The sequence below is a fragment of the Hyperolius riggenbachi genome, chromosome 2, assembly GCF_040937935.1.
Source record: "Hyperolius riggenbachi isolate aHypRig1 chromosome 2, aHypRig1.pri, whole genome shotgun sequence".
Lineage (NCBI taxonomy): Eukaryota > Metazoa > Chordata > Amphibia > Anura > Hyperoliidae > Hyperolius > Hyperolius riggenbachi.
The window spans coordinates 569,847,113-569,911,302 of NC_090647.1; the positions used below are offsets into that span (position 1 = coordinate 569,847,113).

General features: G+C 48.0%; 2 protein-coding genes across 2 annotated transcripts in view; both read left to right on the top strand.

The window, feature by feature from the left end:
• The window catches only part of LOC137545195 (T-cell surface antigen CD2-like), a 75,811-nt gene extending 59,438 nt beyond the window's left edge, over nt 1-16,373 (top strand). The window contains exons 4-6 of the mRNA XM_068266318.1: nt 1,791-1,895; nt 7,263-7,610; nt 12,479-16,373. Coding sequence (XP_068122419.1) covers nt 1,791-1,895; nt 7,263-7,597 — 440 coding nt within the window. The 3' untranslated portion in view covers nt 7,598-7,610; nt 12,479-16,373. The remainder of the gene's footprint in view (nt 1-1,790; nt 1,896-7,262; nt 7,611-12,478) is intronic.
• A 16,826-nt stretch (nt 16,374-33,199) lies between these two features.
• LOC137545313 (immunoglobulin superfamily member 3-like) lies at nt 33,200-48,042 on the top strand. Its single transcript, XM_068266426.1, has 5 exons — nt 33,200-33,260; nt 36,652-37,017; nt 45,432-45,863; nt 47,131-47,287; nt 47,919-48,042. The coding sequence occupies exons 1-5, from the start codon at nt 33,200-33,202 to the stop codon at nt 48,040-48,042; spliced, it is 1,140 nt and encodes a 379-aa protein (XP_068122527.1).
• Nucleotides 48,043-64,190: the final 16,148 nt, after the last annotated feature.

Consider the following 64,190-nt stretch of genomic DNA (forward strand, 5'->3'; position numbering starts at 1 on the left):
TGTGGAGCGCCTCTATCCATATTTACTTTTGAAGGTCCTTTATTGTCAGAAATACTCTGGTAAGAATTCCTCAATGGGATACAGCAGTGGTCAATGCTCTGATGGTATGGCCCATGATGGAATACACCAGTGGTTAGTGCTCGCCTCTGATGGTATGGCCCATGATGGAATACACCAGTGGTTAGTGCTCTGATGGTCTGGCCCATGATGGTATACACCAGTAGGCAATGCTCTGATGGTCTGGCCCATGATGGAATACACCAGTGGTTAGTGCTCTGATGGATGTTTCCTTTTAGGGTCTGTTTCCACTAGTGCGGCACGATTTCGACAGGAAAATCGCGGCAATGAATCCGCATGCTGTTGTGATTTCGTTGCCGTTTCTATGCAGATTTTCACGCAGAATCGCTCGCGGTTTTCATGACACGATTTTAACCATGTCAATGCCGGACAGCATTGACGTGGGTTTTTAAGCGGAAACGCCGGGAAAACCGCAAGACTAAAATGCTTGCAGTTTTCCTATTTAGTTACATTACCGAGGAATCTCGTGCGGGTGTGCAGCGTGCAAATTCTGATGGATCTGCCGTGCAGATTTTTTCTGCACAACAAACCGCACAGAATCCCGCACAAGAGGAAACAGGCCCATCTACGTGTGTTGTCTATGCGAATCTGCAGGCAGGAAACACATGCAGATTCACTCTAGTGGAAACCGGCCCTTAAACAATACCAGTTGCTTGGCAGTCCTGATGATCTCTTTGGCTGCAGTAGTGGCTGAATCACACACCTGAAACAAGCATGCTGCTAATCCAGTTTGACTTTAGTCAGAGCACCTGATCTGCATGCTTGTTCAGGGGCTGTGACTAAAAGTATTAGAGACACAGGATCAGCAGGCGATTATCCATATCCTTCTCAGTTTAGGTTCCCTTTAAAGTCCTGGGTGCCAGTAGCAATGAATGCCTATTCAGCATGCTATTGGGGAGGGGGGAGTAAATTGTAAATAGTTCAGTAGTGGGATGGTCCAGAGATATCCTGGGTCTTTGTAGTGCTTGCCGTTACAGAGCTGGGCCCCTCCTCTTCTCCTGGCTGTGGAGAAGCCAATTGGGACTGAACGAAACCGGTCGTGCACAGATTTTTTCCTCCATGCATGAGGGCTTTGTTTTCCTGGGCATGCATGGACCTTGTACGCACATGATGAGTCTGGAAGCCGGACCTCTTTCCTAAATCATCATTTCCTTATCCTGATTTCAGCATCAGAAAAACTTCCAATTTCTGTATGTTGCTTTATATTGGTATGTAGTCCCGCCCTTCCAGTGATGTCACAGCCTAGGCTGTTTAGCTATGCGGAACTCTCCAACCAGAGCATTCTCTGAGACCAGGTATTATGTCTACTGACTTCAGAACACAGAGTAAATGAACGTTCCGCAGTGATGCACCTGCCAGCAGTAAAGATGTCGCCACCTGTGTTACACTTCAGAAAGTAAACCAGAGTGAGGAAAGATTTTGCAATGGGTAAATACTGACTTAATAATTCATATTTGAATATTAGACAAAAATAAGCAATTTTATTCATGATTTTATTTTCAGTCTTAAAGCAATCATCATTGTAGATCTGGTCTGTATTGTTATAACTTCTCTGGATTTAGACCTGTAAAGACCCAGGCTGTACATAAACAGTGTAATGTTATTGACTATGCTCCCTTTATAATGAGTACCTGTCCCTGCCTGATCTGATGGCTGCCACCTTGCATGGATATACACAGTGCAGAACTCTGATAGAAGTCTTCTTCTTCCAGATCAGTGGAACTGGTACCTTTACCTGGCCGCTGCCGCAGGGGGCGTCGCCTTCATCATCTTCATTATCCTCATTGTCTACAGCATCAGATCCTGCAAAAGACCAGGTAAGTGCACAACTGCCCCGCAGGCACTAGTCAGCTCTGAGTCCTGGTGATAAGTGCAAAGCTCCCCCACAGGCATTAGTCAGCTCAGAGTCCTGGTGACAAGTGCAGAGCTCACCCGCTGGCACTAGTCAGCTCCGAGTCCTGGTGACAAGTGCAGCGCTCCCCCGCAGGCATTAGTCTGCTCTGAGTCCTGGTGAAAAGAGCAGAGCTCCCCCGCAGGCATTAGTCAGCTCTGAGTCCTGGTGATAAGTGCAGAGCTCCCCCGCTAGCACTAGTCAGCTCTGAGTCCTGGTGACAAGTGCAGAGCTCCCCCACAGGCATTAGTAGGCTCAGAGTCCTGGTGATAAGTGCAGGGCTCCCCGCAGGCATTAGTCAGCTCAGAGTCCTGGTGATAAGTGCAGCGCTCCCCCGCAGGCATTAGTCAGCTCAGAGTCCTGGTGACAAGTGCAGAGCTCCACCGCTGGCACTAGTCAGCTCAGAGTCCTGGTGATAAGTGCAGAGCTCCCCCGCAGGCACTAGTCAGCTCAGAGTCCTGGTGATAAGTGCAGAGCTCCCCCGCAGGCACTAGTCAGCTCTGAGTCCTGGTGATAAGTGCAGCACTCCCCCGCAGGCATTAGTCAGCTAAGAGTCCTGGTGACAAGTGCAGAGCTCCCCCGCTGGCACTATTCAGCTCCAAGTCCTGGTGATAAGTGCAGCGCTCCCCCGCAGGCATTAGTCAGCTCAGAGTCCGGGTGACAAGTGCAGAGCTCCCCCGCTGGCACTAGTCAGCTCTGAGTCCTGGTGATAAGTGCAGCGCTCCCCCGCAGGCATTAGTCAGCTCAGAGTCCGGGTGACAAGTGCAGCGCTCCCCCGCTGGCACTAGTCAGCTCTGAGTCCTGGTGATAAGTGCAGAGCTCCCCCGCAGGCATTAGTCAGCTCTGAGTCCTGGTGATAAGTGCAGCGCTCCCCCGCAGGCATTAGTCATCTAAGAGTCCTGGTGATAAGTGCAGAGCTCCCCCGCTGGCACTAGTCAGCTCCAAGTCCTGGTGATAAGTGCAGAGCTCCCCCACAGGCATTAGTCAGCTAAAGCCCTTTAGGACGCGCAAAGATTTGCACACTAAGTTAGCGTGCAAAGTTTAGCGCTACACGGTGCGCGTGAAACGTCGCACTGGGTGCGCCCAAAACGTTGCACGGTGTGCCGTTTTGCGCGCCTTGCTAAACTTTGCACGCGATCAATAAAAGCTTTGGGTGTGCTGACTGAGATAGCACCCTTTTGTGAATCTAGCCCAATGGGTGTCAGGTCTGAGCATTCCTAGATGAACAGTTTCCTGGAAAGTGGATTGGTCGTTGTGGGCCGGTTGAATGGCCCCCAAAGTCTCCCGATCTGACCCCCTTAGACTTTTATCTTTGGGGTCATCTGAAGGCAATTGTCTATGCTGTGCAGATACGAGATGTGCAGCACCTGAAACTACGGATACTGGAAGCCTGTGCTGGCATTTCTTCTGCGGTGTTATTATTATTATTATTTACTTATTTATATAGCGCCAACATATTCCGCAGCGCTTTACAAAGCACAATAAGACGACAAGGGGAACATAGATACACTAACAAAATGTACAGCAGAGTTCCAAGCAGCACAAATATTGTTACAAAACCAGTAAACATTAGGAGGAGGACCCTGCCCTTGTGAGATTACAATCTAATGGGTAGTGGGGGACACACTAGGTAAGGGGGTGGAGGATGGATGAGGCAGTGACCCTTTGCCTCTGATAGAATGTTATAAGCTATAGAATGTTATAAGCTTGTCTGAAAAGGTGTGTTTTAAGAGTGCGTTTGAAGATGTCCAGGTTTGGAGCATGACATACAGGCTGTGGAAGAGAGTTCCAGATAAGAGATGATGCTCGTGTAAAGTCTTGGATGCGAGCATGAGAGGAGGTGATCAGCTTAGAGGCCAGGAGAATTTCTTGGGAGGAGCGGAGGTTGCAGGAGGGACAATATCTTGAGATTAGTGAGGAGATGTATGGAGGGCACAACTCATGGAGGGCTTTGTATGTTAGAGTCAGGAGTTTGAACTGGATCCTCTGGGTAATGGGTAACCAGTGGAGAGAACGGCACAGTGGGGCTGCATCGGAAGAGCGTGTGGAGAGGTGAATGAGGCGGGCCGCTGAATTTAGAAGGGATTGGAGAGTGCTAGCCTGTTTTTTGGTAGACCACAGAGCAGGGTGTTGCAGTAGTCTAAGCAGGAGATGATTAAGGCATGTACAAGCATTTTGGTGGCCTCTTGTGTGAGGAAGGGACGGATACAGAATATATTTTTGAGCTGGAAATAGCAGGTGGTGGTTAATGAGGCAATGTGAGGTTTAAAGGAGAGTCAAGTATAACCCCCAAGCAGCAGGCCTTAGTGGTTGAGGATATTGGGGTGTTGTCTACCGTTATGGTTGCAATTGGTGGGGGTGTAGATAGCGACGGTGGAAAAAAATCACAATTTCCGTTTTAGTCATGTTGAGTTTGAGGAAGCGGGAGGACATGAATGCAGAAGCGGCACGTAGACAGTCGGGGACTCTGGATAGTAGTGATGACAGATCAGGAGCTGAGAGATAGATTTGGGTGTCATCCGCATAGAGGTGATACTGGAAGTCAAAAGAGTTAATTAGTTGTCCCAGGCCACAAGCGTAGATTGAGAAAAGTGGCCCAAGAACAGAGCCTTGAGGTACACCAACAGACAGTGGGTGTGGAGAGGAATTGGTGTTAGAGAAGGACACAGTGTAAGAGCGACCAGAGAGATAAGAGGAGATCCAGGAATGTGCTTGTCCCTTGATTCCTAAAGATGACAGTGTCTGCAGAAGCAGAGCATGATCAACCGTGTCAAAGGCAGAGGAAAGGTCAAGGAGTATTAGAATGGAGATTGGAGAACTGGCCTTTGGATCTAGCTACCAGTAGGTCATTAGCAACTTTCACAAGGACAGTTTCGGTGGAATGGTGTGTGCGGAATCCAGATTGAAAGGGGTCGAGTAAGGAGTTGGTAGAGAGAAAGGCAGACAATTCTGAATGGATGTGACGTTCCAGCAGTTTAGAAGCAAAGGGGAGGAGAGAGACAGGACGGTAATTGGATAGAGAAGTTGGATCTAGAGTGGGTTTTTTGATAAGTGGTGTGATGATAGCTTGTTTGAATAAGGAAGGAAAAGTGCCAGTGGAGATAGAAAGATTGAATAGAATTGTTAGAGCGGGATTAAGGGAGGAGGAAAGCTGGGGGATTAGATGAGAGGGAATGGGGTCCAGGGCACAGGTAGTGAGATGAGCTTTGGAGAGTAGTGAGGAAAGACACTGTTCAGTTAGTGTGGTGAAAGATGTTAGAGTGGGAGACTGGTCTTGTGGAGCGGGGGGAAGGCAGTTAGTAGTGGGCGAGGATGCAGGCAGAAAGAAAGAATTTATAGGTGAAGGTTGAGCTGGTAAAAGTGGTTGCGTGTTGAAGCTATTACGTATTGCATCAATCTTGCTTGTGAAGTATGATGCAAAGTTGTCGGCTGACAGACATGTGGTAGGGGGAGGATGTGGGGGACGAAGTAGGGAGTTAAAGGTGTTGAACAATTGTTTTGGGTTGTGGGACTGTGAGGAAATGAGCGAAGAGAAATAAGACTGCTTAGCAGAGGTGAGGGCATCCCTGAGCTCCTGCATAGTTTGTTTGTAGAGGTGGAAGTCCTCTACAGCAGTGCTTTTTCTCCAGCACCTTTCTGCCACCCTGGAGCGCCTTTTCAGCTGTTTGATTTGTTCAGTGAGCCAGGGCTGCCTGTTAGTTTGGCGGGGGCAGGTGGTGGTGAGTGGGGCAGCTGAATTCATGGCAGAGGAGACTACACTAAATAAGTAACTGGATGCTGCCTCTGGGTCAGTGTAGGATGACAGAGTAATTCGAGGTTGCAAGGCTTCAGTCAGGGTATTCAGATCCAGGTTGCGGTAGTTCCTGCGCATGACCGGATGGTGTAGTGTTGGAGGAGTTGATGGTTGAGAAGAATTGATTGAGAATGTAAGAAGGTTGTGGTCTGAGAGGGGAAGTGGAGTGTTATGGAAGCTTGAAATAGAACAGAGGCGGGTAAAGACAAGGTCGAGAGTGTGGCCGTCTTTGTAGGTAGAAGTGGAGGACCATTGGGCGAGGTCAAACGAGGAGATGAGAGAGAGCAGTTTGGTGGCAGTAGGGCAGTTAGTGTCGATGGGTATATAAAAATCTCCAATGATGATAGAGGGTATATCAGTGGAGAGGAACTGGAGAAGCCATGCTGAAAAGTGATCAATGAAAGTAGAGGCTGGACCAGGCAGGCGGTAGATAACAGCAATCTGGATGTGGTATGGAGAGTAGAGACCAACAGCATGAACTTCAAAGGATGAGAGTGAGAGTGCGGGCAGTGGTGCGAGTGGCTTAAAGGAGCAGTGTTCAGAGAGGAGGATCCCCACCCCGCCTCCCTGTTTGTGGCCAGGTCTAGGGGCATGACTAAATTTTAGACCACCATATGATAGAGCAGCTGGAGACACCGTGTCTGATGGAGTTAGCCATGTCTCAGTGAGCCCCAGAAAGGTGAAAGTGTTGGAGATAAACATGTCATGAATGAAGGCCAGTTTATTACAAACGGAGCGGGAGTTCCATAGAGCCCCAGATATGGGGAGGGGAGAGCTGGGAAGAAGGGGGATGTCGATAAGGTTGTAGGTGTTCTGGGAGGGGATGCGGTGAGGTTTGTTATTGGTGGAATGAGTTGTAGTCTGAGCAGTGTGAGGTCTAGGAGTGGGCCCTGGGTTCGGTGATATGTCCCCAGAAGCCAGGAGGAGTAGTAGTGTTACTATCAGTGTGTGAGGAGTGGGAAAAGAGGGTTGCATTGACAATCCAACACAATGGGCATTGAACACATTTTATAAGTGGTCAGAAACTTGTTAATAACTCATGAAAGAATAAAGTTACGTTAAAACCAAGCACACCATTGTTTTTCTTGTGAAATTCCCAATAGGTTTGATGTGTCACATGACCCTCTTCCTATTGAAAAAACAAAAGTTGGATTCAAAATGGCCGACTTCAAAATGGCTTCCATGGTCACCACCCATCTTGAAAAGTTTTCCCCCTCACATATACTAATGTGCCACAAACAGGAAGTTAATATCACCAACCATTCCATTTTATTAAGGTGTATCCATATGAATGGCCCACCCTGTAGATTTATTTTTGTAGATGCCACAGTTTGTGTTGTCGGTTTATTGTCACTTCAGGTGCACATTTATCCCTGTGATTGTGGTGAGTGTGCTGTGTGCTGAGCTGCTGTCAATATTTGGCTGTATTTCTGTAATCAGGTCGGTGTTTCGGCTGTACAGTCTCTAATGCCGTCCCCATTGTGTGTTGTGTCCTTACAGTGAGACTCCCCACGGATGAAGATGGCGCGTATAACAACCAGCAGATGAGGCCACACCCACAGCAGCGCACCCTACCACAACCCCCCATCCAGGCTGCTGCTGTAGAGCAACAGTACAGACAGGTGGCACCACAACCGGAGGGCAGGAAAACCCGACGCTCCAAGCAAAGACAAGCTCCACCCCCACAGGAGTCGCAGAATTCTGATCTGCAACCCAACCAATCTGCAGCCCAGACAAGGCCTGCCCTTCCAGGAAACCACCCCAGCAATCAGCCACCCAGACCTCAGCCCCGCACCAAGTCCAAAGCCCCCCGGCAACACCGCAAGAGCCGCTAGACCGCTGCACCGGGTAAGCAGCCTGCTGCATGTAAACAATGGGAGGTGCTGCAGTGTCACATCCAGCTTCAGGAGGACAAATGTCTTTTATAGCTGCAGTTACGCAGACAGATGCGCATATCGTCTGAAAAAAATCGCATATGGAAAAACCTGTGTTTCCCAAAATGACCTCTTCCTTACTGCCACATCCAGGACCCTGATTGCACTAGGGCCCAAAGCTTTGGGCCCCTTAAGCATTTGAAGCATAATAATTCATATGGCACCACAAAAACTGCCAAGGACACCCACAGTATGAGAGGTGTAAGCAGGGGAGGGGACATCCACAGTATGACAGGTGTAAGCATGGGAGGGGACAGCCACAGTATGAGAGGTGTAAGCAGGGGCGGGGACATGCACAGTATGAGAGGTGTAAGCAGGGGAGGGGACATGCACAGTATGAGAGGTGTAAGCAGGGGAGGTGACATGCACAGTATGAGAGGGGAAAGCAGGGAAGGGGACATCACAGTATGAGAGGTGTAAGTAGGGGAGGGGACATCCACAGTATGACAGGTGTAAGCATGGGAGGGGACAGCCACAGTATGAGAGGTGTAAGCAGGGGAGGGGACATCCACAGTATGAGAGGTGTAAGCAGGGGAGGGGACATGCACAGTATGAGAGGTGTAAGCAGTGGAGGGGACATGTACAATATGAGAGGAGTAAGCAGGGTGGGGGACATGCACAGTATGAGAGGTGTAAGCAGAGGAGGGGACATGCACAGTATGAGATATGTAAGCAGGGGAGGAGACATGCACAGTATGAGAGGTGTAAGCAGGGGAGGGGACATGCACAGTATGAGAGGTGTAAGCAGGGGAGGGGACATGCACAGTATGAGAGGTGTAAGCAGGGGAGGGGACATGCACAGTATGAGAGGTGTATGCAGGGAAGGAGACATGCACAGTATGAGAGGTGTAAGCAGGGGAGGGGACATGTACAATATGAGAGGAGTAAGCAGGGTGGGGGACATGCACAGTATGAGAGGTGTAAGCAGGGGAGGAGACATGCACAGTATGAGAGGCGTAAGCAGGGGAGGGGACATGCACAGTATGAGAGGTGTAACCTGGGGAAGGGACATGCACAGTATGAGAGGTGTAAGCAGGGGAGGGACATGCACAGTATGAGAGGTATAAGCAGGGGAGGAGACATGCACAGTATGAGAGGCATAAGCAGGGGAGGGGACATGCACAGTATGAGAGGTGTAACCTGGGGAAGGGACATGCACAGTATGAGAGGTGTAAGCAGGGGAGGGACATGCACAGTATGAGAGGTGTAAGCAGGGGAGGAAACATGCACAGTATGAGAGGTGTAAGCAGGGGAGGGGACATGCACAGTATGAGAGGTGTAAGCAGGGGAGGGGACATGCACAGTATGAGAGGTGTAAGCAGCGGAGGAGACATGCAAAGTATGAGAGGCGTAAGCAGGGGAGGGGACATGTACAGTATGAGAGGTGTAACCTGGGGAAGGGACATGCACAGTATGAGAGGTGTAAGCAGGGGAGGGACATGCACAGTATGAGAGGTGTAAGCAGGGGAGGAAACATGCACAGTATGAGAGGTGTAAGCAGGGGAGGGGACATGCACAGTATGAGAGGTGTAAGCATGGGAGGGAACATGCACAGTAGGAGAGATGTAAGCAGGGGAGGTGACATGCACAGTATGAGAGGTGTAAGCAGGGGAGGAGACATGCACAGTATGAGAGGTGTAAGCAGGGGAGGGGACATGCACAGTATGAGAGGTGTAAGCCGGGGAGGGGACATGCACAGTATGAGAGGAGTAAGCAGGGTGGGGGACATGCACAGTATGAGAGGTGTAAGCAGAGGAGGGGACATGCACAGTATGAGAGGTGTAAGCTGGGAAGGAGACATGCACAGTATGAGAGGTGTAAGCAGGGGAGGGGACATGCACAGTATGAGAGGTGTAAGCTGGGGAGGAGACATGCAGAGTAGGAGAGGCGTAAGCTGGGGAGGAGACATGCTCAGTATGAGAGGTGTAAGCAGGGGAGGGGACATGCACAGTATGAGAGGTGTAAGCAGGGGAGGGGACATCCACAGTATGAGAGGTGTATGCAGGGAAGGAGACATGCACAGTATGAGAGGTGTAAGCAGGGGAGGGGACATGCACAGTATGAGAGGTGTAAGCAGGGGAGGGGACATGTACAATATGAGAGGAGTAAGCAGGGTGGGGGACATGCACAGTATGAGAGGTGTAAGCAGAGGAGGGGACATGCACAGTATGAGAGATGTAAGCTGGGGAGGAGACATGCACAGTATGAGAGGTGTAAGCAGGGTAGGGGACATGCACAGTATGAGAGGTGTAAGCAGGGGAGGGGACATCCGCAGTATGAGAGGTGTAAGAATGGGAGGGGACATGCACAGTATGAGGTGTAAGCAGGGGAGGGGACATGTACAGTAGGAGAGGTGTAAGCAGGGGAGGGGACATGCACAGTATGAGAGGTGTAAGCAGGGGAGGGGACATGCACAGTATGAGAGGTGTAAGCAGGGAGGGGACATGCATAGTATGAGAGGTGTAAGCTGGGGAGGAGACATGCACAGTATGAGAGGTGTAAGCAGGGGAGGAGACATGCACAGTATGAGAGGTGTAAGCAGGGGAGGGACATGCACAGTATGAGAGGTGTAGGCAGGGGAGGGAACATGCACAGTATGAGAGGTGTAAGCAGGGGAGGAGACATGCACAGTAGGAGAGGTGTAAGCAGAGGAGGGGACATGCACAGTATGAGAGGTGTAAGCAGGGGAGGGGGCATCCACAGTATGAGAGGTGTAAGCAGGGGAGGGGACATGCACAGTAGGAGAGGTGTAAGCAGGGGAGGAGACATGCACAGTATGAGAGGTGTAAGCAGGGGAGGAAACATGCACAGTATGAGAGCTGTAAGCAGGGGAGGGGACATGCACAGTATGAGAGGTGTAAGCATGGGAGGGAACATGCACAGTAGGAGAGATGTAAGCAGGGGAGGGGACATGCACAGTAGGAGAGGTGTAAGCAGGGGAGGGGACATGCACAGTAGGAGAGGTGTGAGCAGGGAATGGGACATGCACAGTATGAGAGGTGTATGCAGGGGAGGAGACATGCACAGTATGAGAGGTGTATGCAGGGAAGGAGACATGCACAGTATGAGAGGTCTATGCAGGGAAGGAGACATGCTCAGTATGAGAGGTGTAAGCCGGGGAGGGGACATGCACAGTATGAGAGGTGTAAGCAGGGGAGGGGACATGTACAATGTGAGAGGAGTAAGCAGGGTGGGGGACATGCATAGTATGAGAGGTGTAAGCAGGGGAGGAGACATGCACAGTATGAGAGGTGTAAGCTGGGGAGGGACATGCACAGTATGAGAGGTGTAAGCTGGGGAGGGACATGCACAGTATGAGAGGTGTAAGCAGGGGAGGGACATGCACAGTATGAGAGGTGTAAGCAGGGGAGGGAACATGCACAGTATGAGAGGTGTAAGCAGGGGAGGGGACATGCACAGTATGAGAGGTGTAAGCTGGGGAGGGACATGCACAGTATGAGAGGTGTAAGCTGGGGAGGAGACATGCACAGTATGAGAGGTGTAAGTTGGGGAGGAGACATGCACAGTATGAGAGGTGTAAGCAGGGGAGGGACATGCACAGTATGAGAGGTGTAAGCAGGGGAGGGGACATGCACAGTATGAGAGGTGTAAGCAGAGGAGGGGACATGCACAGTATGAGAGGTGTAAGCTGGGGAGGGACATGCACAGTATGAGAGGTGTAAGCAGGGGAGGGGTCATGCACAGTATGAGAGGTGTAAGCAGGGGAGGGACATGCACAGTATAGGAGGTGTAAGCAGGGGAGGGGACATGCACAGTATGAGAGGTGTAAGCAGGGGAGGGACATGCACAGTATGAGAGGTGTAAGCAGAGGAGGGGACATGCACAGTATGAGAGGTGTAAGCAGGGGAGGGGACATGCACAGTATGAGAGGTGTAAGCAGGGGAGGGGACATGCACAGTATGAGAGGTGTAAGCAGGGGAGGGACATGCACAGTATGAGAGGTGTAAGCTGGGGAGAAGACATGCACAGTATGAGAGGTGTAAGCTGGGGAGGAGACATGCACAGTATGAGAGGTGTAAGCAGGGGAGGAGAAATGCACAGTATGAGAGGTGTAAGCAGGGGAGGGACATGCACAGTATGAAAGGTGTAAGCAGGGGAGGGGACATGCACAGTAGGAGAGGTGTAAGCAGGGGAGGAGACATGCACAGTATTAGAGGTGTAAGCAGGGGAGGGGAAGAGTTTGTTAAAGATTACCATTATTCAAAGCATGTATAGAACTGATTATTACTAGCATAACACTATTGCAGAGCTAATACTGTAGTTGAGGGAGGGCCCTTAGTGGGTCCCTCTGGTCCAAGGGCCACGGTGCAGTCGCAAGCTCTGCATCCCCTATTGCTACATCACTAACAACATACCATCCAACTTTTTGAGATAAGAAAGCTGGACACTTAAGCCACGCCCCTGCCACACCCCTAATTACACCCCCAGCACACCACTAGTCACACATACCATAAAGATTCCAAGACTAGCAAGCTGTCCTATTCATTGTAATCCTCTGTGGTCCCAACCCCCATCCAGGTGCTGCCTGGCAACACAATACTGAAATCTACCGCCAGCCCTCCATTGGTTGATTGATCTGGGGGAGAATCCCGATTGGATAGATCAGTAGACCAATGAAAATGCCTGGCAGAGAATTCATAGATACTTTATGCCTGGCTGGGCTCCCATCTCTGAATAATATGCAGTGGCAACAGGAGGAAGTATTGCCATGTGCTCTCTGCCTACATCCCAATGTGTGTTAATCACCTCTTTGCCTTGCAGGACACCTTGTGGCTGTTGGAGGAATTACACCAGTGTAAAGACTAAACTTGGAAGAATCGCAAACTATCTCTCTGTGAATCCGACATTGTGAGAAGCAGCACCCAGTCCTCAGCTCCGCCCTCTGAGACAAGAAGCAGCACCCAGTCCTCAGCTCCGCCCTCTGAGACAAGAAGCAACACCCAGTCCTCAGCTCCGCCCGCCGGGACAAGAAACAGCACGCAGTCCTCAGCTCCGCCCTCCGAGACAAAAAGCAGCACCCAGTCCTCAGCTCCACCCTGCGAGACAATCTCCTCCCATTTATCTGCATCTAATGGGTTAACGATAAGAGGGAGGGGCAGAAAATGCAAAACGCAGATGATAAATCCCAATCAAATAGAAGAATACACGGCAATGTGACTCATGAATAGATGAAAGGATTATTTCACCCAACTAGGCTGTGACCTCTCACCTGCTTCTGTTCTGGAGATACTGAGGGAGCAGCCTGGAAGCCAATTATAAGAGCAGGTGGGTGGGTGGACATTTGATTGTTTGGAGGAGTTATAAAAAATAGGGGCTGACTGCAGTATGAGGTCACTTTAAATGTGTTAATAAATTGATTGTCAGCGATTATAGTCCGAACAGCCAAGACACGCCACCGCTAGTGGTGACTGCAATGTACTAACCTCGCTCACACAAAATTCTGCACAATTATTTCCAATTACATGTATCAGTGAGTATGACTTCCAAATTGAATTGATTTTGCGTAATCCTTTTGTAAATTTCTCATGTTATACCAGCTTATGACTGGTAGTGTAATATATGTATTATAGATATATAGCCAGATACCACAGGACACCTTCACAGGTCTTGTGGAGTCCAGGCCTGACCACCAGGGGGAGCTGCACTATATTATAGGCTGATAATCCTACTAATATAATAAATGGGAAAGTTCGGATGTTTAGATGTTTGGATGTTTGTTACTCGATCACGCAAAACTGGCTGAACGGATTTGAATGAAATTTGGCACACACATAGTACATTACCTGGAATAAAGTATAGGATACTTTTTATTCTCATAACCAAAAAGGGGGTGGAGACAAATACAAATTTCACTGGAAAATGTAAACTGCAGCCATTCTTACACTGTTAATGGCAGGGTTCTCAAACTTTGCACAGTTGGTTACTGAGTGACTGGGATTAATATTCAGAAAGTGGGAGGAGCCTACAAAAGCCAATCAAAATTCACCTATTGATTTTCAAGGGGAATATTTACATTGCTGCCATTCCTGCACTGTTAATGGCACAAGCCTCAAACCTGGTACAGTTGATCATTGGGTGACTAGAGTTAAATTTCAGAAAGGGGGTGGAGCCACAAACAGCCAATTAGATCTGTTTCATTCCAATACAAAATATTGATGCCAAACACCGCAAAGATCACAAACTTGGTAATTGAGTAATTGATTCATTGTGTGTGAGGGTTAGAAAAGTGGGCACAGCCAACACCAGCCAAATACATAAGCGGGCAATGCCGGGTCATAAGTGGGCGGAGACAAATACAAATTTTACTGGGAAAATGTAAACAGCAGCCATTCTTACACTGTTAATGCTAGGGTTCTCAAACTTTGCAGTTGGTTACTAGGTGACTGGGGTTAATATTCAGAAAAGTGGGTGGAGCCTACAAAAGGCAATAAAAAATTGCCTATTTATTTTTCAAGGGAATATTTCATTGCTGCCATTCTTGCACTGTTAATGGCACAAGCCTCAAACCTGGTACAGTTGATCATTGGGTGACTGGGGTTTAAATTTATAAAAGGGGGTGGAGCCACAAACAGCCAATATGATTTGTTTCATTTTAATGCAGGTTATTGATTCCAAAGACCGCAAAGCTCACAAACTTGTTCATTGAGTAATTGATTAATTGTGTGTTAGGTTTAGGAAAAGTGGGCGCAGCCAGCACCTGCAAAATACATAATTGGGCAATGCCGGGTCATCAGTAGGTGGAGACAAATGCAAATTTCACTGAGAAAATGTAAACTGCAGCAATTCTTACACTTTTAATGGTAGGGTTCTCAAGCTTTGCACAATTAGTCACTGGGTGACTGGGATTAATATTCAGAGAAGTGGGTGGAGCCTACAAAAGCCAATCAAAATTCACGTATTGATTTTCAAGGGGAATATGTAATTGCTACCATTCTTGCGCTGTTAATGGCACAAGCCTTAAACCTGGTACAGTTGGTCATTGGGTGATTGGGGTTCAAATTCAGACAAAGGGGTGGAGCCACAAATAGCCAATCAGATTTGTTTAATCTCAATGCAAATTATTGATGCCGAAGACCGCAAAGCTCACAAACTTGGTTATTGAGTAATTGTGTGTTAGGGTTAGAAATAGTAGGCGGAGCCAACACCAGCCAAATACATACCTGAACAATGTTAGGAAATAAGTGGGTGGAGAAAAATACAAATTTCATTGCGCAAATGTAAACTGCAGCCATTCTTACACTGTTAATGGCAGGGTTCTCAGACTTTGCACAGTTGGTCACTGGGTGAGTGGGATTAATATTCAGAAAAGTGGGTGGAGCCTATAAAAGCCAATCAAAATCCACCTATTGATTTTTAAGGGGAATATTTAATTGCTGCCATTCTTGCACTGTTAATCACCTGTACCTGGTACAGTTGGCCATTGGGTGATTGGGGTTCAAATTCAGAAAAGGGGTGGAGCCACATCCAATCAGATTAATTTTATTTCATTGCAAATTATTGATACCAAAGACCGCAAAGCTCACATACTTGGTCATTAAGTAATTGTGTGTTAGGGTTAGGAAAAGTGGGCAGAGCCAACACTAGCCAAATACATACCCGGGCAACGCCGGGCGTCCAGCTAGTGTATTATATGTATTATAGATATATAGCCAGAAACCACAGGACACCTTCACAGGTCTTGTGGAGTCCAGGCCTGACCACCAGGGGGAGCTGCACTATATTATAGGCTGATAGTGTATTATATGTATTATAGATATATAGCCAGATACCACAGGACACCTTCACAGGTCTTGTGGAGTCCAGGCCTGACCACCAGGGGGAGCTGCACTATATTATAGGCTGATAGTGTATTATATGTATTATAGATATGTAGTCAGATACCACAGGACACAGTCACAGATCTAGTGGAGTCCAGGCCTGACCACCAGGGGGAGCTGTACTATATTATAGGCTGATAGTGTATTATATGTATTATAGATATATAGTCAGATACCACAGGACACCTTCACAGATCTAGTGGAGTCCAGGCCTGACCACCAGGGGGACCTGTACTATATTATAGGCTGATAGTGTATTATATGTATTACAGATATATAGTCAGATACCACAGGACACAGTCACAGATCTAGTGGAGTCCAGGCCTGACCACCAGGGGGAGCGGCACTGTATTATAGGCCGACAGTGTATTATAGATATATAGTCAGATACCACAGGACACCTTCACAGGTGGAGTCCAGGCCTGACCACCAGGGGGAGCTGCACTATATTATATTATATGGGTTCAATGTGTTGGCTGATGGGTTTATATAACCAGACATTATAAACCACATAGAGTTGATTGAAGCAAGCCCCAGGTGTGGTGAAGTGAGGTGGGGGAAGGAGAGCAGGAGGATGCAATATACAGACAGAAAGTCTTATGCCAAGAAAGATCCCCTCTGAAAAACACTTTCCCTGGGGCCCCGTAATAAGGAAGTATGCGATCTGGTGAGGCGTATCCAAGAATCAAGCATTTATGAGATGAGCGCTGGGGACTCCGCCACAAACCAACATGTTCCCAGAAGCACAGAGTATGGACAATATACACGGGTGTTTTATGTTCTGGATCTGTCTCTTTTACCAAAATAAGGAAAGAGGCACCATGATGCTATAAAGGAGAAGCAATGAATGTATGGGGGGAGGGCATGGGGGGTGGGGGATACAAGGGGGGTGGGGGATCAGGGAGAGGAGGGGTGTGTGTGTATGGGGGGTGGGGGATACAAGGGGGGTGGGGGATCAGGGAGAGGAGGGGTGTGTGTGTGTGTGTATGGGGGGTGGGGGATACAAGGTGTGCGGGGGATCAGGGAGAGGAGGGGTGTGTGTGTGTATGGGGGGTGGGGGATACAAGGGGGGTGGGGGATCAGGGAGAGGAGGGGTGTGTGTGCGTTATGGGGGGGTGGGGGATACAAGGGGGGCGGGGATCAGGGAGAGGAGGGGTGTGTGTGTGTATATGGGGGGTGGGGGATACAAGGGGGGCGGGGGATCAGCGAGAGGAGGGGTGTGTGTGTGTGTTATGGGGGGGAGGGGGAGGGCATGGGGGGGTGGGGGATACAAGGGGGCGGGGGATAAAGGAGAGGAGGGGTGTGAGGGGGGGATCTAATATGGACAATTAGATGCTGATAATTACAGCTTGTGTACATAATTCATGCAATCTGTGTAAAGGCTATTCTAGGATTTATATTTATTGTTATGCATAGATTAGTAGGACCACCCACTTCAAGGTAGAGGCGGAGTTATGTTTCTTACTGCTGGTCAAACTGAGGCCCCTCCCCCTGGTACCTCCCCCAGGGATCCACAGAGATGATTGGTGAAGTGGGTGGTCTGTGGGTGGAGCATCACTGTGGGCGGAGCATCAGCAGGATATGGGGGTGGGGACACACTGAAGCTCATTTTTACTCTGCTGTATTCTATACTGTACATGGTAGTGCTACACGCTACATGTATGATGCATGTTCCGGTTGTGCTGCAGTAGTAGTAGCTGTAGTCAGGCTCCGCTAATACCTCCCATTTCTCTCTGTTACCCCGGCCGGCATAACACAGGGGGCAGATTTTCTTTGCCCCACTTCCAAGCAGCATATGATTCGCATTACATTTTCATGCAATGCGCAATTATCAGCATCTGATGGATCATCTGTAGCAGATGAGCTTGTCGCTGACATGTCACTGATGTCCAGTATCTGCTTACTGCCCACAGAGTTAGGCCCAGTGCACACCGAGCGGTTTTAGCAGCGATCTGCCGACCGCTTCCGCCTGTGAAAACGCTTGGCTAATGTATTTCAATGGGATGGAGCACACCAGCGGTTTGAGGATTTCAGCAAACTGCAAACGTGCCTCCTGCTGCACGCTTGCGGTTTGCAGAAGCGTTTCTGCCTCAATGTAAAGAATAGGAAAAGCTCAAACCGCTCAAAAATGCTAGATCAGAGCGGTTTTCCAGGCGGTTTTTGTTACAGAAGCTGTTCAGTAACAGCTTTTACTGTAACAATATATGTAATCTGCTGCACAAAAACGCTCCAAAAAACGCTAGGCATGTTTAGAAAACGTTTCTACACATGCCTAGAATTGCTCTGAAATCCGCTCCGAAAACCGCTAGCGTTTTGAGCATCTGCTAGCGGTTTTGTTGTGCCCTGGGCCTTGCCCAGCACACAGCAGATCACCTGACCCACCCCAGCTCCTCCCACTGCAGCAGTACAGCTCAGCAGAGTCCCTCCTCCTCAGTGTGTATTCCAGCATTTAACCCTCCCCAGTGTGTTTATAAAAGTCACCCTGCCTGCCATAAGAAACTTTTTATCACTGCTTTGTTATATAATTTATTTACATAAATATATTGGGGAAGTTGGGGGGAGGATAAATGTTTTATTTTGTACTGAGCAGGGAGGAGCTAGGCATAAAATTCTAATAACACAGCAGAGCTGGCCACAAAGAGTTAATCTCCCAGCAGCAGAGGGAGGAGGTGGGTGGAGTCAGCTGTATCCACCATGAAAGACTAATTGGTCTCCCCTCTCATATTACTTCCCGTGGGGCCTGATTGGATAAGGGGAGGAGTTTGCTGAGTTTACTGACTGCTGCTATTCAGTCTAACCAAACTGCACACAATGCTTTAATCACAATTAGGTAAAAAAAAGGGACTAAGGCAGAAATGTTTAATGTGCAATGGAGAAAATTAAATCATGATTTGTACCGGAGACTATTGTTCCTACTGATACCCATTGATATATACCATGTATACCTGCTATGCTCAGCTCTTCCTAATAAAGATTTTATACAGAATTTATCCCATGCTATGCGTGACATGTAATAGATCTTTCAATTACATCCGAGAGAGATTGATCTGTCTGCCACATTGGATGGACATCTCTGCGTGTATGGTTAGCTTCACTTCATTTTACCAATCCCCTCCAGTGCTGATGTAGTCTGCTGATCGGCTAGATATCTGCCAGACACCCATGTAGACTGACCCCTCCTGGCGGATTGGTTCAGACGATAATTGCTGTTAATCGTTTTTACCGCACAACAGCAAATGATCGCTACATTCAAAATACTCACATGTTAATTTCACACTTCCAGAAATGATACGATTGGGAGATTGTTGTCGTGCTGTTACTGAATTCAAATGAGTGCCAATGTCGTTCGCTCGTTACTAACTGTGTGGGATTATTATTGATTTATTGGATTTATATAGCGCCAACATATTACGCAGCGCTGTACAATACATAGGATTACAGACAATGATAACAGGGGTGACAGCACAATACAGATAATACACAATCGATACAATAATAGATGTAACAAGCAATAAGATACACAACACAGGCAGTAATATAATGCCAGATCATACACTGGAGTAGTAGTGCTAATAATACAGGTTTACATATTCTGGGTAAAGTGCACACAGTCATGTATGATACACAAGGGGAGAGGGCCCTGCCAAAGGCTTACAGTCTAGAGCAGTGGTTCCCAACCTTTTTGGAGTCGTGACACATCAAACCAAACGTTCAGATCTCCGTGACACGTAGACTAAATGCATGTAATGAGAGACAGCGTTTCCCCACTAAATGCACATAAGAGACAGCGTTTCACCAGTAAATGCACGTAATGAGAGACAGCGTTTCCCCAGTAAATGCACATAATGAGAGACAGTGTTTCACCAGTAAATGCACATAATAAGAGACAGCTTTTCACCAGTAAATGCACATAATAAGAGACAGCTTTTCACCAGTAAATTCACATAATAAGAGACAGCTTTCCACCAGTAAATACACATAATAAGAGACAGCTTTTCACCAGTAAATGCACATAATAAGAGACAGCTTTTCACCAGTAAATGCACATAATGACAAACAGCCAGTTGTCCCCAGTATATGTAGCCAGGGATATATGTGCCCAGTATATGTAGCCAGGGATATATGTGCCCAGTATATGTAGCCAGGGATATATGTGCCCAGTATATGTAGCCAGGGATATATGTGCCCAGTATATGTAGCCAGGGGTATGTGCCCAGTATATGTAGTCAGGGTTATATGTGCCCAGGATATGTAGGCAGGGGTATATGTGCCCAGGATATGTAGGCAGGGGTATATGTGCCCAGGATATATAGCCAGGGGTATATGTGCCCAGGATATGTAGCCCGGGGTATATGTGCCCAGGATATGTAGGCAGAGGTATATGTGCCCAGTATATGTAGGCAGGGGTATATGTCCCCAGTATATGTAGGCAGGGGTATATGTCCCCAGTATATGTAGGCAGGGGTATATGTCCCCAGTATATGTAGGCAGGGGTATATGTCCCCAGTATATGTAGGCAGGGGTATATGTCCCCAGTATATGTAGGCAGGTGTATATGTCCCCAGTATATGTAGGCAGGTGTATATGTCCCCAGTATATGTAGCCAGAGGTATATGTCCCCAGTATATGTAGCCAGGGGTATATGTCCCCAGTATATGTAGGCAGGTGTATATGTCCCCAGTATATGTAGGCAGGGGTATATGTCCCCAGTATATGTAGGCAGGTGTATATGTCCCCAGTATATGTAGGCAGGTGTATATATCCCCAGTATATGTAGGCAGGGGTATATGTCCCCAGTATATGTAGGCAGGGGTATATGTCCCCGGTATATGTAGGCAGGGGTATATGTCCCCAGTATATGTAGCCAGGGGTATATGTCCTCAGTATATGTAGGCAGGGGTATATGTCCCCAGTATATGTAGGCAGGGGTATATGTCCCCGGTATATGTAGCCAGGGGTATATGTCCCCAGTATATGTAGCCAGGGGTATATGTCCCCAGTATATGTAGGCAGGCGTATATGTCCCCAGTATATGTAGGCAGGGGTATATGTCCCCAGTATATGTAGGCAGGGGTATATGTCCCCAGTATATGTAGGCAGGTGTATATGTCCCCAGTATATGCAGGCAGGTGTATATGTCCCCGGTATATGTCCCCAGTATATGTAGCCAGAGGTATATGTCCCCAGTATATGTAGCCAGGGGTATATGTCCACAGTATATGTAGGCAGGTGTATATGTCCCCGGTATATGTAGTCAGGGGTATATGTCCCCAGTATATGTAGTCAGGGGTATATGTAGCCAGGGATATGTGCCCAGTATATGTAGCCAGGTGCCCTCCCAGGAGGAGAGAGCGAGGGAAGGAGAGCGGCACCTCAGGGTGCTCTCGCTCTCTCCTCCGGAACAAAGTGCGGTGGCTGGCAGAGGGGCGGAACTTACCTTCCGTGTCTCTGTCCCGTCTGGTCTCGTCGCTGGCGCGGGATGATTTGCCACTACTCTGGCCTGATCCAGACCAGAGCAACGATTGCAGAGCCAGAACTTCCGGCCGGCGCATGGAGCGACAAGGAAGGTAAGTCCCGCCCACTGCCAAGTGCCGCCAGCCCGCCACAGTTAGTATCGGAGGGGAGAGTGAGGGAGACAGAGCACCCTAAGGTGAGAGAAGGGGGGGAGATGGCCCCCTTCTCCGCCGCTGCCCACAGCTCTCCCTCCACTGCGCTGCTCCCCTCCGAGAGCCGCGACACATACCCAAAGCTGCCGCGACACATGGGTTGGGAACCACTGGTCTAGAGGGAGGGGTTGGTGACACAAAAGGAGGAGGTGCAGCAAGAAGTTATTGGCAGAAAGGATTAGGGTAGTGTTGAGTTGATGTAGGCCTCCTTGAAGAAGTGAGTTTTGAGTGCTTTTTTGAAGGTGTTGAAGGTGGGAGCGAGCCTGATGGGCAGTGGGAGAGAGTTCCACAGGATGGGGGCAACTCTAGTGAAGTCCTGCAGTCGTGCATGGGATTGCGAGATGCGTGAGGTTGTAGGAGGAGCGAAGTGGGCGGCCAGGTGTGTATCTGCTGACCACCAGGTCAGAGAGATGTAGGTTGGCCAGAACTTGTATATAGATTTGTATGCCAACATGGGATCACTCATTGTCTGACGCCCATGGTCGTTCCTGTGTATGGAGCGTTAAGGTGCCCATATCTCAGACAATGTATGGGCAGATCGACCAAGAGACAGGTCTCTCTCTAACCGAATCCGATTACCGAGAGATCTGTCTGCTGCCCATACACCACAGACCGATTCCTGATCAATTTCAGCATGAAATCTCCCCCGCCTTGCTGTTGCCCCCTAGAGTATACGTGTGCCCCCCCCCCCCATGTGTGTATTTATACATCACTTGTCCTGTGTCGCCCACCGCAGAGTGTCCATCTGTCTTCAGAATCCCCCGCTCTTCTATTAGCGCTATAGACGCCGCCGGCATATACACAAGCCGCGTGTGTGATGTCACCGCGTGGTGGATGACATTGGACAGGTATTATATAAATGCACACAGGGGGTACACTGATACACGAGGGAAAACAGCGCCGGGGGTTTTCTCACGTTCATCGCTCGTCTCGACAATGATCGCCGTTACCACTAGGGACAGACATGATGAGGTTATGATGAAACTATGGACAGACATGATGAGGCCAGGGACAGACATGATGAGGTTATAATGAAGCTGTGGACAGACATGATGAGGTTATGGTGAAACTAGGGACAGACATGATGAGGTTATGGTGAAATTAAGGACATACATGATGAGGTTATGATGGAGCTGGGGACAGACATGGTGAGGTTATGATGGAGCTATGGACAGACATGATGAGGCAATAATGAAGCTAGGGACATACATGATGAGGTTATGATGAAGCTAGCGACATACATGATGAGGTTATGATGAAGCTATGGACAGACATGATAAGGTTATAAGGAAGCTGGGGACAGAAATGATGAGGTTATGATGAAACTAGGGACAGACATGATGAGGTTATGATGAAACTAGGGACAGACATGATGAGGTTATGATGAAACTAGGGACAGGCATGATGAGGTTATGATGAAACTAGAGGCAGACATGATCAGATTATGATGAAACTAGGGACAGACATGATAAGGTTATAAGGAAGCTGGGGACAGACATGATGAGGTTATGATGAAACTAGGGACAGACATGATGAGGTTATGATGAAACTAGGGACAGACATGATGAGGTTATGATGAAACTAGGGACAGACATGATGAGGTTATGATGAAACTAGGGACAGGCATGATGAGGTTATGATGAAACTAGAGGCAGACATGATCAGATTATGATGAAACTAGGGACAGACATGATGAGGTTATGATGAAGCTAGGGACAGACATGATGAGGTTATGATGAAACTATGGACAGACATTATGAGGCCAGGGACAGACATGATGAGGTTATAATGAAGCTGGGGACAGACATGATGAGGTTATGGTGAAACTAGGGACAGACATGATGAGATTATGATGAAACTAGGGAAAGACATGATGAGGTTATGATGAAACTAGGGGCAGACATGATGAGGTTATGATGGAGCTATGGACAGACATGATGAGGCCAGGGACAGACATGATAAGGTTATAATGAAGCTGGCGACAGACATGATGAGGTTGTGGTGAAACTAGGGACATACATGATGAGGTTATGATGGAGCTGGGGACAGACATGATGAGGTTATGATGGAGCTATGGACAGACATGATGAGGCTATGATGAAGCTAGGGACATACATGATGAGGTTATGATGAAGCTAGGTACATACATGATGAGGTTATGATGAAGCTATGGACAGACATGATGAGGTTATAATGAAGCTGGGGACAGACATGATGAGGTTATGATGAAACTAGGGGCAGACATGATGAGGTTATGATGAAACTAGGGACAGACATGATGAGGTTATGATGAAGCTAGGGACATACATGATGAGGTTATGATGAAGCTAGGGACAGACATGATGAGGCAATAATGAAGCTAGGGACATACATGATGAGGTTATGATGAAGCCAGCGACATACATGATGAGGTTATGATGAAGCTATGGACAGACATGATGAGGTTATAATGAAGCTGGGGAAATACATGATGAGGTTATGATGAAACTAGAGACAGACATGATGAGGTTATAATGAAACTAGGGGCAGACATGATGAGGTTATGATGAAACTAGGGACAGACATGATGAGGTTATGATGAAGCTAGGGACAGACATGATGAGGCTATGATGAAGCTAGGGACATACATGATGAGGTCATGAGGAAGCTATGGACATACATGATGATGTTATGATAAAGCTATGGACAAACATGATGAGGTTATGATGAGGCTAGGGACAGACATGATGAGGTTATGATGAAACTGGGGACAGACATGATGAGGTTATGATGAAGCTAGGGACAGACATGATGAGGTTATGATGAGGCTAGGGACAGACATAATGAGGTTATGATGAAACTAGGGACAGACATGATGAGGTTATGATGAAACTAGGGACAGACATGATGAGGTTATGATGAAGTCGGGAACAGACATGATGAGGTTATGATGAGGCTGGGGACAGACATGATGAGGTTATGATGAAGCTAGGGACAGACATGATGAGGTTATGATGGAGCTATGGATAGACATGATGAGGCTATGATGAAGCTAGGGACATACATGATGAGGTTATGATGAAGCTATGGACATACATGATGATGTTATGATGAAACTATGGACAGACATGATGAGGTTATGATGAAACTATGGACAGACATGATGAGGCCAGGGACAGGCATGCTGAGGTTATAATGAAGCTGTGGACAGACATGATGAGGTTATGGTGAAACTAGGGACAGACATGATGAGGTTATGGTGAAATTAAGGACATACATGATGAGGTTATGATGGAGCTGGGGACAGACATGGTGAGGTTATGATGGAGCTATGGACAGACATGATGAGGCAATAATGAAGCTAGGGACATACATGATGAGGTTATGATGAAGCTAGCGACATACATGATGAGGTTATGGTGAAGCTATGGACAGACATGATGAGGTTATAATGAAGCTGGGGACAGAAATGATGAGGTTATGATGAAACTAGGGACAGACATGATGAGGTTATGATGAAACTAGGGACAGTCATGATGAGGTTATGATGAAACTAGAGGCAGACATGATCAGATTATGATGAAACTAGGGACAGACATGATGAGGTTATGATGAAGCTAGGGACAGACATTATGAGGTTATGGTGAAACTAGGGACAGACATGATGAGGCCAGGGACAGACATGATGAGGTTATAATGAAGCTGGGGACAGACATGATGAGGTTATGGTGAAACTAGGGACAGACATGATGAGGTTATGATGAAACTAGGGTCATACATGATGAGGTTATGATGAAACTAGGGGCAGACATGATGAGGTTATGATGAAGCTAGGGACAGACATGATGATGTTATGATGGAGCTATGGACAGACATGATGAGGCCAGGGACAGACATGATAAGGTTATAATGAAGCTGGGGACAGACATGATGAGGTTGTGGTGAAACTAGGGACATACATGATGAGGTTATGATGGAGCTTGGGACAGACATGATGAGGTTATGATGGAGCTATGGACAGACATGATGAGGCTATGATGAAGCTAGGGACATACATGATGAGGTTATGATGAAGCTAGGTACATACATGATGAGGTTATGATGAAGCTATGGACAGACATGATGAGGTTATAATGAAGCTGGGGACAGACATGATGAGGTTATGATGAAACTAGGGGCAGACATGATGAGGTTATGATGAAACTAGGGACAGACATGATGAGGTTATGATGAAACTAGAGGCAGACATGATGAGGTTATGATGAAGCTAGGGACATACATGATGAGGTTATGATGAAGCCAGCGACATACATGATGAGGTTATGATGAAGCTATGAACAGACATGATGAGGTTATAATGAAGCTGGGGACAGACATGATGAGGTTATGATGAAACTAGGGACAGACATGATGAGGTTATAATCACACTAGGGGCAGACATGATGAGGTTATGATGAAACTAGGGACATACATGATGAGGTTATGATGAAACTAGGGACAGACATGATGAGGCTATGATGAAGCTAGGGACATACATGATGAGGTCATGAGGAAGCTATGGACATGCATGATGATGTTATGATGAAGCTATGGACAAACATGATGAGTTTATGATGAGGCTAGGGACAGACATGACGAGGTTATGATGAAACTGGGGACAGACATGATGAGGTTATGATGAAGCTAGGGACTGACATGATGAGGTTATGATGGAGCTATGGACAGACATGATGAGGTTATGATGAGGCTAGGGACAGACATAATGAGGTTATGATGAAACTGGGGACAGACATGATGAGGTTATGATGAAGACGGGAACAGACATGATGAGGTTATGATGAGGCTGGGGACAGACATGATGAGGTTATGATGAAGCTATGGACATACATGATGATGTTATGATGAAGCTATGGACAGACATGATGAGGTTATGATGAAACTATGGACAGACATGATGAGGCCAGGGACAGACATGATGAGGTTATAATGAAGCTGTGGACAGACATGATGAGGTTATGGTGAAACTAGGGACAGACATGATGAGGTTATGGTGAAATTAGGGACATACATGATGAGGTTATGATGGAGCTGGGGACAGACATGGTGAGGTTATGATGGAGCTATGGACATACATGAGGCAATAATGAAGCTAGGGACATACATGATGAGGTTATGATGAAGCTGGAAACAGACATGATGAGGTTATGATGAAACTAGGGGCAGACATGATGAGGTTATGATGAAACTAGGGACAGACATGATGAGGTTATGATGAAACTAGGGACAGACATGATGAGGTTATGATGAAACTAGGGACAGACATGATGAGGTTATGATGAAACTAGGGACAGGCATGATGAGGTTATGATGAAACTAGAGGCAGACATGATCAGATTATGATGAAACTAGGGACAGACATGATGAGGTTATGATGAGGCTGGGGACAGACATGATGAAGCTATGATGAAGCTAGGGACAGACATGATGAAGCTAGGGACAGACATGATGAAGTTATGATGAAGCTAGGGACAGACATGATGAGGTTATGATGAAGCTAGTGACAGACATGATGAGGTTATGATGAAGCTAGGGACAGACATGATGAGGTTATGATGAGGCCGGGGACAGACATGATGAGGTTATGATGAAGCTGGGGACAGACAAGATGAGGTTATGATGAAGTTAGGGACAGACATGATGAGGTTATGATGAGGCCGGGGACAGACATGATGAGGTTATGATGAAGCCTGGGACAGACATATTGAGGTTATGATGAGGCCGGGGACAGACATGATGAGGTTATGATGAGGCTGGGGACGGACATGATGAGGCTATGGTGAAGCTAGGGACAGACATTATGAGATTATGATGAGACATGATGAGGCCGGGGACAGACATGATGAGATCATGATGATGCTAGGGACAGACATGATGAGGTTATGGTGATGCTGGGGACAGACATGATGAGGATATGATGAAGCTGGGGACACATGATGATGTTATAATGAAGCTAGGAACAGACATGATGAGGTTATGATGAAGCTAGGGACAGACATGATGAGGTTATGGTGAAGCTAGGGACAGACATGATGAGGTCATGATGATACTAGGGACAGACATGATGAGGTTATGGTGAAGCTAGGGACAGACATGATGAGGTCATGATTATACTAGGGACAGACATGATGAGGTCATGATGATACTAGGGACAGACATGATGAGGTTATGATGGAGCTAGGGACAGACATGATGAGGCTATGATGAAGCTAGGGACAGACAGAATGAGGTTATGATGAAGCTAGGGACAGACATGATGAGGCTATGATGAAGCTAGGGACAGACATGATGAGGTTATGGTGAAGCTAGGGACAGACATGATGAGGTCATGATGATACTAGGGACAGACATGATGAGGTTATGGTGAAGCTAGGGACAGACATGATGAGGTCATGATGATACTAGGGACAGACATGATGAGGTCATGATGATACTAGGGACAGACATGATGAGGTTATGATGAAGCTAGGGACAGACATGATGAGGCTATGAGGGACAGAAAGAATGAGGTTATGATGAAGCTAGGGACAGACATGATGAGGCTATGATGAAGCTAGGGACATACATGATGAGGTTATGATGAAGCTAGGGACAGACAGAATGAGGTTATGATGATGCTAGGGACAGACATGATGAGGTTATGGCGATGCTGGGGACAGACATGATGAGGTCATGATGATACTAGGGACAGACATGATGAGGTTATGATGAAGCTAGGGACAGACATGATGAGGTTATGATGAAGCTAGGAACAGACATGATGAGGTTATGATGAGGCCAAGGACAGACATAATGAGGTTATGATGAAGCTGGGGACACATGATGAGGTTATGATGATACTAGGGACAGACATGATGAGGCTATGATGAGGCTGGGGACAAACATGATAAGGGTATGATGGAGATGTGATTGCTCTCATTGTCCTCATCACAATGCTGGCCTCTGTAGCCCCAGGAGCTGACAATCTTCATCCTGGGAGATAGCTGTCTAATGGCCCATTCATTGTCCAATCACTGCAGCTATTGTCTCATATCAGGTGTCATATAGCGGAGTGATAACCCCGGACCATGTACTGATTATATCATTAGCTGATCTAATCACCATGTCACACCTCCCTCTGTCATCCCATCAGTGGGCGGATCTGTCCGAGTGTGCCGTGTGCCTGTGGGGGACATAATGCCATATGCACACGTATAATAAGAAAGGTCCATACACTTTAGATATACGCCTGCCAGATAATCGATAGTGATCGGGGATCTGTTACCTGTCACACACTGTACACAGATCTCCAATAGATCTCTACCCCCTTCTGTCTGCAACCCCCGGGCTGTGCTGCAGAGCTTACACTCACCATCATTATTATTTAATTTATATAGCTCCAGCGTATTCCGTGGTGCTGTACACAAATAGTGGTGAGCAGAGATAGGTGAGCTGTTCACCTGTGCAGAGTGTTGCAGCAGAGCTCACACTCACCTCTCTTGTCCTTCGCTCCATCACCTCCGGGGACTGTACCCCATGATGTGATGTCACATACATGACCACATACACGCCGCCGGCTCACGAGAGAAGACACAGGAAATAGGAAGCGTGCACCGCAGACAGGTGAGGGTGGGGCGTATATCGGGAAAAGGCGCATGGATATCTAATAATCCCAATAGTAACATATCCATATTTAATAATACTTTACTATAAAAGTGTAAGATATCAGTATTAAATGCCGATATTTGACAACGGCTAAGCCTAACCCTAGTCTCATGCAGAATCCTCCCCCCTGATGCCTAACTCTACCAGCCCCCCTCCCCCCTCCCCCCCCCCGCCCTGCACACACTACCTACCTGACACCTAACCCTACCCCCCGCCCACACACACACACACACTGCCTGCCTAATGTATCATACAAGCTGCCTACCTGATTCCTAAACTCACTTCCCTGACCACCCCCGGGACAAACTACCTGCGTGATGCCTAACCCTAACCCCCTCCCCCCCTCAGACACACACACACACAAACTCCATATCTGGTGCCTAACCTTAAAGGATACCCGAGGTGACATGTGACATGATGAGATAGACATGTGTATTTACAGTGCCTAGCACACAAATAACTATGCTGTGTCCATTTTTTTCTTTCTCTGCCTGAAAGAGTTAAATATCAGGTATGTAAGTGGCTGACTCAGTCCTGATTCAGACAGGAAGTGACTACAGTGTGACCCTAACTGATAAGAAATTCCAACTATAAAACACTTTCCTAGCAGAAAATGGCTTCTGAAAGCAGGAAAGAGATAAAAAGGGTCAATAGTTCATAGATTTTAGCTCTGGCATTCTTCAATGAAAGTGTCATTGAGCTAAAACAATAAAACAGTTAAAACTTGAAAAGTAGATTTAAACATAAAATAAAACGGTGGAATATGGTAAAAAGTCATTTTTAGGAGAAGGAAGATACAATCGTTTATTTAATTTGATTATTTTCGCTTCGGGTGTCCTTTAACCCGCTTCTCCCTCCGTACAAACTATCTACCTGATGCCTAACCGTAAACTCTCCCTCCCCCCGCACAAAGTACCTGCTTTACGCCCTAATCCCCTCCCCCTCGCCTAGGCATAATTTGGTCGCCCACAGCATCAGATAAAGTAGTGGGCGTCCAACCCCTACGGCAGCACCCAGACTTCCGGAGCTAGCGGGCGCCCAAATTGCCAGTGCAAGCTCTTCTGCAACACTCAGCACAGCCCGGGGAGCAGACTGTATATGGGGGGAGACCGGCTGGGGGTTTTCATTCTGAAATCGGACATCGTTATTGCCGCCACCCCTTCCAAACGACTTCTTTCCAGCATGCATTATTAGGAATCGATCAGGGACGATATGCTGGGCACGGCGGAGGTAGGGGGGTGGAACAGGGGCATAACTAGACATCACTGGGCCTCCCTGTGAAACTTTGGATGGGGCCCCCCACCCCCCTCGCTTTCTGTACAGGAAAACTGAGGACCAATGTGTGTTCTCCATGCAGATAAAAACACTTAGACTTAAAGGAAACGTCAGGCAATCTATGCTACCCCCAGATCTACTTACCCGGGGCTTCCTCCAGCCCCTTGCAGCTGACAAGTCCCTAGTTGCAGCTCTGTTCCCAGTACATACATACACACACAGCTGTATTATGTTACTACATGAGAGCACATGCTATATGGAGGAACAACAATGACATGCTGAACGTAACATATAGTATTCATTCACTGTAACTTTGGCAAAACATTCAGAATGTCACTGATTTATACTGTTATTACGGGATCTTGGACTCAGTATGAGACAACAAGCTCGCAATGAAGCAGCAACAGTCAGACATCAATCTCCACTCCATTGTGTTGTAAAAGTAATCAGAGGCCGTAAAGTCATTAGCCCGTGTGTGATAAGAATCTAGGAATCCTTTTGCTGAAAAGGGAAAGTCTACAACTTTTTTTCAAAATGTGAGTCCTTTGTTTGTAGGTTAAACATCTAGTTAAACAGCAGTGAGAGTCTGAGACAGATGTTTTTTCCGAACCATAGGGAGCAGGGACAGTGTACAAATTCCAATGTGTGTATGATTCCTTATCTGTGTGCTGGACACATGCAATCAATATAACAATGGTGCGAGAGAAGAATACATTTTTTCTTTCTCCATGCCCTTAGCTGTCAGTCTCTCAAACTTTTTCCCCCCACGGGCCCCCTGTGGCTTCTGGCCCCCCCCGCGGAGGCATCCCTTGCAGGGTCTATTGTTACGTCCCTGTGGTGGAAGCTGCCAGGACTGGAATGAGATGGTCTGGCGCCAGATGTCTTGTCGATAAATGCGGGGAGGGGGTAACTGGTTACTTCTCCAACTCATGGCAATCTTACCGATGTAGTTAATTTATTAATTTATGGCATGCTTGACTTTGCACATGCTCAGTAGCATTTTTATGCTATTTTGATGGGAATGCTGAAATGTTGGTACACCGTCGCTCTCACCATATCATGTATGGCTCAAATAGCAGTACTTGCGTTACCTCGGAAACTTGCATTTCTCGTATACCGCGCATGTCTGCAGTATCCAGGCAACATAAGTAACACTATTTGTACCACTCCGCCACAATGCTGCCATAGCCTGGAGTTTATCAGCTATAATGACTCCTTATTTCGGCAGTGATGTCATCAAGATGGCTTCTGGAATACCGCTGGATAAGGCGTGGCCAGGGCCTGCAGAAACAGGGGCACCCCCAGACCAGGGAAGGAGCTGTGAAGCTGAGACATATATTGGGGGCACTGAAAAACTGGGGTACCCTATGAGGAGTCTGTAGAATCATGTACTATGTGTTACACAGGGGTGCTTCCACTAAACAGCGCACACGTTTAGCTAAGGGTAACGCAAAGTACGTAATGCATGTTACACAGTTTATATTATGGCCTGTAAAATATAGATGCGCTATGTGCGTACTTGGCGTTTACCATTCAGAACAGGCCCCTGTTACTGTGAAGGATTCTTTACTAAATAGGTGGTAAAATCTCCTTTGCTCCATACGCAGTTCATGGCCTTTTGTGTGTGTAGATTTATTTATGTCATGTACAGTATGTGTATACCAGTCATGGCGAACCTATGGCACGCATGCCAGATGGGGCACTCTGGGATCTCTCTGTGGACATGGGTGCCATCGAACGTTTAAAGGCACGGGTCCGGGGCAAGGTAGCGATGGTCGAGGAACGGGAGCATGCAGAGAGCGCTGCGGAGGGGGGAAGTCCATCACTCATCTAGCCAAGGCGCACAAGGAGGCACATGACTCATCTTTCTCCTCCCAGGCGTTCCTCAGAGGCTAGTCTATCCGACATGTGTGCAGCGCAGCCTCCTCTGTGAAAGAGAAATCAAATCGCAGTAATGGCAGTTTGCAATAAATGAGCGGGTTTTGGGGTGGAGTTTGGGCACTCGCTCTCTAAAAGGTCCGCCATGACTGATATCCTATATATTAACCGAAGGGTGTAAATATGGACCCAGAAGCACCTGGGGTGGCGGCTTAGTGTGGACCGCATGGTTGTGGGTGGCGGCTAAGTGTGGGCAGGGGTATAGTGTGACAGTTATGGAGTGAGTGCAGCGCGTGCAATTCTTTTGGGTTGGGGTTTCCTGATATACTATGATCCAGGATATTGCAGGATTAACGTCACCAATCACATCTCCTGTATCCCCCGGGGTCAGGACATACATCTTGGCAGAGTGAGTGGCAGCTCTGTACGCGGGGACAACGTGTGATAGGCTGGGACAATGTGTCATGTGATGTGCAGCACAATCAGGGCTGGGATTTGAGAAGACAGTATGTTTATTAATGACCCCCCTTACCTGCCCCCTCCTGCCTCAGATGACACCTGGCCCTCCCTAATCCCATCACCTGGGTTATCTGCACACAGTATAAATGCTGGATACTGGTGGGGACCGCTCAGTCACCATGTCACCACCGCACAGGGACCGCTCAGTCACCATGTCACCTCCGCACAGGGACCGCTCAGTCACCATGTCACCTCCGCACAGGGACCGCTCAGTCACCATGTCACCTCCGCACAGGGACCACTCAGTCACCATGTCACCTCCGCACAGGGACCGCTCAGTCACCATGTCACCTCCGCACAGGGACCACTCAGTCACCATGTCACCTCCGCACAGGGACCGCTCAGTCACCATGTCTCCTCCGCACAGGGACCGCTCAGTCACCATGTCACCTCCGCACAGGGACCGCTCAGTCACCATGTCACCTCCGCACAGGGACCGCTCAGTCACCATGTCACCTCCGCACAGGGACCGCTCAGTCACCATGTCACCTCCGCACAGGGACCGCTCAGTCACCATGTCACCTCCGCACAGGGACCGCTCAGTCACCATGTCTCCTCCGCACAGGGACCGCTCAGTCACCATGTCACCTCCGCACAGGGACCGCTCAGTCACCATGTCACCTCCGCACAGGGACCGCTCAGTCACCATGTCACCTCCGCACAGGGACCGCGTCTGGCTGCTGGCCGCCGTGCTGCTCCTATACTCAGGTAATGATTATTATTATTATTATATCCACTGTGATATGTCATTCCTTACCCATTAGAGGGATATGGAGGCTGCCATATTTATGTCCTTGTAAACAATGCCAGTTGCCTGGCAGCCCTGCTGATTTTCTGGCATACGTAGTGTTGGAATCAAAACCCTGGAACGAGCATATGGCTAATCCAGTAAAACCTGAGTCAGCTGAGTCACCTGATCTGCTGCATGCTTGTTCAGGGTCTGTGGCTAAAAGTATTAGAGGCAGAGGATCAGCAGGGCTGTCAGGCAACTGGTATTGTTTAAAAGGTAATAAATATGGCAGCCTCCATATACCTCTTACCTGAGGTTCACTTTAACTTCTTCCACTTAAGGTTCCCATTCATGGTACCCCTTACCATTAACGGGCACCGATCGACCATTGAATTCAATAATTATTACATAGCTCCCAACTGTCCCTCTTTGGGAGCCCTGTCCCTCTGTCCCTCTTTCCTCCTCATTTGTCCCTCTTTCAGGACTTTGTCCCTCTTTCTATGTAAATATATATATTTCTATACTAAAAATGTGTTTGATTGACTCTAAACGTTATTCTCATCCTTTAAATGGATATATTACTAATTGTAAAATGTTACTATGAAGGAAAATGAACCAGGATAGAAAGGACCAGTGTGGTTTGAATTATAAAAAAACTTATTTTTTATGAAATCTTTATGGTATGCGTGACTAGGGGTGTGTCAGGGGCGTGATCAGGGATGTGGCAGGGGCGTGGCTTAAGTGTCCCTCTTTCTCATCTCAAAAAGTTGGGAGATATGTTATCAAATCGGATAAAAATCGGTGCCGCCAACAGCATGCCTGATCGGCGATGCAACCATACTGAATCATCCTGTGGTGTGTGGGCAGCCAGCAGATCTCTCTCTAATCAGATTCAATCAGAGAGAGATCTGTCTCTTGGTCAAATCTGCCCATCATCTCTAGATGTATGGCTACCTTTACCTCCTCAGCATGCTATGCCTGGTACACACCATGCAATTTCCCATCAGATAGGTGGGTCGATAAATCATTTCCGACAGATCTGATCATTTTCCTGATCACTTCTATGCAAATCGATCAGAAAAACGATTGGAAATCAGATCGGACCTGTGGGAAATTATCTACTCGACCCATCTATCTGACAGGAAATTGTATGGTGTGTATTAGGGTTTACTCCTCTATCACATAAGTGCCCCGCCATGTTAATCCTTTTTCTAAAGTCTAGGTACACACCATGCAATTTCCAATCGAGATGATTTCTTCAGGCAAAAAATACGCAGCCTATCGATTGCCAGCAATCGATCCTAAGCTTGAAATCGGTCTCTTTCTCAATCAGACATGCTAGAAAATATCAATCAAAATACTGGCTATTGTTCCGTGTGTATCTCCTTTCCATGCATTTTCCATCAATATCCAATTGGACAAATTGTAGATAATATGATCAGAATTTAAAAAATCTCATCCATGTATATGTTGCTGTATTTGATCAATGTCGGATGTGAATGTCGATCTGATCTCTCGATCAGAGAGCATCTGAAGTGAAAATTGCATTGTGTGTAGCAGGTGCCCAGCGATGATACAATCTTGGTTGTACAATCTTAGATCCCTGCAGTAGGCAAGAAAACGGAGTGAATAAACTTTGGTATTTCCTCATATTACACAGAAGTGGCAAGATTGTACAATCAGGATTGTATCATCAATGGGCAGCTTTGCTCCAACCTTCTAACCCATGCTGATAAAAGGGCAGATCTCCCCCTCCCAGCCTCTCCCCTTCCTAACCCTGCTATCCCTGCTATCCCTAGGGCGTACCCACCTAGGGCGTTTTCCTAATTTTTTAAGCATGGGTGGTTTTAAAAAAATCGCCCTAAAATCGCTAGTGCAATGAATCCTTATGGGATAGTTCATATCTGAGCGTTTTGTCTGCTTTCGTTCAGCAAAGTGCTGCCGGTACCATTTTTAGAGCGATTTTGCTACAATGGAAGGTATGGGAAAAGTGCAAAACATTCACAAAATCGATTTGTGTGACGATTGCATTTCATGAATAAATACATTGCCCATTTGCAGGTGAAATCGTTTATTTCCTGACTGACATCAGGAAGTGAAAAAACATAATCGCTCTGCAAAAGCGCTTACAAAAGTGCTTTATACAAAATCACAGCGCACAGGTGAGCGCCGCGAGGGCAAAAAACCCCCCGTTGGCGTCAGCGATTGCGATTTTAGATAACTGCTAACCCTAGAGCAGGGGTCTCAAACTCGCGGGCCATTTGCGGCCCTCGATACAATATTTTGTGGCCCTCGACGGCAAAAGCTTCCTTATAGTTCGCTTCAGTGCTCCCCCAAGTAATCCGCCGCATCCCTGCCGCTAAACGAGGGCTTCAGAGCCCCCAAATCGCCCGGGGGGCAATCCGCCGGCATTTCCAGGAAGGGGCAGAGTTTTCAGCTTCAGCTCTGCCCCGCCCCCTCCTGACGTCAATCACTGCCTCTCCCCGCCCCTCTCTGTGAAGGAAGAGTGAGAGGGGCGGGCAGAGGCGGCGATGCGCCGCGATTGTGAAATCCCTTATGCGGCCCAGCCTCATCCTGACTTTGCCTCCTGCAGCCCCCCAGGTAAATTGAGTTTGAGACCCCTGCCCTAGAGACACTGACAGCATCCCCAGCACTGACTACCGGCACCACAATCCTATCATCCCATCTTCTTTACTATACGGCGGTGCTACTGCTGTTTATTTTGAATATATTCCATTGACTACAATTTAGGTGACTTACCTGGGTCATATCAGATGCTTGCGAGGCCTGCTGAAAGATCAGGGATGCAACAGCTGATCGTCTGCAGAATGTGCAGCATTCATTACAAAAAGGTCTGAAGGAGACCACACACTGGTCGATTTCAGCCATTGATCGATCAATCGATTCTATGGAATCGATTGATCAGAAATTGATTCTATTAAATCTATCGATCAATTTGTGGCCGATTTCGATCAATTTGATCTATCTGACAGGATGTGTCCCACACACTAGGAACAGATTTCCAATAGATTTCAGAATGAAATCTATTGGAAATCGATCTGAATGCATTATTGGACCATCAGATCCAATGCAAGTCTATGGGCCATCCATCTGCTGCCAGCAGCCGATCGACCTAGATCTTCCATCCTGTCAGATAGATCAAATCGATAAAAAACGGCCGCAAATCGATCCATCGGCCATTCGATCGTGCGTCGATTTGCGATCGATCGAATCGATTGATTGAACACTGAAATGGACTAGTGTATGGGCCCCTTTTGCTTATGTCTGTCAGTGTTCTCATCACCACTGTGTAGAATTTTCTGCATCAGCACTTTTGTAACTGATTGCTCCTCTCTGCCTCTCCTCTAGGGGGCGCTCTGTCTCACCACGTCTCTGTGCCCCCTGGGCCCCTATACCGCACTGAGGGCTCCACCCTCTCCCTCTGGTGTAACACCAGCTCACCCTCAGTGGCAGCTTATGAGTGGTCCATGTTCCCGGCCCATTCTCCAGGGCGAAAGCTGCAGATTGTCAGCTCTGCGGATCCAGGATTCTCCTACGCCGTCTTCCGAGATAGAGTGCTGGACAGGAGGATCTACCTAGAGAGGGCAACAGAGGCCAGCACCCGCCTTCACATGCTCCGCCTACAGAAAGAGGATGCGGGCGAGTATGAATGCTACGCCCCAAGCCCAACACTGCGCTACTACAGGAGCTACTGCGCCAGTGTGACCCTAACAGGTGAGCTGTGATCATTACACCCCTCCCACCACTCACTACATGCACCCCCACAGCACCCCAAACCCCCCACTACCTGTACCTTCCCCCCCCACACACACACACATTGCTTATATCCCCACAGCACCCCAAATTCTGCTACATCCATCCCCTGCACCCCAAACCCCCCACTACCTGTACCCCCACTTCCTGTACCCCCCATGCCCAACACTGCGCTACTACAGGAGCTACTGCGCCAGTGTGACCCTGACAGGTGAGCTGTGCCCATTACACCTACCAACCTCTCACTGCATGCACCCCCACAGCACCACAATCCCCCCACTACCTGTACCCCCACTTCCTGTACCCCCCATGCCCAACACTGCGCTACTACAGGAGCTACTGCACCAGTGTGACCCTGACAAGTGAGCTGTGATCATTACACTCCTCCCACCCTCCACTACATGCAACCCCACAGCACCCCAAACCCGCCACTACCTGTACCCCCACTTCCTGTACCCCCCATGCCCAACACTGCGCTACTACAGGAGCTACTGCGCCAGTGTTACCCTGACAGGTGAGCTGTGCCCATTACACCTACCAACCCCCCACTACATGCACCCCCATAGCACCCCAAACCCCCCACTATCTGTACCCCAACTTCCTGTGCCCCCATGCCCAACACTCCACTACTACAGGAGCTACTGCGCCAGTGTGACCCTAACAGGTGAGCTGTGATCATTACACTCCTCCCACCCCCACTACATGCACCCCCACAGCACCCCAAACCCCTCACTACCTGTACCCCCACTTCCTGCACCCCCCATGCCCAACACTGCGCTACTACAGGAGCTACTGCGCCAGTGTGACCCTGACAGGTGAGCTATTCAAAACACAGCAAATAGGCATCACTTCCTCAAACTAACCTAAAGGAACCTGGGAACTGTAGTTTAAAAAACGAGTTGGAACAGCCAGATATTAAAAGAAATCATACTTAAACGAATATAGCAATTGTGCAAAATACTATACAACATCTATTCAAAAGCTTACAATAGCATAATCATAAATAATGCATACAATATGCAAAATAATCGTAATACAGCCATATAATAGCACATAGTCACGCATGTTGCCATCTTGTGGCCAGAAAACCTGACAGGTGAGCTGTGATCACCCTCCAACCCCCACTACCTGTACCCCCACAGCACCCCACACCCCCCACTACCTGTACCCCCACTTCCTGTATCCCTACGCCCAACACTGTGCTACTACAGGAGCTACTGTGCCAGTGTGACCCTAACAGGTGAGCTGTGATCATCCTTCCAACCCCCCACTTCCTGTACCCCCACAGCACCCCAAACCCCTCATTTATTTTCCCCACTGCAGTAATCCTGGCTCAGCTACCCCCCATATCCCAAATCCTGTCCACATCACTCCTGTACCCAATGTCTAACTACATCTTCCCAATGTACCCCAAACCCTGAGTACAGCCCCAACTCTACACCTAATAATGATTACACCCCCCAAATCCTGACTATATATCATTACTGTTCACCACATATCCCCAATCTATCATTTGCATTGTTTGTAATCCTCAATCCTGGTTCTCCTTTCATTGATTATAACCCTTCCCCCAGAGTACCCTAATTCTAGTATCTCTTCCATTTCAAGTACCCCTCAGTGTACCCCAATCCTAGTGTCTCTTTCATTGCTATAACCCTCCCCACAGTGTACCCCAATCCTAGTGTCTCTTTCATTGCTATAACCCTCCCCACAGTGTACCCCAATCCTAGTGTCTCTTTCATTGCTATAACCCTCCCTACAGTGTACCCCAATCCTAGTGTCTCTTCCATTGCCTATAACCCTCCCCACGGTGCACCCACATTTTGATATCTCTACAATTGTCTATAACCCTCCCAGTGTCTCTTTCATTATCCCTTCTCCCAGTGTACCCTACTTTTTTGTGTTGCCTGTAAAAGCTCTGCCAACCTGCCTGTCACAGGAGCCCTAGTGGCTGACCGCACTTAGCCTTCTAAACGGTGCCAGCGCACAGATCGTGCGAACTCTGGTCGCAGTCAATGCGCAGGAACCGTTAAGAATTAGCCGCAGACAACTCAGAAGGGAGCCTGTGAGACACGGGTGATTACAACTTCACCCACTTGTTCAGGGTACTGCCACCACCGCGGTTACCATGGGACCGTGGAGCCCATTAACTGACTAATCCTGCGAATAAAACGGTTAAACACACGATATTCTGTCTAGCCAACAACAAACAAACAGTAGCGTATCTTCAGAGACCCGGGATCAGTTCTGTGTGTGCTGATAGGCAGGGTAGCAGACAGTGAATGACTTGGAGAAAGTCGTTTATTCACGCAATATAAATAATTAATATATACAGACAATTATTAAAATCAACAATTATTAAAACAGTAATAGCCAGTATAAAAAATAAAAGAAGGGAGAAAAATACTTAGTTCCTGGAAAGATGTCCTTTTTGTGGGAAAACAGAGTTCTGGGTTTCAATTTGAGTTCAGAGTTCAGACCAGGTGGATGCCAGCATATCCTCAAGCTGGCATCTGATGAGTGCAAGATGTTTCAGTCTGGAGGACCCTGAGTTTGGGTCCTCAGCCATTCTTATGCCCCTGCTTCAGTAGGAGGGAGTGAGGGCGGGGAGCCATACACCCCCTTAGAAGATGAGATGAGCCCTCCCCTTATCCTGGGGGCTAGAAATCATATCTACCCATATATGGGCTCTATCTCACAGAACCGTACAGGTCAGGGCAGATTTATTAACATTTTCAGGTCTGTCTCGATTTACCCAGCGCCCTGATACCAGACATGAGGGGTGGGACCCCTGTGGTATCATCAGGGCATTTTCAAACTGCCTAACTGGCAGTCCTTACCTCAGAATGTTCTGAAACTTCCTCAGAACCAGCACCGGGGCTCATGCTACACTTCCCCCACGTTTGGCGAAGCTGCCATCTCAGGAACCCCAGAAATATGACAGATCTGGGAAGTTATGGATTATGCTATGAGACTCAGCAGCTAGAACACATCCTGAATAAACCTAACAGCTGGCTTCCCTTTGATCTTTACCAGTGAGCAAGGTGTCAAGACCTCCCGTGGATTCGTAGCCTGCCTGGCTGTACCTAGGCATCCTTTGGTTAATTAACATCTCCATGAGATCAGCTAAGTGTCACCTGGTTCCCAGAACCAAAAGGGGAATTGTGCCTTCCACAGGGAATATGTCCAAGCTAATTAACACCTTCCCCCCAGGCTGTCACTTCAGCTAAGACAGATCCCCCAGCTGCTCCTAGGCATAGGGATACTACACGTCAAATCTTGGTTCTATTGATCTGAGGCGCAATCGATGCAGGAATCGAGTGCGATCGTTCTTTTCTTCACGGGCGGTTCCAGGACGCGCCTGCGTCCCCGCAACCGTCCGTGACAGCCCTCCCCCTTGTCCGCGGCTTAGCCACTCATCCGCACGATGTGTGGCGGCGCCGCTAACCTGGCTGACGGGCCTCGAGTTGCCGGTACGGCGGGAAAACCTATTGGAGCCTGTGGCTCGGTTCCCCTGGACCGGTCGCGGTCTGCTACCCTCAGGGTTGACCCAACATGGACCGTTCTGGACAGGGCGTTTGCGCCACTGCAGTCGGACGTGGTGTCTGCCGGGACTGCTGACAACGGGCAGTGGGTTGGTTAGGTCAACAGCCAGCCCATGCAGGGTTCCCCTGCTGAGTGGCTGTGGACCTAAGGGAACCCCGCGGGAATCCCTGGACCTTCCCAGCTCCTGACAGACGGCACATGCCCTGCAGTAGTTTGCTACATCCCTGTTCATCCGGGGCCAATAAAACTGGTTCCGAATACCGGCGAGTGTCTTGCGGACACCCGAGTGCCCTGTCAGAGGATTACCATGTGCGGATTTCAGCACATGTCCCCTGAACGCACTCGGGACCACAAGCCACTTGGTATTCGCGTGGGATCTACCTGTAGGGGGCTGTACAGACTCACTGTACAGTCTCCCACCTTCCCAGTACACCTTGAAAGCGGCCCCGTCTGCGAGGGGCTCAGCGGCTTGCTGCCTGAGCACCTCCAGGCTTGGGTCACTTTGTAGTGCGGCTGAGAATATGGCGCTGTCAGTTTCAGCCAACTGGCTCATGTCACACGAGGCCAGCGGCTGAAAGGTCTCATCCCTGCGGTCAGAGGAGGGGGAGGAGGCCGGAACCCCCTCCACCTGTTCTGAGCTCGGGTTCTGAGCAGTGCAGCTGCGCGGTACTGCTAGCACAGGTACACTGTCAGAATGGCACAGACGGACATTACTCAAATCATCATTGCATGCAGTAATGACATTGACAGGTATAGACATTTTTTCATTACAGACAGGTTGTACAGTAAACTCAGGTACAGCTACAGCATCATCACAACAGACAGTCTGTACATCAAACTCAGGTGCCTTTGAAGCAGGCACTATTGAACCTGGTACCCTTGAACTGGGCACATTCAACCCACCTCCCCCTGGTGCTCCCCCAAGTGTATAAAGTACCTGGTGGTGGGTGGAGAGTCCGTCTCCTTCCGTGAGCGACAAGGCGGTCGTGGCAGGTTCATAGTAGGACACAAGCTTGCCCAAATCAGTCCCTAGCAACACAGGGACTGGGAGATCCTTCATAACCCCAACAACCCGTTCTTGGACTCCTCCCACTCCCCAATCCAGCTTCACTTTTGCGTGGGCTATGTGGAAAAGGGTGCCCTCTACTCCAGTAAGGGCAAGGGATCGGCTGGAGCTGATGCTCTCCTTTGGTACAAGGTGTGAGTGAACTAACGTGATGTCAGCTCCGGTGTCTCGGAATCCGGTGACAACTTTGCCGTTCACTCTAACAAGTTGCTGCTGGTCGGTTCGGTCGCGGATTTCCTTTCCGCGGGCAAACAGGACAAAATCTGATGATCCAGGCTGTGGTTCGCTGGCGGGTTGCCTCTGCTGTGGGTGAGGTGCAGGTGATGCAGATGATCCAGGTGCTGGTGGTGTCTGTCTCCGCTCCGGGCAGTCGAACTTCATGTGTCCGGGCTGGCGGCAGTAGTGACAGGTGACCTCTCCAGGCGCTGCAGGCCTGGGTGCAGCAGCTGCGCTGGGTGGCCTCTGTGGCGGACGGCTCACAGGGGCAGGAGGGTCTGCTGAGGTATTGGGCTGACCTCCTCTCCAGCTGGATGGGACAGTTCTGCGGGTATCAGCCACCCGGGTAGTTGCAAAAGTCTCAGCAAGGTCTGCAGCGACAGTTGCTGAAGCCGGCCTGCGTTCTAGCACAAACTGGCGTACATCAGCAGGGCAAATGTTCAGAAATTGTTCCAGGACTATCAAGTCCTCCAGGACATCATAAGACCCTTTGGTGAGGCCTAGTGTCCACTGGCGGAGTGTGGTGAGCAAGCTGCTGGCCACATCTCGGTACGAATCAGAAGGCTTTTTCTGCCAGGCCCTGAACTTTTTGCGATAGGCTTCTGGCGTCAGCTGGTACTTAGTAATGATAGCGTCTTTTATAGCAGCATAATCATTATCCTTCTCCGCAGGCAATTCTGCGAAGGCATCAAGCGCTTTGTAGCGCAGCAAAGGTGTCAGATGTCTGGCCCACTGGTCTTGGGACAGACGATACTGACGGCATGCTTTTTCAAAAGACCGCAAAAACAAGTCAATGTCTGTGTCTTTTTCAATATTAGCAAATTTAAATTTTGCACTTACGGGTGGTGCAGCTCCTTCAGCAGGGAGGCTGGGCGGTGAACTCCGGCTGACCTGTTGCACTTTTGCCATGTTTAGCTCATGCTGTCGTTGGCGTTCCCGCTCAGCGGCATCCCTCTCTGCGTGGCGTTCAGCAGCAGCAGCAGCTTGCCGCTCCCGTTCCTCCCGCATTTGGCGCTCTTCACGCATGTACTGCAGGTACTTGTCCAGGTCAGTGTCCATCAGCTTTTGTAATGCCTGCTGCATTAGCGGATCAGTACAAACGGACAGTCCAGTACTGGCCGGTTCCAGGCGAGTACTTTCAGAAACTCTGGGATTGGGGTCCACACTGACATTCTCCTGCGTAACTGTTGATGCAGGGCCCTCAGGATGCACAACCTCTGTACGGTCAGGAGTCTCAGTCTCTGGTTCCCCTTGCCTTGAGTCAGATGGGTCAGCGTCTACCTCAGCAGACACATCCAGCTCCTGCAGTTGCTGGGTATCCCATTGAAACAATTCCGTTACCAGGTCCCCTTGTTTCTTGCGGCCGACATCAATGCCTCTCTCTTGGCAAAGATTTTGCAGGTCCGCCAGGCACATTTTCTTGTAGTTCCCGGACATTTCCACGTCAAATAAAATAAAACTTTTGGGGAGGGGTACTGGCTACACAGTCTCTCTGTATATATAAAAAATATATTGCCTTCCAGCTACACCAACGAATTAGTTCGTTTCTCGATAGCGCTAGCGCTATCGTAGATACTTTCAGCACAACACAGGTCCCAACCGCTGCCTAACACTGTCACAGGAGCCCTAGTGGCTGACCGCACTTAGCCTTCTAAACGGTGCCAGCGCACAGATCGTGCGAACTCTGGTCGCAGTCAATGCGCAGGAACCGTTAAGAATTAGCCGCAGACAACTCAGAAGGGAGCCTGTGAGACACGGGTGATTACAACTTCACCCACTGGTTCAGGGTACTGCCACCACCGCGGTTACCATGGGACCGTGGAGCCCATTAACTGACTAATCCTGCGAATAAAACGGTTAAACACACGATATTCTGTCTAGCCAACAACAAACAAACAGTAGCGTATCTTCAGAGACCCGGGATCAGTTCTGTGTGTGCTGATAGGCAGGGTAGCAGACAGTGAATGACTTGGAGAAAGTCGTTTATTCACGCAATATAAATAATTAATATATACAGACAATTATTAAAATCAACAATTATTAAAACAGTAATAGCCAGTATAATAAATAAAAGAAGGGAGAAAAGTACTTAGTTCCTGGAAAGATGTCCTTTTTGTGGGAAAACAGAGTTCTGGGTTTCAACTTGAGTTCAGAGTTCAGACCAGGTGGATGCCAGCATATCCTCAAGCTGGCATCTGATGAGTGCAAGATGTTTCAGTCTGGAGGACCCTGAGTTTGGGTCCTCAGCCATTCTTATGCCCCTGCTTCAGTAGGAGGGAGTGAGGGCGGGGAGCCATACACCCCCTTAGAAGATGAGATGAGCCCTCCCCTTATCCTGGGGGCTAGAAATCATATCTACCCATATATGGGCTCTATCTCACAGAACCGTACAGGTCAGGGCAGATTTATTAACATTTTCAGGTCTGTCTCGATTTACCCAGCGCCCTGATACCAGACATGAGGGGTGGGACCCCTGTGGTATCATCAGGGCATTTTCAAACTGCCTAACTGGCAGTCCTTACCTCAGAATGTTCTGAAACTTCCTCAGAACCAGCACCGGGGCTCATGCTACACTTCCCCCACGTTTGGCGAAGCTGCCATCTCAGGAACCCCAGAAATATGACAGATCTGGGAAGTTATGGATTATGCTATGAGACTCAGCAGCTAGAACACATCCTGAATAAACCTAACAGCTGGCTTCCCTTTGATCTTTACCAGTAAGCAAGGTGTCAAAACCTCCCGTGGATTCGTAGCCTGCCTGGCTGTACCTAGGCATCCTTTGGTTAATTAACATCTCCATGAGATCAGCTAAGTGTCACCTGGTTCCCAGAACCAAAAGGGGAATTGTGCCTTCCACAGGGAATATGTCCAAGCTAATTAACACCTTCCCCCCAGGCTGTCACTTCAGCTAAGACAGATCCCCCAGCTGTTCCTAGGCATAGGGATACTACACGTCAAATCTTGGTTCTATTGATCTGAGGCGCAATCGATGCAGGAATCGAGTGCGATCGTTCTTTTCTTCACGGGCGGTTCCAGGACGCGCCTGCGTCCCCGCAACCGTCCGTGACACTGCCCTACCCCAATCCTTTTTCCTCTTCAATTGCATGTAAGCTGTAGTGTAGTATAATCCCTGTGTCTCTTCCATCTATATATATAAACCTTCTCCCAGTGTACCTTAATTTTGGTATCTCTTCCATTGCAAGTACCTCTCAGTGTACCCCAATCCTGATTCCTCTTCCATTGCATGTATCCCTTCCCATCCCCCAGTGTACCCCAATCCTGGTATATCTACCATTGTATGTAACCCTCCAGTGTACCCCAGTCCGGTGTCTTCCATAGTCTATTACCCTTCCCACAGTGTACTCCAGTCCTGGTTCCTCATGTGTTGCATGTATCCTTCTCATCTCCTAGTGTACCCCAATCCTGCCATCTCTTACATTAGTGTACCCCAATCCTGGTTCCTTTTCCATGGTCAGTGACCCCCTCCTCCTTGCCCCTCCCCCGGTGTGGACATGTGTTTATATCTTTTTCTGTGTTCTCTCTGCAGTAATCCCGGATTCTCTGCACGTATCCCTGTTGTCGCCCCAGGAGCTGACACTCTATACAGATGACCCCCTGACGTTGTCGTGTGAAGTTTTCTCTCGTACTGAGCAGCACACTCACTTCTCTGTCTCCTGGTACCGGCAGGACTCTGCTCAGCCTCTTCTCACCCTCTCTGAGCTCTCAGTGGTGTCTGCCGGGTCCCCCTACAAGAAGCGACATCAGGCCGGTGAGATCAGGCTGGAGAAGGTGTCGGCCATCTTGTATCACCTGATAGTGAGCAGCCTGGAGCCTGATGACCAGGCCAAATACTACTGCCAGGCCACTGAGTGGATCCAAGACCCGGATAAGACGTGGTACCCACTGACCACCAAGAGGAGCCACGGCACCAGAGTCCACGTCGTCTCACCAAGGAGCGCATTGCTGGGAGGAGCAGCAGGTAATCTGATACCACCAATACCCTTCCTGATAACCACTTCCTACCTCCAGGAACATCTCAGGGTTTAGGGTTGTCCAACTCCAGTCCTCGGGGGCCGAGGTCCTCACACATTATTAGCACAGCTGAAATTAATTGATGGACCTGAATCAGGAGAGGTGAGGTCCATCAGGTAGAGCACATTTTCCATTTCTCTGTCCATCCTAAACACTGACATGGATGTGGCCCTTAAAGGGGCACTACAGCGAAAAAGTGTAACATTTAAAATATGTGCAAACATATACAAATAAGAAGTACATTTTTTCCAGAATAAAATGAGCCATAAATTACTTTTTGTTTCCATGTTGCTGTCACTTACAGTAGGTAGTAGAAATCTGACAGAAGTGACAGGTTTTGGACTAGTCCATCTCTTTATAGGGGATTCTCAGGGATATATTTATTTTCAAAAGCACTTAGTGAATGGCAGTTGCTCGGTCCAACTGCCAAAAAAACTGTGTAGTGAGCAGGGAAGCTGGCCAGCATCATTGTTTAAATCATTTTTAGGGAATATCTTTATAAAGAATAAAAGCCTTGCTGAGAATCCCCTATGAAGAGATGGACTAGTCCAAAATCTGTCACTTCTGTCAGATTTCTACTACCTACTGTAAGTGACAGCAACGTAGGAGAAAAGTAATTTATGGCTCATTTTACTCTGGGAGAAACATACTTCTTATTTGTACATGTTTGCACATATTTTAAATGTTACAGTTTTTCGCTGTAGTGCCCCTTTAAGGAAAAATAAACAGATGCTGTCCAGCCTCCCCACTCCCTCGCACACTATGCTGTCAGTGGGACTGGGCTACCACCATTCAGTAAAGTGCTTTTGAAAATACAGAAAACACTGAGAATCCCCCATGAGGAGATGGGCTAGTCCAAAACCTGTCAGGACTGTTATATTTTTACTACCTACTATAAGTGACAACAACATAAGTAAATGGTCATTTATAGTTTGTTTTACTCAGGGAGAAAAGTACATTTTAAATGAATGCATGCACATAGATTTTACATTTTTACAATTTTTCACATCAGTGTTCCTTTAAGAGTTAAAACTTGTAAAATGTAACGTACATACATATAAGAAGGACATATCTCCCGGGGTAAAATGCACTATACGTTACTTTTCCTATGTTGCCAGCACTTATAGCAGGTATTAAAAAGCTGACTAATCTGACAGGTTTTGAACTGGTCCATCTCCTCAAGGGGGATTCTAAGTATTTCCTTTCCTTTACAGTATTTCCTTTATTCTTACAAAAGCACTCCTTGGAAATTATCTACACAAAGATGGCGGTAGGCCTTCCTTCTCGTTTGTGCACGTTTCTGGAAGCTGTACTAAGCAACTGCTGTTCAAAAAGTGCATTTGAAAATAAAAGAAACCCTGAGAATCCCCTGTGAGGAGATGGACTGGTTCAAAACCTGTCAGATTTGTCAGATTTGTACAGCCTGCTGTAAGTGACAGCAACATAGGAGAAAACATAATATATTCTTATATCTTACATTTTACAATATTATGTGACGGTGGTCCTGTGAAGGGGACTCCCAGGAATAATTGGGTACTTCCCCTCCCCTCCAACACTTCAGACCTCTTATTGCTTGAAAATAAAACTGGAGGCGGAGCTACTTCTGAAGTGATGGAGGCTGCAGTTCCATGCCACAGGGCTGTCAACATGCTTCATTGCCCCGCCCCTGCAGTGCCAGAGGCGGAGCTTTGTATCTCACTTTGATGACACGGCCTCCCTCTGTGGTTTTTGGGATTTATGTGGCTTTAGGGCTTGGTTTGGAACACTAAGGTCTCTTCCTATGCAGGGGAGGGGGTCCCAGGCTGCCTAATGAGGGGGGAGGAGGTCGGTCTGGCATGCAGAAGAGGGTCAGGTGACCTCAGGCTCCATGACTCAGAGTAACCGTCAGTTCCCCTGTTATTTATAAGCAGTATTTTCAGGGGTAAAATCTAAATGAACGTTTTTATGTTGTTAGTGAACGATGATGTCACAAGCTGTCTTTATTTTTGTTATGTCATTGCAGATGTGATGTCAGCGGTCCGCAGCCAGGGGAAGAGCCGAACCGATGCCCCGCCCTGTATCCTCCGGTTATTGCTCCCTCTAGTGATGTGGACAATGCATTACACCACGTGATCTCCATGAAGTGAGACTGGATGGACTGGGACCCGCCCTACCAATGTTTTTGGCTGCAAATATTGTTACCATTGACCTAAGCAATCAGCTAAAGCCGGTACACACCTTCAATTATGATTGGCCAATCACTGGCCAATTTTACCACCTGTATATGCCAACAGATACTGAATACTATGAGCTGGTACTACATGGCGGAGGTAAAATTGGTCAGTGTTTGGCCAATCGAAATTGAAGGTGTGTAGCAGGTTTTAGTCTGCTCTTCTCCCAAAGCCCTGAGAACTACACTGACCAATCCCACTGCTTGGGCGATCTTGTCTGATGCAATAGAGACAATAGAATGTGCGGGGTATGACTGAAGAAATTACTCACAAGCAGGACAACCCTCCAAAGATGATATAAAACTCAGACGGGCAGAAAAGGCAGCTTTATGTAGCAGATAGATAAAGCAGATTATATGCAAGGGAGAAGTGTCTTACCATTGTGATATGTGAGAGGAATAATTGTGCAATATGTTTATTTATTTGTGTCAAGCAGTGTTGATATAAAGTAAGAGTGAAGTAAGAGTGAATAAAGTGACACAGCAGGCAGTGTAGCTCTGGTGGGGACAATGCTTGACAATGTTGTGAAATGACCCCATAAACCTGAACAAACAACAAACAAACAAACACAGAACATTTATATTGCGCTTTTCTCCTGGCGGACTCAAAGCGCCAGAGATGCAGCCACTAGGGGGCACGCTCTATAGGCAGTGGCAGTGTTAGGGAGTCTTGCCCAAGGTCTCCTACTGAATAGGTGCTGGCTTACTGAACAGGCAGAGCAGGGATTCGAACCCAGGTGGCCTGTGTCAGAGGCAGAGCCCTTAACCATTACACTTTCCAGCCACTGGACAGCTCTTCTTGCAAGAAACGTATTAAATGTAAAGATGGCCGCACATCAAGCGATTGACCAAGAGTCAGATCTCTCGCTAATTGAATCTGATCAGACAGAGATCTGTCGGCTGCCCATACACCAGCAGACTGATTCCCAATCAATTTCAGCATGAAATCTCTCAGGAATCGGCCTTGTCTCGCCACCACTGGCCTCGTCCCCCCAAATGTTATATGTGCTCCCCGGTGTCCTTGCATTAGAATACTTTACCTGTCCGCTGCCTGCCGTACGTCTGCATTGCTGCCCCACGTAGCTGCCCGCACTATAACATGGGGGGGAGGGGTGACACCACAAGCGCAGCCCACGTGCAGTATGCCGGTAGTCACGTGGGACCTGGATGCACAGCGGACACAACGGCGGACACTAGTGGGCGGCAAGACAAGTAAAGTATTTATATGGTACTAGGGGGAGGGGGGGTGGCATATAACATTTTTGAGGGACGGTGGGCGGGGTTTCATCACATATAACATTTGGGAGGGACGGTGGGCGGGGTTTCCTCACATATAACATTCGGGAGGGACGGTGGGCGGGGTTTCCTCACATATAACATTCGGGACGGCCGGTGGGCGGGGTTTCATCGCTCTTGATATCGCACACCATTACTGCTGCACGCCCGCACAACTTGCTGCATGTTTTTCAAAAACTCATTTAAAGCGCGCATAAATAATGTATCTCAATGGAGATGCACAGGAATGAGACTTTACGTGCAGTTTTGGTGCTTGATTCACAAAAGAGTGCTAACTGTTAGCACGGCCGTTTTCGCGCGAATTTTCACGTTTGCGCGTGATCGCGAATTTTCGCACGCAATTAAACGTTTTCTCGCTCAAACGTGATATTTTACGCAAAATCGGAATCGGCTTCGCGCTCAAACGCAAATTTTCACATGAAATCTTTATCGCAAAATCGTTATCGTTTTCGCACGCAAACGTGAATTTTCGCGAGAAATCGTTATCGTTTGCATTTGTGTTTGCACGCAAAAACGTTTAATTGCGCACGAAAATTCGCGATCGCGTGCAAACGCGAAAATTTACGCAAAAACGGCCGTGCTAACAGTCAGCTAGCACTCTTTTGTGAATCAAGCCCTTGATGCTTTTAAAAAAAAACAAATGATCCCCTTAATGCTGGTATTTCAATCGGCGCCTTTTTTCATGCAGTGAGTGCGGAAGGGGGGGAGGGGTAGTTAGGCGTGGGGGGGGGGGGGGAGGGGGGGTAGGCCTCAGTAATGGGAGGATTCTGTAAGAGAATAGGCTTAGGTTTAGCAATAGTATAATATTGGTATTATTAAATACCGATATTTTCCTATAAGGATTGCCGGGGACCTACATTTCTGGCTGCCTTGTGTTTTTTTACGTAAGCAGCACCTTGTGAGAGGCCAGGAGGACGATGCTGCTGGAGGTGGAAGTCAGAGCGGCACTCCGGGCGTTTCTCATGCCACAGGATGCCGTGTGTTGCTCTGATCTCTCCCTTCACAAGCTGTATGGCTGCACCACGCTCTCCTAATCCTCCACACTGCTGCTGAGGTGGGTATCAGGGCTGGATTTACTGTAAGGCATTGTAGGCTCGTGCCTACAGGCACCTGATAATGGAAGGGCGTCTCACTCCCCTCTCCGAATGCCTTCTTCCTATGTAGAGTCCTCCTGAGCAGGGGGTAAATGAGAGGTTACCCACGTGGCTCTTGGTATTCCACTGACAACAGCTCCCTTCAGTCAGGGGAAACTTAATACTGAGGGTACATCTGGATACCTAATACTAAGGGATGTGTGTGGCTACCTATGATGGGTAAGGGAAGTGACAACTGGGACAGCCAGCACACTTGCGGTGGGGTTTGTAGGTAGAGATGTCGCGAACCTCCGATTTTCGGTTCGCGAACCTCGTTCGCGAACATTCGCGGAAGGTTCAGTTCGCGGAAAAGTTTGCGGACCGCAATAGACTTCAATGGGGATGCGAACTTTGAAAAATAGAAAAAATTATGCTGGCCACAAAAGTGATGGAAAAGATGTTTCAAAGGGTCTAACACTTGGAGGGGGGCATGCAGTGGCGTAGCTAAGGAGCTGTGGGCCCCGGTGCAAGTTTTACAATGGGGCCCCCCCTAAGCACTCTATACATAACAATTGATACGGTGCACCAAAACCTGCCAATGGCAACTACAGTGTCAGAGGAGCTAGAGGGGGATGGGGATTGGGGAGCAGCTTGTTACTGATTACCACTATTCAAAGTATCTATAGAAGTGATTATTATGAGCACAGGACCAATAGAGAGCTAATACTGTAGTTGAGGGAGGGCCCCTCTGGCCCAAGGGCCCCAATGCGGTCGCTACCTCTGCAACCCCTATTTCTACGTCACTGGTCCCTGCATCCTGTCCCTGTGTCAGTGCTTTTGTGCTACTGCGCATGTCCTGCACTGACACAGCCTTTGGGACAGGACGCAGAGCGGGCCAGTGGGCAGGCAGACGAGTGTGCGCGCGGCTAGGGGGCGTGTGTGTGCACCTGCACAGCGGGGGTGTTGGTTGCACGTGCACACAGCGGGCGGGTGGGTACGGGTGCACACGCGGTGGTGACAGACCTAGAGCCCGTTTTTAAACAGGGTTAGATCACTAATAATGAATAAAATTGCTTACTTTGTTTACAATAATCATTTGTAAATGATTTAGTCAGTGTTTGCTTACCTAAGGAGAATGCTCTGGGTCCTATAGAGCCCGTTCCACTCATGGTCCCCACGTTCCAGTCTGAGTGCTCCCGAAGATGAGCAGCTCTGTACTGCGCATGCGTGAGAGAGCGTGCTTGTGCATGCGCAATACGGAGCGGCAGGTCTCCAGGAGCACTCGGCAACAGCGAGAGCGGACACTGACTGATCGGCCGGGGGCTGCTAGCGGGGGGGGACACAGAGCTAGTACGCAGGGACTGTACGGGGGGAGAACAGGGAGGCTCTATAGGACCCAGAGCCTTCTCTCTCTCCTTAGGTTTCTTTTTATTTCACTTCAGACTCACTTTAAGGGCTGCTGCACACCAAGAGCGCCGCTGAGCGCATTTAAAAACGCCATCGCTTTGAAAGGCGCTTGGCTAATGTATTTGGATGGGATGGATCACACCAGAGCGATGTTATTTTTTCCCAAACGCAAACCTGGGTCCTGCAGCATTTCTGCGGATTTCTGAGGTGATTCAGCCTCAATATTAAGTATAGGTGAGTGGAAGATCGCTCTGAAAAGCGCTAGATCAGAGCGACTTTACAAGCGTTTTTGTTACAGAAGCTGTTCAGTTCCAGCTCTACTGTAACAAACTCAACACCAAAACGCCCCAAAAATCACTAGGCATGATTAGACAATTGCTATGCACATGCCTGAACGCTCTGGCCCTTACTCACATTACATTTTTTTACCAGTTATTAGTTGAAGCCTTTGTGTGGTTTCTGTGTGGGAATCTCAGCTTTGGCCAGCAGGGGGCAGCCTATGCTTGACATATCCGCTGGCAATGCTTGTCTGGTACAATGAGGTGTTGCTGTGGCGTACGTTAAAAAGGGGCGCTGGGAAAAAAGGGCGCCGGGTTTTTAACGATAAGCATGGATAACGTTTAAAAATGTATTGTACTGTATTTCGTTTAAAATTATTGTTTTTTAAAGTTATAAATCGTTAAATAATGTGCATTAAATCGGCAATTGTAAAAACGTTAATCTTTCGTTTAAATACTGAAACGTATAATAACGTTAAAAAAAAAATTACTAAGTAACCCTCCCTGTACCTACCCCTAACCCCTAGACCCCCCTGTTGATGCCTAAACCTAAGACCCCCCCTGTTGGTGCCTAAGTAACCCTCCCTGTACCTACCCCTAACCCCTAGACCCCCCTGTTAGTGCCTAAACCTAAGACCCCCCTGTTGGTGCCTAAACCTAAGACCCCCCTGTTGGTGCCTAAACCTAAGACCCCCCTGTTGGTGCCTAAACCTAAGACCCCCCTGTTGGTGCCTAAACCTAAGACCCCCCTTTTGGTGCCTAAACCTAAGACCCCCCTTTTGGTGCCTAAACCTAAGACCCCCTGTTGGTGCCTAAACCTAAGACCCCCCCTGTTGGTGCCTAAACCTAAGACCCCCCCTGTTGGTGCCTAAACCTAAGACCCCCCTGTTGGTTTTTTCGTTTAAAAATAATGTAAAAAATGTACTGTTTTTCGTTTAAAAATTATGTTTGAAAAAAAATATTGTACTGTTTTTCGTTTAAAAATAATATTTAAAAATGTATAAATCATTAAATAATGTGTAATCATGAGAAGCAGTAATAAAACATTAAGTCTCCGGGCGCCGCTTTTAAAACGTTATTTTTCACCGGCGCCCTTTTTTCCTATCTGGCGCCCATTAAACGATATTTATTATAGGAGTGAATGGCGGCGCCCGATTTGTCCACTAGCCTCAGGCGCCCGAATTTACTGTTACCGTTGCGGTGAGCCTTTCTGTGTGGGAATCTCAGCTTTGGCCAGCAGGGGGCAGCCTATGCTTGACATATCCGCTGACAATGCTTGTCTGATATGATGAGGTGTTGCTGTGAGCGGATGGAGGATACATCACCTGCTGCTATTTCTGGATTTCATGTCTTTTCCGCTTGCTGCTCTGCTGATTGTTGTCAGTCACTGTTGGCTGCACTGATAAACACGCCGCGCCGCCTGGCATTACGCGGGTATGACTGCGGCGAGGGCGGCTGCATCAGCAATCTGTGCACATAACCTGCACGGGGCTTATTTATACAGATCAGGTGAATTCTGTCAGATGTATCCTCTGTCTGCTGGAAATAGGAGGCAGATGACGCTTATCAGATAAATGTGGAGGATCTGCAGCAAGCCTGCACTACAAGCGCCCATAAATCTCTCGACTTGGCAGCCGATCGACTATCCAATAATTATTATTGAATCGGATGAAAATCGCTGCTACCAAGAACATGCCTGATCGACAATGTGACCAATTTCTGGACAAATTTGGTTGCATGTATCGATCGCACATGCTGCAAGATATCGGGGCTGCCTTCAGTGCCGTGGTCGATCGGGTGCGCAGCAGTAACGGCGGGCGATATCAGGGCGAGCGGGGAGCATAACAAAACCCCCAGCGCTATCCCCCCGTGTATAAATGTCCCCTGAGTGTGCATTCATACATTACCCGTCCCGTGTCGCCCACCGGTCAGCGCCCATCCGTCTTCAGAATCCCCCGTCCCTCCGATAGCGAAATACACGCCGCCGGTGTGGTGCATGTGAGCGTCACACATGCTGGAAGCGTGTAAAGGGAAGAGCTGAGGATTCAGAAGATGGATGGGCCCCGCATGGCGGGTAGCACAGGGCAGGTAATGTATGAATACACACTGGAGGAGGGGGGGGGCAGTACATTTATACACTAGGTGGTAATGACAACAAGGAGGTGGACGTGAACGATTCCCGAGAGATTTCATGCTGAAATTGATTGGGAATCGGTCTGCGGTGTATGGGCAGCTGACAGATCTCTCTGTAATCAGATTTGATCAGAGAGAGATTTGTCTCTTGGTCGAATCTGCCCACCATCACTAGTACCTACTTTTTATAACCCACACAATTATCATATTTGCTTTTGTGCACAAGTATTATTATTCATTAAGAAATTATAAGTTCCCAAAGTTCAGTTTATTTACTTTGAAAGCTGCATTTTGTTGTTGTATTTCTATTGTAAATGCGCCCAGTAATAATTTCTGAGCAGTGTTTCACTCCAGGACTCATTAGCAGAAGTTTCTGCACAGCCAGAGAATGTTTACTTAATTATATCAAGTGAAGAATGTAAACACAAGACAAGCTTATCACCAGTTCGGATGCGGCTGCCCCTGCAGGAGAAAAAGTCAGTCCTGTGATTTAAACCTTTGAATGCTGTTTTACTAAAAAAAAAAAAAATGTGTAAATAATCTTTTTAGAGCGAAGAAGAAATGCTGGGTTTCATTCCACTTTAAGACAGGCTTCGCACTTATTAAAAATCCCATCCAAATTGCGAATTTGCGAAAATTCGTTCACTGCACATACAATCAAGAGTCACGCTTTTGTGTAAAAATTGCTACATTTGAATGCTACTGCGCAATCCCGTCTGCACGCCTCCTCAATCGTGCTCCTGTTGTCAGGAGCGTTCTGCGCATGCGCAGTTCTCAAACGAATGAAGCACACATGCGCAGAACACTCAAGGAGGTTTTGATGAAAGAGGTGTGCGGACGGGGCCATGTATTGTGCGATTTTGTAGCTCGAAGCAGTGCAGTGAGGGGACCCAGAGGACACCCAGGGACCTGATACACTACGGGGGCTGGAAGGGGCCCCAGATAAGTAAAAAATCCTCTCTTTTGGCAAATTCCCTTTAAATACAGGTCAGAATCCTGTCAGCTCACTACTCACATACATGCAAGGACTGCCAGGTCTCCATCCCTCCAGACACAGTTCCGGGTTGAGTGTTGTACAGGTGCGTTCCCAACAGTGAAGAGCGAAAATGCGAATAGTCTTTTTGCCTTTATTTTGGTGAAAATGGAAATTTCAACTTTGAAGTGAAAATGCCTACGGAAATAATTTTGTCACAAGTGCACAGTTTGCTTAACAAAACAAAAAAGCACAATTCACTGTTACAGCAAATGAGCATTCTCTGGTATCGCACACATCAAAGCAGCCCTTATATTCAAGAATGAAAATTAGCGTTTTTGCAGAAATTTCCATTTTTGTGACTGCTTTGCGATATATTTTCATTGCAAAAACATTTTCAAAATAGCATTTGTGATGTGAATATTCTGGAGCAGCGCTGGTTATTGGCCTATAGGCTGTTGCTATGCAGTGGGGAGAGACGATGGCTACACATCCAGGGGAGGCCTCAGTTATTGGTCCGGTGTGGGGACCAGAAGAGATCTGACACAAGTGAAAGGTGTTATCGGTAAAGTAGACCCGGAGGCAGAGTTGTGGAGTCGGCACAAAAATCATCCGACTCCAACTCCTCAGTTTATGAAACCACGACTTCGGCTCCAGGAACCAAAAAATTGCTCCGACTCCTCGACTCTTTAGGCCGCTATCACACGGCCACGTTTTCATTGCTTTGCATTACCCTTTTTTACCGCAAGGTGACGCTAAAGCAATGAAAGTCTGTGGGGCCTTCACACTGGATGCCATGCGGCTGCGTAGGCGATTTAACGCTGGGCCAGCGCGTTATGGGCCAGCGGTGACACGCTTTGGCAGGAAGTCATGTAAGTCAAGGGTGCCGCCGATATTTTAAGTGAGGGGTAGAAAGCCTCAATTATGGTATGTTTTGCCGATTAAATTACATTAACGCACATTAACGCAGGTATCTGAGGCTTGTTTATAGCATTGCGATCATCTCATCACGCTGCAATGAAAATGCTGGTTGATGATGTGAAACCGACCAAAGTCTAAAGCTGTGTACTCACATGAAAGATTAATGCCAGATCACAGACCAATGTTACCCCCTTCCATGTAGTATGAGAGCCACACCTACACAGTCTATTCTATGGAGCTGCACTCCCCATCAGACAGAAATCTTACCACCTTCCATGTAGTATGAGAGCCACACCTACACAGTCTATTCTATGGAGCTGAACTCCACATCAGACAGAAATCTTACCCCCTTCCATGTAGTATGAGAGCCACACCTACACAGTCTATTCTATGGCGCTGCACTCCCCATCAGACAGAAATCTTACCCCCTTCCATGTAGTATGAGAGCCACACCTACACAGTCTATTCTATGGAGCTGCACTCCCCATCAGACAGAAATCTTACCCCCTTCCATGTAGTATGAGAGCCACACCTACACAGTCTATTCTATGGCGCTGCACTCCCCATCAGACAGAAATCTTACCCCCTTCCATGTAGTATGAGAGCCACACCTACACAGTCTATTCTATGGCGCTGCACTCCCCATCAGACAGAAATCTTACCCCCTTCCATGTAGTATGAGAGCCACACCTACACAGTCTATTCTATGGAGCTGCACTCGCCATCAGACAGAAATCTTACCCCCTTCCATGTAGTATGAGAGCCACACCTACACAGTCTATTCTATGGAGCTGCACTCCCCATCAGACAGAGATCTTACCCCCTTCCATGTAGTATGAGAGCCACACAGTCTATTCTATGGAGCTGCACTCCCCATCAGACAGAAATCTTACCCCCTTCCATGTAGTATGAGAGCCACGCCTACACAGTCTATTCTATGGAGCTGCACTCCCCATCAGACAGAAATCTTACCCCCTTCCATGTAGTATGAGAGCCACACCTACACAGTCTATTCTATGGAGCTGCACTCCCCATCAGACAGAAATCTTACCCCCTTCCATGTAGTATGAGAGCCATACCTACACAGTCTATTCTATGGAGCTGCACTCCCCATCAGACAGAAATCTTACCCCCTTCCATGTAGTATGAGAGCCACACCTACACAGTCTATTCTATGGAGCTGCACTCCCCATCAGATAGAAATCCTACCCCCTTCCATGTAGTATGAGAGACATACCTACACAGTCTATTCTATGGAGCTGCACTCCCCATCAGACAGAGATCTTACCCCCTTCCATGTAGTATGAGAGCCACACCTACACAGTCTATTCTATGGAGCTGCACTCCCCATCAGACAGAAATCTTACCCCCTTCCATGTAGTATGAGAGCCACACCTACACAGTCTATTCTATGGAGCTGCACTGCCCATCAGACAGAGATCTTACCCCCTCCCATGTAGTATGAGAGCCACACCTACACAGTCTATTCTATGGAGCTGCACTCCCCATCAGACAGAAATCTTACCCCCTTCCATGTAGTATGAGAGCCACACCTACACAGTCTATTCTATGGAGCTGCACTCCGCATCAGACAGAAATCTTACCCCCTTCCATGTAGTATGAGAGCCACACCTACACAGTCTATTCTATGGAGCTGCACTCCCCATCAGACAGAAATCTTACCCCCTTCCATGTAGTATGAGAGCCACACCTACACAGTCTATTCTATGGAGCTGCACTCCCCATCAGACAGAAATCTTACCACCTTCCATGTAGTATGAGAGCCACACCTACACAGTCTATTCTATGGAGCTGATCTCCCCATCAGACAGAAATCTTACCACCTTCCATGTAGTATGAGAGCCACACCTACACAGTCTATTCTATGGAGCTGATCTCCCCATCAGACAGAGATCTTACCTCCTTCCATGTAGTATGAGAGCCACACCTACACAGTCTATTCTATGGAGCTGATCTCCCCATCAGACAGAGATCTTACCCCCTTCCATGTAGTATGAGAGCCACACCTACACAGTCTATTCTATGGAGCTGCACTCCCCATCAGACAGAGATCTTACCCCCTTCCATGTAGTATGAGAGCCATACCTACACAGTCTATTCTATGGAGCTGAACTCCCCATCAGACAGAAATCTTTGCAAGATGCTGCACACACAGATGCTGTACAGACACAAAAGATCAGTATCTGCAAAAGATCTGTTCCTGCAAAAGATCCCAGGGGCCCCAACCGTCCCGTTTTCGCCGGGACCGTCACGGGTTGGGGGAGGGGTCCCGCTGTCCCGGGATAGCCCCCCTTGTGTCCCGGCAGGCAGCAGCTCCTCTCCAGCGGAGGAAAAAAGAAGGATCGAGGCGCCAGCCGCGGCTGTGGTGTGCGGGATGCGGGCCGAGCTTGTCCCCCCTCCCTCCGAATGTGCCCCCCAGTGTCCCCCTGTATGGCGCAGCGCAGCAGAGCGGCAGTCTTACCATCTTCCTCGCGTACTGGCATCTCGTCTTCCAACTACTTCCTGTGACGTCACAGGAAGCGGAGAAGACGAGATGCCCATATGCGAAGAGGAATGGTAAGACTGCCGCTCTGCTGCGCTCGTATCTCGCCATACAGGGGGACACTGGGGGGCACATTCGGAGGGAGGGGGCCAAGCTTGGCCCGCATCCTGCGCACCACAGCCGCGGCTGGCGCCTCGATCCTTCTTTTTAGCTGGGCACCCTCACCCTTCTCCCCACCATTCATATATATATATATATATATATATATATATATATATATATATATATATATATACACACACACATTTTTGACTAGGGGTGTGTCAAGGGGTGTGGTTGGGGGCGTGGTCGGGGGCGTGGCTTAAGTGTCCTGGTTTCTCATCTCAAAAAGTTAGGAGGTATGAGATCCATTCCTGCAAATTGCATTCATAGTCTATGATATCTGCAGATCATCATACACACCTTGTTTAACTGACATTCATCTGCAGATCAGACCCACCAGGATGGATCCTCAGATCTGCAGATGAATGTCTGTTAAACAAGGTGTGTATGAGATCTGAAGATATCATAGACCAGAGTTCCCCAACCCTGTCCTCAAGGCCCACCAACAGTACATGTTTTGCAGAAAACCACAAACATTCACAGGTGAGGTAATTAGCATCTCAGCAGAGATGATTAATTACCTCTCTGGATTTCTACAAAACATGCACTGTTGGTGGGCCTTGAGGACAGGGTTAGGGAACACTGTGACATAGACTATGAATGCATTTTGCAGGAACTAATATTTGCAGATACTGATCTTTTGAATGTGTACTGCATCTTTGTGTGCAAACATTTTTATCTGATGGGGAGTTCAGCTCAATAGAATAGACTGTGTAGAGTTTAGGCTCATAAACACATCAGACTATAGTCTTTGGAAAATGAAAGATCACAGACCAATTTTACCCCCTTCCATGTAGTATGAGAGCCATACCTACACAGTCTTGTCTATGGAGCTGCACTCCCCATCAGACAGAAATCTTACCCCCTTCCATGTAGTATGAGAGCCACACCTACACAGTCTATTCTATGGAGCTGCACTCCCCATCAGACAGAAATCTTACCCCCTTCCATGTAGTATGAGAGCCACACCCCACACAGTCTATTCTATGGAGCTGAACTCCCCATCAGACAGAGATCTTACCCCAATCCATGTAGTATAAGAGCCACACCTACACAGTCTATTCTATGGAGCTGCACTCCCCATCAGACAGAAATCTTACCCCCTTCATGTAGTATGAGAGCCACACCTACACAGTCTATTCTATGGAGCTGCACTCCCCATCAGACAGAAATCTTACCCCCTTCCATGTAGTATGAGAGCCACACCTACACAGTCTATTCTATGGAGCTGCACTCCCCATCAGACAGAGATCTTACCCCCTTCCATGTAGTATGAGAGCCACACCTACACAGTCTATTCTATGGAGCTGCACTCCCCATCAGACAGAAATCTTACCCCTTTCCATGTAGTATGAGAGCCACACCTACACAGTCTATTCTATGGAGCTGCACTCCCCATCAGACAGAAATCTTACCCCCTTCCATGTAGTATGAGAGCCACACCTACACAGTCTATTCTATGGAGCTGCACTCCCCATCAGACAGAAATCTTACCACCTTCCATGTAGTATGAGAGCCATACCTACACAGTCTATTCTATGGAGCTGCACTCCCCATCAGACAGAAATCTTACCCCCTTCCATGTAGTATGAGAGCCACACCTACACAGTCTATTCTATGGAGCTACACTCCCCATCAGACAGAAATCTTACCCCCTTCCATGTAGTATGAGAGCCACACCTACACAGTCTATTCTATGGAGCTGCACTCCCCATCAGACAGAAATCTTACCCCCTTCCATGTAGTATGAGAGCCACACCTACACAGTCTATTCTATGGAGCTGCACTCCCCATCAGACAGAGATCTTACCACCCTCCATGTAGTATGAGAGCCACACCTACACAGTCTATTCTATGGAGCTGCACTCTCCATCAGACAGAAATCTTACCCCCTTCCATGTAGTATGAGAGCCACACCTACACAGTCTATTCTATGGAGCTGCACTCCCCATCAGACAGAGATCTTACCCCCTTCCATGTAGTATGAGAGCCACACCTACACAGTCTATTCTATGGAGCTGCACTCCCCATCAGACAGAGATCTTACCCCCTTCCATGTAGTATGAGAGCCACACCTACACAGTCTATTCTATGGAGCTGCACTCCCCATCAGACAGAAATCTTACCCCCTTCCATGTAGTATGAGAGCCACACCTACACAGTCTATTCTATGGAGCTGCACTCCCCATCAGACAGAGATGATCTTACCCCCTTCCATGTAGTATGAGAGCCACACCTACACAGTCTATTCTATGGAGCTGCACTCCCCATCAGACAGAAATCTTACCCCCTTCCATGTAGTATGAGAGCCACACCTACACAGTCTATTCTATGGAGCTGCACTCGCCATCAGACAGAAATCTTACCCCCTTCCATGTAGTATGAGAGCCACACCTACACAGTCTATTCTATGGAGCTGCACTCGCCATCAGACAGAAATCTTACCCCCTTCCATGTAGTATGAGAGCCACACCTACACAGTCTATTCTATGGAGCTGAGCTCGCCATCAGACAGAAATCTTACCCCCTTCCATGTAGTATGAGAGCCACACCTACACAGTCTATTCTATGGAGCTGCACTCCCCATCAGACCGAAATCTTACCCCCTTCCATGTAGTATGAGAGCCACACCTACACAGTCTATTCTATGGAGCTGAGCTCCCCATCAGACAGAAATCTTACCCCCTTCCATGTAGTATGAGAGCCACACCTACACAGTCTATTCTATGGAGCTGCACTCCCCATTCTATGGAGCTGCACTCCCCAGAAATCTTACCCCCTTCCATGTAGTATGAGAGCCACACCTACACAGTCTATTCTATGGAGCTGAGCTCCCCATCAGACAGAAATCTTACCCCCTTCCATGTAGTATGAGAGCCACACCTACACAGTCTATTCTATGGAGCTGCACTCCCCATCAGACAGAAATCTTACCCCCTTCCATGTAGTATGAGAGCCACACCTACACAGTCTATTCTATGGAGCTGAGCTCCCCATCAGACAGAAATCTTACCCCCTTCCATGTAGTATGAGAGCCACACCTACACAGTCTATTCTATGGAGCTGAGCTCCCCATCAGACAGAAATCTTACCCCCTTCCATGTAGTATGAGAGCCACACCTACACAGTCTATTCTATGGAGCTGCACTCCCCATCAAACAGAAATCTTACCACCCTCCATGTAGTATGAGAGCCACACCTACACAGTCTATTCTATGGAGCTGAGCTCCCCATCAGACAGAAATCTTACCCCCTTCCATGTAGTATGAGAGCCACACCTACACAGTCTATTCTATGGAGCTGCACTCCACATCAGACAGAAATCTTACCCCCTTCCATGTAGTATGAGAGACATACCTACATAGTCTATTCTATGGAGCTGCACTCTCCGTCAGACAGAAATCTTACCCCCTTCCATGTAGTATGAGAGCCACACCTACACAGTCTATTCTATGGAGCTGCACTCCCCATCAGACAGAAATCTTACCCCCTTCCATGTAGTATGAGAGCCACACCTACACAGTCTATTCTATGGAGCTGCACTCCCCATCAGACAGAGATCTTACCCCCTTCCATGTAGTATGAGAGCCATATCTACACAGTCTATTCTATGGAGCTGCACTCCCCATCAGACAGAAATCTTACCCCCTTCCATGTAGTATGAGAGCCACACCTACACAGTCTATTCTATGGAGCTGAACTCCCCATCAGACAGAAATCTTACCCCCTTCCATGTAGTATGAGAGCCATATCTACACAGTCTATTCTATGGAGCTGCACTCCCCATCAGACAGGAATCTTACCCCCTTCCATGTAGTATGAGAGCCACACCTACACAGTCTATTCTATGGAGCTGCACTCCCCATCAGACAGAAATCTTCCCCCCTTCCATGTAGTATGAGAGCCACACCTACACAGTCTATTCTATGGAGCTGCACTCCCCCATCAGACAGAGCTCTTACCCCCTTCCATATAGTATGAGAGCCATACCTACACAGTCTATTCTATGGAGCTGAACTCCCCATCAGACAGAAATCTTTGCAAGATGCTGCACACACAGATGCTGTACAGACACAAAAGATCAGTATCTGCAAAAGATCTGTTCCTGCAAAAGATCCCAGGGGCCCCAACCGTCCCGTTTTCGCCGGGACCGTCACGGGTTGGGGGAGGGGTCCCGCTGTCCCGGGATAGCCCCCCTTGTGTCCCGGCAGGCAGCAGCTCCTCTCCAGCGGAGGAAAAAAGAAGGATCGAGGCGCCAGCCGCGGCTGTGGTGTGCGGGATGCGGGCCGAGCTTGTCCCCCCTCCCTCCGAATGTGCCCCCCAGTGTCCCCCTGTATGGCGCAGCGCAGCAGAGCGGCAGTCTTACCATCTTCCTCGCGTACTGGCATCTCGTCTTCCAACTACTTCCTGTGACGTCACAGGAAGCGGAGAAGACGAGATGCCCATATGCGAAGAGGAATGGTAAGACTGCCGCTCTGCTGCGCTCGTATCTCGCCATACAGGGGGACACTGGGGGGCACACTCGGAGGGAGGGGGCCAAGCTTGGCCCGCATCCTGCGCACCACAGCCGCGGCTGGCGCCTCGATCCTTCTTTTTAGCTGGGCACCCTCACCCTTCTCCCCACCATTCATATATATATATATATATATATATATATATATATATATATATATATATATATATATATATACACACATTTTTGACTAGGGGTGTGTCAAGGGGTGTGGTTGGGGACGTGGTCGGGGGCGTGGCTTAAGTGTCCTGGTTTCTCATCTCAAAAAGTTAGGAGGTATGAGATCCATTCCTGCAAATTGCATTCATAGTCTATGATATCTGCAGATTATCATACACACCTTGTTTAACTGACATTCATCTGCAGATCAGACCCACCAGGATGGATCCTCAGATCTGCAGATGAATGTCTGTTAAACAAGGTGTGTATGAGATCTGAAGATATCATAGACCAGAGTTCCCCAACCCTGTCCTCAAGGCCCACCAACAGTACATGTTTTGCAGAAAACCACAAACATTCACAGGTGAGGTAATTAGCATCTCAGCAGAGATGATTAATTACCTCTCTGGATTTCTACAAAACATGCACTGTTGGTGGGCCTTGAGGACAGGGTTAGGGAACACTGTGACATAGACTATGAATGCATTTTGCAGGAACTAATATTTTGCAGATACTGATCTTTTGAATGTGTACTGCATCTTTGTGTGCAAACATTTTTATCTGATGGGGAGTTCAGCTCAATAGAATAGACTGTGTAGAGTTTAGGCTCATAAACACATCAGACTATAGTCTTTGGAAAATGAAAG

Excerpts from the sequence above, each read along its gene's own strand:
- LOC137545313 (XM_068266426.1), top strand. The coding sequence starts at position 33,200 with ATGTCACCTCCGCACAGGGACCGCGTCTGGCTGCTGGCCGCCGTGCTG. Across the intron at positions 33,261-36,651 it reads CGTGCTGCTCCTATACTCAG|GGGGCGCTCTGTCTCACCAC; the intron begins GTAATGATTATT and ends CCTCTCCTCTAG. Across the intron at positions 47,288-47,918 it reads AGAAACCCTGAGAATCCCCT|ATGTGATGTCAGCGGTCCGC; the intron begins GTGAGGAGATGG and ends ATGTCATTGCAG.